Source organism: Castanea sativa, chromosome 4 (assembly GCF_040712315.1).
Source record: "Castanea sativa cultivar Marrone di Chiusa Pesio chromosome 4, ASM4071231v1".
NCBI lineage: Eukaryota > Viridiplantae > Streptophyta > Magnoliopsida > Fagales > Fagaceae > Castanea > Castanea sativa.
The window spans coordinates 29,906,261-29,978,349 of record NC_134016.1 but is presented as its reverse complement, the minus strand read 5'-3'; the positions used below and the strand labels follow the sequence as shown (position 1 = coordinate 29,978,349).

The window sequence follows — 72,089 nt, the reverse complement described above, 5'->3', positions numbered from 1 at the left end:
TAGCCATCTTTCCATTAGTCTTAGGTTTCTTAATCATATATCCAAAATCAATCTTTATCCAAGTTTTTGACACACAAAATTAAGGTAGCCGATTTCAACCGAGGGACTGGTCAATCTACATCCATGTAAGGGGCTAAAGGGTGAGATATGGGTCCGGTCAACCGAGGGACCGGTCAATCTCCTTTCTTTTTCTCATTATTTATTTTATTGCTATTTTATGTTGTTTTATTATTTTATTGTTCTTATCAATACGATGCTTGATGTATTTGATGATTATGTGATAATATGCTATTTACATGTGCTTCATTGTCATATTCTATGCATAACATGAATCTAGAAATCAAGTTGAAACACTAGGTGTGTACGCATCCATTATGCTGCATATGCACTTCTAGGGCAGAATCCAATTTTTGTTCTTCATTTCTTTTATTTTTTATTTTAATAATGTTGTTCAGTTTCTATTCATTTTACATGTAGTTTAATCTGTTGTTTACATGCTGCATATGCACTTTTTTGTTTTGTTTTTTTTAATATATCTAAAATACCAAAAACATTTAAAATTGTGTAGTTAATATGCTTTCCTTTCTTAATAAAATTACTCTTTAATGTTTAGGGTTAGTTGAGGGTCATAAAATCTAAAAGATATCATGGAAGGTAATGAAGCATTAATTGTGATATATTTCCTAAAAGATAATGGTCTTAAATACGTAGAAGACTAAAAGATTTCCTATAAAAGATGATAGTCAATTAAGTTTAAATGTTTATATTTAACTTTGATTCTCTTTTACAAGGAAAGTCTCAATAGTCTAATTCAAGAATAAAATATTTCCAAGTTAAGGTAATCAAGCTTTAATGTCTGAAGATAGTTGAATTTAAACCTAAAAGTCAATTAAGAAAAAAAAAGTAATTAATGAGGTATTAATTACAAATCTTTTCTAAAAGGCTTAAGAGTTTTAATTCCAAAATAGTTGACAATCAAGAGATTATATTGGTAAATTAATTGAAGATATTTGAATTTGAATTTAAGAGTTAATTAGGAAAGGGCAAAGCATTTAATGACTTATATAATTTAATGATATTTCCTAAAACACTTGGATATTCGAATTCAAACTAATTTCATATTTAAGGCAGTAAAGGTCAATTGATTGAAGAACACGTTAAATTATCAAGAGCATGTTTGATATTTGACGTTAGGTTTAATAAAGGAAATATGGGGAAAATGAGCATTTGTCCCTAATTTACAAACTATGCAGTAAAATGCCCTTATTTTGAAAATATTTAGCAAAATGCCACAGTTTTTGAAACTCAATTTTAACAAAATCGAGTTTTTTCTAAAACTTGATATCCTCAAAATCGAATTCTATGTATATTTTTAAATGGAACTTGACATTAGCAATGTCGAGTTTCACTTAAATTTTCAAAAACATTTAAGTGGCAAAATATGCATACAACTTGACATTGCTAATGTTGAGTTCCGCTTGTAATTCGATTTTGTTAAAATTTAGTTTAAAAAACAAGGACATTTTTTAAATAGTTTCAAAATAAGGGCATTTTACTACATGGTTTGTAAATTAAGGGCAAATGCCCATTTTGGCTAAGGAAAGACATTCAAAACTTAATGAAAACTCCACTCTAATTAAGTGTCACTCATTCAAAAGACTTAATCATTAATTCTTATTAATCATCAACCCTTTGTTTATATCCACATGTGCACACATTTGATGATATGCCTATATGTTTAGATGCTTAAGTGATCATGCATGCAGTTGGAGGTTCATGTGCTCATGCCCTTTGATGATTGTGCTTAAATGCTAAGGTGATTGGAGGGTAAGAGATACGTGCATTTAGGAGTAACAAAGTAATTTCAATTGTTATTATGACCAAACAAATCAACCCTTTACACTCATGTTGTTTGATGCTTCAAACAAACCAACCCACTACTCTGCGTTTAGGTAGTCTCATGCCTAGTGAGGTCGTTTTGTCAAACAAAATTCAAGCAAACTCTCATTTTATATATATATATATATATATATATATATATATATATATATATATATAAAAGATGACTAATGAGATGCCAATATAATTGGAGCATCTCCCAACTCTCAAGTACAACTAAAGCATATTTTAATGTTGATAGTTTGAAAAGGTGGAATAGAGCATCATGAGCAAATTTTAAAAAATTATAATATGATATGGCGGATACAATATAAGTATGACACCTCAAATGAAGTGTACATGATTTCTAAAGAGCAAGGCTACACAAAAGACATTGTTTACAAAGAAGCTTATATGAATCTTCCTAAGATAAATCTTAATATATTTTTTTCTCCTTTCATAGTTTTTTTTGGGTCACTTAAAAGCATGGTTTTAAAAACTAAACTGGATTGGACCGGCCGCTTTGATTGAGAACTAGCCACAAGTTTGGTCTAGAAAAAACCTCCGAAATTCGTCAAAAATCAGGTTGAACCAGGAACCGGAGGCAAAAACAATTTTTCCCTTGCTCCAATTTTTAAAACCATACTTTAAAGTCAAAATACAAGAAAATGTCAAGTATCTTTGCAATAGTAATACTAAAACAAAAGACCAAATTCAAAATTATCTCTTCCACAAAAAAATATTTTTTATATTCATATTTATCAATAACATTGGGTGCTGATTAAGAAAAAGGAAACAACAAACAAAATGAACTAGAGAGAAAATTACAATTTACAATAGTCAACTATATTGATAAAAGCCAATTAAAATTATATATATATATATATATATATATATATATATATATCCACTTAGATTTTTTTTTTTTTGGTTCGTTCCATCACAAGCAATGAAAAAAGGGGAATAAATGGGTAAAAAAGGAGGAGGAACAAAAGAAAAGAAAAACTATAGAAACCATCAAAAATAAAAATACACCATCAACATATTCATAATGAAGAGCCACATTTGATCAGCAGACCTTCAGTGAATTTGGTCGACTATTAGATTGCAGACCATTAGTAATATAGGTCGTCAATAATACTGACCACCGTTACACACATTAATGATCCGGTCTTAAATCCTTTCCTTAGCAAGGTCTGAATGTTACGGACTTTAGCAGATAGCCTTAGACAGCTAAGCTGACCATTGTAAAACTATTACAAGACTTTAAACAAGGATATAATGACATTCAATAGGCTATTCAATGCCTCCAATGTCTAGCACAATAAATGCCCCGAACATTTATTCACAGACATGCTATATAAGGTAAACAACAACAAGTAAGCAGCGATCGAGGCATACACTTACACACTATACTCAGACTGTCTCTTACATTACTTTGTTTCTCAAGGAGATACACTGACTTAAGCATCGAAGGCTCCCTTGGGACCCTAGGTGCCCTCCAACATTGTTTATTTGAAACAGGTACTGACTGTCGTCCATACTAGTGACGAGGAGCATACTGACGAGCTGCAGTTTTCTACTTCATCAGTTTTGTTAGGATATATATGAATCATGTTAGGAACATATGTCATTTAGAATTAGCTGATCCTTTGACAAAATGCACTTTACTTGTAATTGGGTAGATCTAGGATGTGTTTAATACTTCAAGGAATAAGAGTTCAAGTCCAAGTGTTAAAGTCGTACAAATTTGTCCAAGAAACAAGTGAAGAAGTGCTGGATTTTAAAGCTCGACAAATAGCATCTATCAAGGTTTAAAAGGCTGCTTTAGCCCGATACTCGACAACTGCTCAATAGATCCCTTATCTATCGAGAATTATGAAAATCAGTTTTTCAAATTTGATTTCGCTCCAATCCGTGTGTACATGTTTAGGCTTTCTTTTCTCACAACCTTAAACATATATAAGGATTATTTTAAGGGTCATCAAAGGTTGCGCTAGTGTAGAGAGCAAAGTTTTGTTCATGCAAATTATGACCAGAGACAGAATTTGCCCTAGTGCATCAATTGGTTAGTCATGTACTAGGAGTCGTGTATTGAAAATGAGAGATTGTCACTACAGAACAAGTCCAATTGTGTAATGGGGTAAGGGTTCAACTGTAGGTTGGTATAAGGTATTGAGATTCCTTTACTTGTAACTGCTTGTTGTGATAATAATGGATTCTCGAGAATGGTGACCTTAAATTCACCCGGTGGGGTTTTGCCTCGGTGGTTTTTTGCCTCAATGGTTTTTCTCATTCGTAAACAAATCACCGTGTCAACTTTATTTTCTACTGCATATTAACTTAGTTGGTGATTTGTTTGTGCTACCACGCGTTTTGCATGTTAATTGGATTAATTAATTAACTTGGCTAATTAATCAATTAATTTATCACAAGGGGTCAATATATTCTTGGCCTATCAAGTTTGGCGCTGTCTGTGGGAAACAACTGAATTGCAATCCTCTCAGGCAAGTTATCGTATCTCTACCAACAAATTTCCTCGAGACACATGGACACTTCCACTTCATCACCTCTTATGGACCTAACCGTGATGACTGAGCAGCTTTGAATTCAGATAGCCAACGTCCAAGAGTTAATGAAGCAAAATGTAGATTTCAAGCAACGAGGACGTCTCGAGAACCGAGAACATCCTAAGAACAACAACACTTCTTTGGTACAACGTAATCGGAACAATGACAAAGACCAGAGTCCAAGCAGCAGTAGAGCCACCTCTGAACGAATCGGGTAGACCATGCCCGATAAATATGAGATGATGGAAGCCATGAGAAAAGAGCTGGATGAGGTCAAAAGTGCCATAAAAGGGAAAATTGCCATAAACCTTGAAGGCATGCTCAAAAGGAAAAACTCGCATTTCATTGCCTAGGTACTCAAGTGTCCTCTTCCCCCTAAGTTTAAACTTCCACAATTGGAGGTCTATGACGGCCCGAAAGATCCTCTTGATCTCATTGGTGCATTCAAGAATATCCTAATCCTTCAGCAAACACCAGATGAGGTGATATGCAGATCCTTCCTAGCCACCCTCAGGAGGACTGCAAGAGAGTGGTTCACCAAGCTACCAATAGCCTCACATTGCTTTGAAAAAATGGGTTAGTAAAATAGTGGACTTATTTTTTAGGAAATGTTTTAAAAAAGAGTTAGAAGTATATTTTTACAATGTTTCCCTCAAGTTTTGCCCCTAATTAAACGTAAACTGTGGAAGTATTTTGGAACAAAAAAAAATGGTCTAATTCAAACCGAAAAAGCCTCTTAAATAGTAATATAGAAAAACCATTGAAAAAGATAGGGGAAATTTTTCTTTTGTTAAGAGAGTAAGTGGTGCAAAAAATTTTATAAAAGAGGCATTTGGATTTTGGATTGAAAGTTGAAATTAATGTTAATACCGTAATTTTTTTTTAAAGAAAAATCTTTTTTTTTTTAACAATTCATAAAGAATAATACTTTTTGTCCTTAAAATTTGGGGTTTTTTCATTTTGGTTTTTAATTTTCAAAATTTTCCTTTTTACCCTTCATGTATGATTCTGTTTTCATGTTAGTCATGTCATCTAATTTCATTGTTTGTATTATATTTTTCTGACTACAACAATGAAATTCTTATATTCCACAACTAGGAGTGTCCATCGGTGACATCGGGCCAATCAATTTGTTTTGTATTTATAATTCCATTCAAGTTGGATACTTGGATATTGGATTTCAATTGTGTTGGTTTATGTTTTGGATATTTTAGTTGTGGCTAGGTTCGGTAATCAGTTTTACTAAGAGTAAGGACTAGAATTAGAACCTTAACCCACCAAGAACAATGGATGCCAGCCCAATAAGCCCAAAACAATGAATTTGTTAAAAAGTAGGTCTCACCAAGAAATTACTTAGCAAATTAAATGTAGGCCTCAATGAATAGGATCCAAATCAGCATGATCAAACATGCAAATTGGTAGAAATATCACTCCTCAGTCAAGTCCGAGGATGGGGTGTTTTTATATTAATCAAGCTTTTTCTAGAATACAAGTATTTTCTCTCCTTCTTAGATTACGTGCCCCATTTTTATGGTGGCCATTTCCATATATAGTCCTTCACCTCTACATCTCAGTCCTCCACCTGTTGATTTTCTAGGAAATCTCTTGGATGCTTGTCTCATCAGGACCTCCTGGAATCTTTGTGAGGAGTTGGGAGCTGGGATGACACTGTTCATATGTCATTTCTCCATAAATGCAACCAGTTCATTTGATACAATGCATTTCATGTGGTGGTGATCGTCTCCTTCCCAAATATTTCTTCTTTTGTTGTTGGCTCAACTCTACTACTTTCCCTGAAGCTTATCTTTCCAAAATGGTTAATTCCCTAAATCTCTCCGAAGGTGACTCGGCTCCTCGAGATTCTTAGTTGCTTCGTCACTCTCCTCTTTTCTCCTCGGCCTATTGGCTTAGGTTTATACAAACCCTTTAACCATCCTCAGGTATCTACTCATCCTCAGTTATGGCCCATAATTAAATAAATGTGCTCGGTTTGCCTGCCCTCACACTAAGCATTGATGAAATTATGGAAAATTATTAGTTGACATTCCAATAATCAAGTAAGGTTTATATTATAGACTAAATAAATGATACAATTTATATGAACAATAAATATACATCAATAATTGTTCAAATAGTAAATAGTAATAAATGGAAATCACTATCATCCATTTTTCTAATTGGTTCACGTACAACTTTAAATTGAGAATATTCTTGATTAATTGATGTCGATGATATCAAACCCTTGGTATAGACTGAGGCGAGTTCAGAATTTAGCTTTCAATGATGAATAGGTAAGGGAATGTGTTTGCTCACACACGCTCTAAGTAGGGTAATTCTTAGTGTTTTTAATTTGTCTAAGGAATCCTCCTTATTGTGTTTCTACTTTCTAGCTTAGTGTGCTCAAAGAGGCCTTAAGTAATTTTGTTTGTTCTTATATCTTTTGTTTTTGCCTTTTGCTTAGGGTAGCTAGTTTATTGTGTTGTTTAAAGAGCCACATTTGATCAGCAGACCATTGTAAGATTGCAAACCATCAGTAAAATAGGTCGTCAATAATATTGACAACCATTACACACATTAATGATCCGGTCTTAAATCCTTTCCTAAACAAGGTCTGAACATTACAGACTTCAACAGACAACCTCAGACAGCTAAGCTAACCATTGTAAAACTGATACAATACTTTAAATAAGGATATAATGGCATTCAACAGGCTATTCAAAGCCTCCAATGTCTGGCACAATAAATGCCCCGAGCATTTATTCATAAACATGCTATATAAGGCAAACAACAACAAGTAAGCAGGGATCTGGGCATACACTTACACACTATACTTAGACTGTCTCTTACATTACTTTGTTTCTCAAGGAGATAAACTAACTTAAGCATCGGAGGCTCCCCCGGGCCCCTAGGTGCTCTCTTACATTGTTTCTTTGAAATAGGTATTGACTATCGTCTATACCAGTGATGAGGAGCATACTGATGAGTTGCAATTTTTTGCTTCATCAGTTTGGCACTGTCTATAAGGAATGACTAAGTTGCAATTCTCTCAGGCAAGTCTTCGTATCTTTACCAACAAAGTTCCTTGAGACACATGGACACTTCCACTTCATCACCTCCTACGGGCCCAACCGTGATGACTGAGCAGATCCAAATTCGAACAACCAACGTCCCAGAGGTGATGAAACAAAACGTAGAATTCAAGCAACAAGGACATCTCGAGAACCAAGGACGTCCTAAGAACAACAACACTTCTCTGGTACGACATAATCAGAACAATGACAAAGGCCACAGTCCAAGCAGTAGCAAAGCCACCTCTGAATGACCTTGGCAGACCACATCCGATAAAGATCAGATGATGGAAGCCATGAGAAAAGAGTTGGATGAGGTCAAAAGTGTCATGAAAGGGAAAACTGCCGTAAACCTTGATGTCATGCTCAAGAGGACGAACTCGCCTTTCACTGCTTAGGTACTTGAGTGTCCTCTTCCCCCTAAGTTTAAACTTCCACAATTGGAGGTTTATGACGGAACGAAAGATCCTCTTGATCACATTGGTTCATTCAAGACAATCCTAAACTTTCAGCAAACACCAGACGAGGTGATATGCAGATCCTTCCTAGCCACCCTCAAGGGGCTGTAAGAGAGTGGTTCAGCAAGCTACTAGTAGCCTCAATCGATAACTTTGAGTAGTTAAGCAACTCCTTTGTTCGTCACTTCATTGGAGGCCACGGCACAACAAGCTCACTTCATACTTACTGACCATAAAGCAGCAAGAGGGAGAAACCCTAAGGGAGTATGTGAAGCTCTTCAACAAAGCAGTACTAGAGATTAACAAGGGCAATGACCAAGTTATAATGACGACCTTCCAAGCAGGGCTGGTCAATCCACATCTCATCTTCTCTTTAGGAAAGACCACACCAACGTCAATGACGAACCTGCTATTCCAAGCCTAGAAGTATGTAAATGGGGAAGATGCCTTGGCCACCAAGAGCCTAATAGGCAAACGAAAGGAGGGCGAGAAGATTGATTTGCATAAAAGAAAGAAGGAACGTAAATTCAATCCTTCAAAGAGCTGAGCTAGCTGTTGAGGACAAATTTTTCACATCACATGGCTTCATTTCATTGGCGACCCGTACCACATCAACATTATCATGGATTTTGGGAAAACCTCTTTTAAAGCCCAAAAGAGCTCATATTTGCACAAAAAGGCATCAAAGCCCATGGTTCAAGCTCGTGGCACATCATCTCATTTTTGGCTCATGATCTAAGCTCATGAGTCTCATTGGGGGAATTTTTGGAGTCGTGGTTTGGAGGGCTAAGAAGTATGTTCAGTAAAACTTTAGTGGTTCAAAGTTGATAAAGGAAAGCATGTAGCTTGACATGTCTTCCCCAATTCCCTAAACTCTGACGGGCCAGTGTGCAATAGGTAACATTTGGTAAGCCTCCTATATCACATAACACTTAAAATGATAAAACTCCCTATACTCTTTACACAAAAATTAATGTCCATCATATAATATAAATTTTAAAATATAATTATATCATATTATTATTTTCATATAAATCAATTCCAAGCACATGGCTAAATATATATTAATATCTCATATCTAACATTAAATACTCTCTTTACTCTCCAAGATTTGGTTAAAATACAAAAAAAAAAAAAATATATATATATATATATATATAATTACATCTCTAAAACTTCATCAAATATCAACCAACTAGTCTATTACTTACCAAAATTATATATGGACTAAACATATAATTTTTCCAAGAGAGGAAACTTAGCCGAAAATACCAATAACAGCTCTTTGCGAAAGCTGTAGTAGCTACTGCACAAGCTGCAACAGCTCCAGCGGAAGCTGCAAACAGCTTCTACAGAAGCTGTAACAGCTCCAGCTAAGTTGCAGAAGCTCCAGCAGGTTGACACATTTCCTAAAAATGACATCACTTGCTCATTAATGACTAATCTCAGTAGTTTGCTGTCATACCCAAAGAAACAAGAGGATCCCATAAAGATTATCTTGCCTTTTTTAGCTAAACCATGAATTTAATGCAAGTATTTTCCTTCAAGCAAAAGATGTCATTCATATGACATCATCCAGCTGTGTCAACAACATTTAAGTCTCTAGCTTTATCTTCTTTTGGCTAAAAAACAAAATCCCTCTAATGAAATCACTTACATTGTCAAGGAATTTCCCTTATTTGCTATTTTCCCTTCAACTAAGTTCTAATCTAGTTACATAGCTTGACTCTATATAAAGAGGACCAAGCTACACACTAGAGGGGGGGGATCGATCCCACTCCATTGTTCTGAAACTTCACTCATTTTTGCTACCACATACACATTTTCCTACTTCCCCATCTCCCTTATAAAATCCCTCTTTATAGATAACAACACAACACACATATTACAACACACCATTATCCATTACCCATCTTTCCCACACTCCATTGTTTTGAAACTTCATCATTTTTTCTGCCCAAAAACACATCTCCATCTCATTCTTTATTTCTCATACAAAACCTCCCTTCTTAGAAAGCAACATAACCCATAACACAAATAATCTCATGTATATACTATATTTAACCTTCATATTATCTATCTCACACTTCCATATACTTTACAAACACATTCCTCACAAAATACCCATACATACCTCTCATATATTTTTAAACTCCATGTCTCACAAATTATACATATGCAAGATCCATGTCCAACAAAGTATCTAAATATAATTCCCATACATATTACAAACACCATATCTCACAATACACACACACACACACACACACACACACACACACATATATATATATATATATATATATATATATATATATATATATATATATTTCTTACCATCTCTACACATCTCAAAACGTATCAAAACACTCTTCCAAGAACACATTACAAAAGCCCTTTCTCATGGAAGGCATATGAACATCAATACTAAGGCCTTTCTCTTAAAAGGCACAAAAACTTCATATTAAAATCATTATCATTTAAGACATACATTTCTAACACTTAAAGCTACTCCTATGAAAGGCACGAACTCACTCATGTTTGACTAAAAAACTAAAAGGGCATTACATGGGAAAAATCATTTAAGTACATGATTAAGGGGACAAACTTAACCAACCGATGCATGTGGCTAGACATGCTCTCTCTCCCTCCAGTTGCACCCATTCTTCCCTTTCAAACATGAAGTCACCATGAAAGGATTCACCTCGCCATGCTACTGAAATGTTAAGCCCACTGGTGATGTACGGCTGGAGCTGCAAAGTCTAAACGTTGCTGAAATGACTAAGTCCACTGATGTTACGGCTAAAGCGGCAAAATATGAAGATAAGTCATTACATTTTATCTTCAAATTTATATTATTAAATATATTTTATTCATCATCATTTTACTGCTGGCTGTAGGCTATTTGATATCATCTCACTATTTGATGAACATGATCTCACTAATACTTCATTAATGAACGTACATATTAATAAATCGATCTACCACCATCGCACATATATTATTTGGACATGAACCACCATTGGACATATGTTATTTAGACATAGACCATTGCCAGACATACCTTATTATGTTGAACATGAACCATGAACCGCAACTAGACATGGACTATTTGACTCATCCCATTGTTGGACATTTGACACCTAATTGATTAACCACTTTCTAATATTGGACATCACTTAAGATACATAATAATAACGCATCAACTCACCATTTAATCAAAGCTATCATGCTAAGTATATTATTTATTTATTTCAACCATTATTATGATTCTAAGACTTTGGGTTTTATCTATTTTGTAGGCTTAAGAATACTCCAGAAGCCATTGGTCTATACGGCCCAATGTCGAGTTCCGGGTTGAACTCCCCAAAACAAATCCGGGCTTAGCAAAGTCACACCTCCAACAAAAGACACATGGCTATGTGCAAAAAACTGCCCACGACACTAGCAAGGCTAGTTCAGAGATGATAAAGAAGAGATTGAACAAGGCCAAAGGGCAAAAATTCTCAGAAGTACTGCTGATTCCGTGAAGGTAATGGTCATTCCACTGACGAATGTCATGAATTGAAAGAGCAAATTGAGGAACTCATCCAGAGAGGCAAACTCAAGAAGTTCATCAAAAAGGATTATCAGCTTGGACCAAAGACAGACGACGTGTCCAATGACGACTAGAAGGAAGAAGAACAAGATCGTCCAAAACCAACAAGTAGGGGAAATCCAGATGATTACTGGAGGACCATTTACCAAAGGTACATACAGGTCCCTGAAGAAAGCTTACCAGAAACAAGTCAACAGCGTCCATATGACTCAACCAGTGATGAAGTGTCGTTGCACAGATGACATCACCTTTTTTGAATGAGATGCAAGAGGAATCAGGCAGCCACACAACGATCCTATTGTCATCATGTTAGCCATCGAGGGATTCAATACAAAAAGGGTATTGGTGGATAATGGAAGCTCCATTGATATCATGTTTATGACGGCCTACCAATAGATGAAGCGGGATCCAAAACGACTTCAGTTGTTTAAGTCTCCATCACAACAGGAAGTTATCCAATGCAAGTAACAAAGCAAGTACATTTCTTGGTGGTCAACTGTCTTTCCACTTACAATGTCATCCTAGGACAACCAACACTTAATCGTCTAAAGTAAGCAACCTCCACCCATTGCCTCAAAGTGAAATTCCCAACTCCTTATAGGATTGGAGAAATCAGTGGAGATCAGCTCTCGACCAAAAAATGTTATCATGCTATGTTGGCTTCCAAAGAAAACCATGCTTGGATGGTAGAAGAAGAATTAAAGACGACAGTCGAAGAATCTAAATTGACAAAGGAAACCTTCAATGTGGAATTGGTTGAAGGTGACTCATCAAAGGTCACAAAGATCGGCGGAGAGCTCCAGTCTCCTTTGAAAGAAGAAATCATAAACTTCTTAAAGAGAAATTTAGATGTCTTTGCTTGGAGCTATGAAGACATGCACAGTATTGACAGACGAGTAATTAAACACTGCTTGAATATCGACCCAACCAAGAGGCCCATTCAACAAAGATGACGAGTATTTGTCCAAGAGCAAAACAAAGCAGTAATGGAGGAAGTAGACAAGCTCCTCACAGTAGGTCTCATCTGTGAAGTCTACTATCCAAAATGGCTTGTAAACATCATCATGGTCAAAAAATCCAATGGAAAATGAAGGATGTGTATGAGTTTCACAAACTTGAACAGTGCATGTCCCAATGACAGCTTTGCTCTCCCTAGGATTGATCAGCTCATCGATTCCACAGTAGGACATGAATTATTGATGTTTATGGATGCCTTTTCAGGTTATAATCAGGTACATATGAGTGAGGAAGACCAAGAACCACTCAAGGTCTGTACTGTCACAAAGTCACGCCCTTCGGTCTGAAGAATGCAGGAACTACATACTAGAGGCTGGTAAATCACATGTTCAGCAAGCAGATAGGTAGAAATGCAGAAGTCTATATGAACGACATGCTCGTAAAGAGTAGGGAGTAAAGTCCCATCTTGATAACCTACAAGAGACCTTCAATACTTTGAGGAGGTATCAAATGAAGCTAAACCCAACCAAATGTGTATTGGGAGTCTCTTCGGGAAAGTTCCTTGGTTTCATGGTCTCTTAACGAGGGATTGAAGTAAGCTCAGAGAAGGAAAAGGCTATATTGGACATGGCTTCACCAAGAACTAAAAAGGAGATACAAAGACTAATGAGATGAATCTTGGCTCTGAATAAGTTCGTCTTTAAAGCTACAGATAAGTGCTTGCCCTTCTTTAAAACCTTTAAGCAAGTCTTCCAGTGGCAGACGAGTGTGCAACATCCTTTCAAAACCTCAAGGAGTACTTAGTAAAGCCTTCACTCTTGAGCCCGTCAATACAAGGAGAAGGTTTGTTCTTGTACTTGGCTGTATCCCAGGCAGCAGTCAGTTCAACCTTGATTCGTGAAAGGAACAAGATCCAATGGCCGGTCTACTGCACAAGTCAAGCTTTTCAAGGGGCTGAGATGAAGTACCCAAGGATGGAGAAATTGGCATTTGCTTTGGTCGTCGTTTGAGCAAGCTTTGTCCATACTTTCAAGCTCATGCCATCATTGTAATAATGGACTAGCCCATTAAAAAGTCTATGAGCAGGCCTGATGCAGCACATATGGTTCAATAGGCAATCAAGCTTAGTCAACTTGACATTGAGTACAAGCTGAGAACAACAATTATAGCTCAAGCTTTGGCAGATTTCATTGGTGAATTCACGCTTCCAGAACCAGACCTTAAATTAGAATACTTGATAGCATATGCAGATGGTTCATCTGTTATAGGCCTTGGTGGAGTTGGTGTAGTTATCATCTCACCAAAGAAGGACATCCTCAAGTATGAAGTGTAGTTACAATTCCCAGCCACCAATAATGCAGTAGAGTATGAGGTTATTCTCACCAGCTTGAGGATAGCCAAAGCACTGGGGGCAAAGAACTTAAAATTGAAAACTGACTCCAAGCTTGTCGTTGGATAGATGACCAACGAGTATGAGGCAAAAGAGAAAAGAATGCAAAAGTATTTAAGACTAACTCAACAGTCGGTTGATTACTTTAATGATGTCAGGTTTGAATAGATCCTAAGGGAAAGCAACCTCGAAGCTGACAAAGCTGGCTAGAATGGCCTCATCGAGTGATGTCACAGACCAGCAAGGAGTACACTTGCATATATAGATGACCTCAAGCATGTAAGGACTACAGACCTTTCCAATTCAAGGAAGATCGTTGTTTGCAGGTTTGGAATCCCAAGAGTAATCGTCTTAGATAATGGTTGTCAGTTTGACAACCATAAGTTCAAAGAGTTTTGTGGAGATTTAGGCATCAAAAACCATTATTCGTCATATGGGCACCACCAAGCAAATGGCCAGACAGAAGTCACAAATTGAACTTTGTTGAAAATCATCAAAGCTCAAGTTAAGTGGGCAAATAGGCTACGACCAGAAGAATTGCCCGGACCACTGTGTTATGGGCCTATCAAACCACTACAAGAACACCGATAGGAGAAACTCCATTCAAGCTAGTCTTTGGTATTGAAACTATGATTCTTGTTGAAGTTGGACTGTTAAGTCTAAGAAGAACCCATTATGAAAAGGCTTTCATCACTAAAGCTAAACCTAGACTGCCTACCTGAAGTTAGAGACGAGGCAGCTCAAAGAATGGCTTGATACTAGCAAAAGATGTCGAAGTATTAGATAAGTAGAAATTTTATTAATGCATTTATTTTGAACATTTCTTTTTAGTCAAGATTATTTCCCTTGCAATTCCCTTCTTAAGGTGAATGAAATAAAAGAACTTCCAAGCTATTCAAATACTTGATTGTTCAAAAGTAATATAAGCTCCAAAGATAGCACAAAGCTTCAGTAGCAAGTCAATGATACAGATTCTACTAACGAGCACGAGCTCAAGTAGTTAATCTATATCAAATCGTTGATACAGATTTTGCAGACAAGCATAAGCTCAGGTAGTCAATCTACATCGGACCAACAATACAGGTTCTACTAAAGAGCATAAGCTCAGGCAGTCAATCTACACCAAAACAGATTCCACTGATGAGTATCCACTCAAGTTGGCGATCTATGATACAAACTCTACTGCTAAGATCTACTCTGAGATACAAACCCTACTGTGAAAGAGCAAATCTTCAATAGCCAGTTTAAATTAACACCATGAACTATGTCTTTTATTGACAAGCTTAAAGCTCAATATACATCATTCCAACTCTATTGTTGAGCTTAAAGATGGTTAACCTACATTCTCTCTATAAAGCTTTGAAAACTTATTTACAGCATAACATTGTTGCAAACTCTATTGATCACATGGCAAACTTCAAAGTTGTAAAATTCCTAAGGGAATGATACCAAGGTTCAAACAGCAAGCTTTAATGCAGATAGTAGAACAAAATTCATGATAACAAACAAAGCACCAAATTTTAAAAGGCCTCAAACAAAAAGGCAACCATTGTTTTTAAACAAGATAAGCCATGACTTTGAAATGATGGAGATAAAAAATAATAATAATAATAAAAAACAAAAAAAAAACTAAGCTTGCTTTGAAGGATGATCTGTAGGTGCAATGATGGTCTGTCCATCAACACCATCGTTGGTAGCCTCACCTCCTTCAACAGCAATGATCTCTACCCTAACAGAAGCAGTTTCAGCTCCAACTTCGATTTCAATATCAGCAAGAACAGAAGAAACCTCTTTGGTAGCTCGTCTTTCCTCCTCCTTGGCTTCATCAACAATCATCTTTGTGTCAACGACTTCAAAATCCAAAGGTGAGAGGTCAATGGCTTCACCATGGTGCTTCAACATCCATCTACGAAGAAGTTCAAAGCCTTTGAAGTACTGGGTGAACAGAAGGTCGGAGTAATGCTCAGACTCTTGGAACTAAGCAATCACCCTGTCTCTAGCCTCAACAGTTCGAAGGAAAGCAGCTTGGAGTTCATCATCCTTCTGAGTGACGAGCTTCTTCTCAACCTTTAAGGCCTTCTTGAGCTCATCCGCCTTCTCCTTGGATTTCACGGCCTGGTCCATAGCTTCCACTAAGTCCTTCCTTAGACACGAGTTTTCAGCCTCAACAGACTTTGCCTTAGATTAAGCGACGACCACCAAGGACCTGGAAGATAAAGACATGGCTGAATCTCACATCTCTATGGAATGAAATCCAAGGAAGCGCCAAAGGAAAAATAAATAAATAGCATACCTGCACCAACTTGTGGATATGGCGACTAACAAGCTTGTGAGAAGGTACAGCAGAAAGGCCCTTTAGCTCCTCGTCAATGATGACGTTATGGGTTCAGCCAACGACAGTAGCTTGGTCCTCCCAAACACTCTTCCCAACCTAGCCTTTCCTTTTAGAACAGGTAATGAGAGGAGCGACGATCGATGAAGGAAGCACAGCCACCACCTCTAGAGAAGGAGTTGGGGAAATAGAAGCCTGGAACAAGGCTAGACGGGTAGGCCCTTCAAACTTTCCTTCGCCAAATTTTTGCCTCTTTGCATCAGGGGCCAGTGAAGATAGAGGCTCACTCTTCATGCTCTTCAGATGAGCATACTTATCCTTGCTTTGCCTAGTCGCCATCTCTGCAAAAGACAGACACTCATCATTATCAAGAAACTTTCTCGTCATAAGAAGTGCGAAATCGTCAGTGTAAGGAAAATTGCTCGTCATTAAAAAGTAAAAAGATCATACTCCTTTCTTTGAAAGCAATCTTCTCTAGCACCAATTCAGAAGGTTTGGGTCCAAGATGGCACTCGTATAACCGACGAGCACCTACAAGACCCATAAAATCCTTAGATGAGAGAGTAAGAGCAAACTCCAGAGCAACTTCGACACGTCCTTGGTATCACTCCTCCAACTTAGGTTGCTCAACAGCTACAAAACAAATAAGAAAGGAGGTTAGAGAATTAGAACGAGTAAAATGAAAAGAAAACAGAGACGGGAAAAGAAAAAGAGCGCACTAAGAGTGGGTATTTCCCATCTTTGCAATAACCTTGGGACGCCACCCCAAAGGTCGTTGCTCAACGTCTCAAATTCTCCAGACTAAAAAATGTAACGTGATTTCCAATCACGAAAGGAAGCAAGAAACTAATGGACTATATTAGTTTGCTTATCCCAAGGAGAGAGTTCAAAGTACCCGTAGTGGTAGAAGGCTTCAACTTATATAAAAACAGGAATTCATTCAGGGTAATCATCTCCCCGTCATGAACTATGAACCATATGGCCATGCAACTGAAAACCATCTTTCGGGCATTAGGAACAAGCTGCCCAGGAGTGATATTAAGATCAAATATAAGGTGGTGTATGAAAGGGTGAACAGGAAACTTAGTCCACAAGAGAAAGCAGTCTCATAGAAGCTCACCTCCCCGTGAGCAAAGCTACATGCTTTCTCACTAGTATAAGGCAATCTAGAGACAGCCTCATCAGGACTTTGGAATCTCCCTCAAATGGATTCCAAATCCTTGTCATCTAAGAAACATTCCTCAGAAAGAGCATGGAAGGGAGTCACAGATGAGGATAAAGAAGCTCGTAGAGAAGAGTGAGTACGTGAAGGAGTTGAGGACTTAAGAAGTTTTAAAGAAACTGGAGGTTTCAAAGAAGAGGATGGCTTCGCTGGAGTAATTTCGAAAACAGAATCACTATTAGAAGAGGAACTAGACTTGGACTCACCAACCCTAGCCTCAATTTCTCTATCACTCATCTCTACATGATAAAAGATCAAGAAGTGTCGAATCAAGGGATAAAAATCAAGAAGCACAGGCTTAAAAGCAGCACAATCACGGGGAAGAAATGACCCAACTTGAGGGCGTTTTCCAGCAGACTTCTCAAGAAAAACTCCTAATCTAGCAAAGAAGAAGGAAACAGAAGGACATTCACACCGAACCAAAGATAAATCAACCATAAATGGAGTTCTAAGAAGGAGAATCTTATCGAGATTTTGAGGAGCAAGGAGTTTTGATACTTCAAACCTCAAATATGAAAACGACACAGAGAGAATAAGGAAGAAGATGAAGAGTTTTTCATTTCTCTAAAAAGGAAAGCTCGGTTTATGGCGCCAAAAGCTCAAGAAGCATAAAAACCTTCACACGCACAACCAAGGCATGAGCTACACATAGCCCATACTTGACAAAAAAATCATGTCTCCATTAATGTGATGGGACAAAAATTTCGGGAAGAGGGAAAGAAATAAAAAATGCCAGAGATATTCCTTTACTCGTCTCAAAGAAGGAACAACTAAGGAATAAGGGGGCAACTGAAGACCCACATTTGATCAGCAGACCTTCAGTGAATTTGGTTGACTATAAGATTGCAGACCATCAGTAAAATAGGTCATCAATAATACTGACGATCATTACATACATTAATGATGTAGTCTTAAATCCTTTCCTTAACAAGGTCTGAACGCTATGGAGTTCAGCAGACAACCTCAAACAGCTAAGCTGACCATTGTAAAACTGCTACAAGACTTTAAACAAGGATATAATGGCATTCAACAGGCTATTCAAAGCCTTCAACATCTGGCACAATAAATGCCCCACGCATTTATTCACAGACATGCTATATAAGGCAAACAACAACAAGTAAGCAGAGATCGAGGCATACACCTACACACTATACTCAGACTATCTCTTACATTACTTTGTTTCTCAAGGAGATAAACTGACTTAAGCATCGAAGGCTCCCTCATGATCCTAGGTGCCCTCTCACATTGTTTCTTTGAAACAGGTACTAACGGTTTTCCATACCAGTGACGAGGAGCATACTGACGAGTTGCAGTTTTCTGCTTCATCACATAATATTACGGAGGAAAAGAAAAATACAATTAATTTAAATCATGAAAATTTCATTTGATTAAACAAAAGCTACCTATAACATGTATGAAGGGCAGAATGAATGGTTCACTTGAAACCACCAAAATTACTTGAAAGTTGAAACTATCATGTTGCAAAACGTATTTTATGGTTGAAGAGTATATACCTACCCTCAACATAATCTTCAAATCCAACCCTTATTAATCTTAATCCAATCAAGCACCAAATCTTTTAGTACATATTTTTCTTAAACACAAACAAAAACAAAAAAAGAGGAAGAGAGAGAGAACAAAGATAAAGAACTCATTAGAATACCAGCTAATTAATCTAGCAAGAAAGATGCTGAATAATATGATCAAGATGCTACCTAATTTGACGAGGATGATGATTAATTTGATTTGCACTCAACTCACTATAATAACATCCAACTAGAATATTTTCACAAAAGATGCAAGATACATTATGATGTTTATAACTTATATTTTAAAAAATAATAAATAAAGAAAATCTTTATTATCAAATTCAGTTAGGACTTAAAGAGACCAACACAAAACTAAAAAAAAAAAAAAAAAAATCTCTATATAATAATAAAAATAAAAATCAATTTTCAAAATACATATTACTTCTAATATTTACAAGCTTATAAACTAAACTAAAAAAAATTGTGGATGTGAGTACGTGTGATAGTATATAGGGCAAATTACAACTTATTCACCTGTGGTTTAGTTAAAAATTAAGTTGCTTACCTGTGATTTAAAATTTGACACTTTGTCCACCTGAGGTTTGGCCGAAATTTAAGTTGCTTACCTGTGATTTGAAATCCCATGATGTAAGTGGTCTGTTTGATTCTTTTTGATCTTGTGTTTTTATGTTTTTTTTTTTGTTGTTGTGTTTTTGTGTTTTTGGAGGAGAGAAACATAAAAGTGAATCAAAATCACATACTTAGGGTGCGTTTGTTTTGACAGTAAACCAATTCCGGAAAATGTTTTCAGCATTTGCGGGTGTTTGGCAACACCGGAAATTTTGGTCAAACGGAAAAGAGGAAGCGTTGACCGTAAAACAGGCCCTCCCCACCCGGAAAATAATTTCCATGTGTATTTTACCTTCAAATTGAGTTTTCCGTTGGAAAACACAGAGAAAGAGAAGGAGAGGGAGAGAGCAACAACCACACCAGAAAAGAGAGAGAGAGCTAGAGGGAGATCGCCGGGAAGCCAAGATCACGCCGTCCTCAACCCAAAGGCTCGCCGGCGAGCTCGCGCCGGGCGAGATCGAGGCGCGATCTCGCGCCGTCGAGCTCGCGCAGGGCGAGATCGAGGCGCGATCTCGCGCGGTCGAGCTCGCGCCGGGCGAGATCGACGTGCGATCTCGCGCCGTCGAGCTCGCGGCGGGCGAGATCGAGGCGCGATCTCGCGCCGTCGAGCTCGCGGCGGGCGAGATCGACGGCGCAAGATCGCGCCTCGATCTCGCCCAGATCGCGCGTCGATCTCGTCGATCTCGCGCCGTCGAGCTCGCCGCGCCGGCGAGAAACCCTCCCCACCGATCTCACTCTTCCTCCTCCCTGTCTCACCTCCCTCTCTCAATTTGATTTGGCCGGTGATTTGATTTTTGTTTGTTTAGAAGATCATGGATTTTAATGTTTTATTATAAAATTTGTTTGGAATGTGAGAAAATGGTTGAGAAAATGTGAAAAATCAGTGAAAATTTTGTATTTTCATAATGTTACCAAACACTTGAAAATATTTTCCAAAGTTTTTTTTAAAATGCCACCAAACACCTAAAAATATTTTCCTTTCCCGAAAATATTCTCATTTCCTGAAAATATTTTCCGGAATTGGTTTACTGTCAAAACAAACGCACCCTTAACCATGTTTTTAATAGATGTGAGTTAAGGAAATCTAACTAAACTAATTTGAGGTAAATAAAATGTCAAATTTCAAACCACAGATAAGTAACTTAAATTTTGGTCAAACTACAGGTGGATAAGTTGTAATTTGTCATATATATTATCACACTTACATCCACAATTTTTCCCTAATATATATTTCTCCTTTCTATCCCACTTTCATTAGTTGTGCTTTTCTTTTCTTTTTCCTTTTTTTATACATTCTTTTATTTTTCTTAATTAATTTCTATTTCTATTTTTTTTTTTTTTTGAGAATTCTATTTCTATATATTTGGTACGGAAAAGTCAGGCTTTTATTACAGCGATTAAATAAAACTGACAACATGTCCACGAAAGTGTGATATAATATTGCTGTAGTGAGTGCGTTATGCTTTATTTAAATTATTTATATAGACAATTTAAAAAGAATATATTACGTAAGTTCCAGTTAACTCAACTGTTAAAATGGAACTCTAAAAAAAAAAGAAAAAAAAAATTAGAAATCATGCGTATGCGATGACATATCTCTTTTTGAATATTCCCATTGCTCAGATCTCTATGGAGCCAGTCAATAAATATATCAGCTTTCCTTTATACTAATTCAACTATAAAAAACACCGTACAAATCCAATAATCACCCATCAGGCTCAGGCCCATCGCAATCAAACCTATATTTTCGTTTCGTAATATCCACTCATCTCACTGAAATAATCTGATCAATAATTCAGATATGGCTGAAGCTGAACACAGTTCCTCATCGGCTCCTCGACTTGACGGCCGAGTAGCAATCATAACCGGTGCCTCACGTGGTCTTGGCCGTGCTATAGCCATCCATCTCCACTCCCTTGGTGCAAGGGTTGTGGTAAATTATGCTTCAAGCTCAACACAAGCAGATCTTCTAGCAAATGAGCTCAACGCTACCTCAACCAACCTTTCACAACCTCAAGCAATTGCAGTTCGAGCAGATGTTTCAGACCCAGATCAGATCAAGCTTCTCTTTGATAAAGCTGAACAAGAATTTGGTTCAGGAATCCATATCCTTGTAAACTGTGCTGGGGTGCTTGATCCAAAGTACCCAAGTTTGGGGAATACCACAGTGGAGGATTGGGACACAACATTTAATGTTAACACAAAAGGTTCATTTCTGTGTTGTAGGGAGGCTGTGAATCGATTAAAACGTGGAGGTGGTGGAAGAATCATCATGATATCAACCTCAATGGTTGGAGGGCTTCTACCAGGGTATGCATCTTATGCAGCCTCTAAAGCAGCCGTAGAGACAATGACAAAGATAGTGGCTAAGGAGCTCAAGGGTTCTGGAATTACTGCCAATTGTGTTGCACCAGGACCTATTGCAACTGAAATGTTTTTTGCTGGTAAAACTGAGGAAACAATCAACAGGATTGTGGGTGCTTGTCCTCTAGGCCGACTTGGAGAGCCCAAGGATATAACTCAGCTTGTTGGCTTTTTAGCTAGTGATGCTGGGGAGTGGATTAATGGTCAGGTCATTAGGGCCAATGGTGGATTTGTTATTGTTTAAACACAATTTCTCTCCACCCTTCAATTCATTGCTCTTGTCTTGCTTTTCATTTATTTTATTTCTATATATTAATTGCACCTTTGTTTCTCTTTTTTGCTCAATATATATATTTCACCTTCGTTTCATTTCTCTTTTTGCTCAATGTACATATCATCAAAAAATTAGCAATGAACTTTTGTATTCATTTTTCATTGGTAACGAAAGGCAAGTAAGACTTGCAAAGCGTATTAAACAAACTTTGATTAGTGGACAGTTGATATTAAAAGTGTGACTGTGTTGTATTGCGTGATGCTTTCAAATATTTATCTGGTGGATGACATTAATTAATTTTGACGACTACACATCTAATTATAATATATAAACTTTGACCAGTTTCTTGTAATTTTTAAATCTAATAAGTCAGTGGTTGGAGCCTGAGCCTTCTATTAAATAAGAATATATAAATAAATAAATTTTTTAGGTCAGAAATAAGATGACCTGAAGCATCATGACTAGTGCTCTGTTTGAGAACCATCTTGTAGTTTCTTATTATTTTTGCAGAAGGGCATGCGTGAACCAATCTTGTTTTTTATTTTATATTTTATTTTTGGCTAAATTGTAAAATTGAAAAAAAACAATACAATAAACTAGCTGTCCAGGGCAAAAGAAAAAAAGGACATAAGAACAAACAAAATTACTTAAAGCCTCTTTGAGCGCACTAAGCTAGAAACACAATGAGGAGGATTTCATAGACAAATTTAAAAAAAAAAAAAAAAAAAAAAAAACTGAGAATTTACCCCACTTAAGGCTTTAGCAAGCGTTTTAGCAGCCACATTCCCCTCCCCTGCCTATTCATCATAGAAAGCTAAATTCTGAACTCGCCGCATTCTATATCAAGGCATTCATATCATCAATTAATTAAGAATATTCTCAATTTAGAGTTGTGCGTGAACCAATCCGAAAAATGGACTCTAACCTAATCTAAGTGTATATATGTATGAAACTCTCTCCTGGAGACTTGAACCTCGGCTTTTGCCCCTGCACCCCACAAGCATTTATACTTGTGGAGTGACCATCGCACCAAAAGTTTGTGGTGGTACTGTTTTTTATCTTAATTTCATCAATGCTTAGTAAAAGTGATTACTGAACCTAGTCACCAATAAAATATCCAAAATATAAACCACTATAATTGAAATCTAATATCCAAGTATCCAACATGAATGGAATTATAAATGTAAAACAATTTGATTGGCCCGATGCTGTTCGACTTATGGACACTCCTAGATGTGGAATATAATAATTTTATTGTTGTAGTTAGAAAAAATATAATACAAACAATGAAATTAGATGACATGATTAACATGAAAACAAAATCAAACATGAAGGGTTAAAATGAAAATTTTGAAAATTAAAAAACCAAAATAGAAACAATCCCAAATTTTAAGGACAAAAATTATATTCTTTATGAATTGTCAAAAAATATTTACAGTATTAGTATTAATTTCAACTTTCAATCCAAAATCAAAGTACCTATTTTATAATTTTTTTTGCACCACTTACTCTTTTTTTTTTTTTGAGAAGCCAACACTTACTCTCTTAGTAAAAGAAGAATTTCCCTTTTTTTTTTCAATGGTTATTATTTATTTATTTATTTTTGAAAAACAGTAATACTTACTTGACACACAAATACAAAAATAATAATATATAGATCTCTTTAAACAACTTATAATATATTATATAATCAGAGTAACTAATTTTTGTAATAGTAGCTTGAAATAGACTTATAGCCTGTTTGATAAAGTGATTTAACAACTTATTTTTAAATTTTAAATAATATTATTTGTATTTTCATTCACTTTTACACCCATGCATATTTAAAAAAAACTCGTATTTTCATATCATTAGAACAACTTTAACAAACCGCTATTTAACTTCTAACACACTTATGTGGCGTTTGGTACGGGGGAATCCACATTACTCTTGGCATCTAGATTCCTAAGAATGTGATTCCTAGAAATCACATTCCTAAGAATGTAACTATTCCAATATTTGGTTTTATTGGGAATATCTTAAGATTCCTAGGAATGTGAGATGATAACGCTTAGTTTATTCCCAGGAATCTTAAATGAATTATTTATTTTTCCTATTCTATCCTTAGATTTGAATGTGAACTACCAAGTTCTTAAAAAAAAAAATCTTCCTCTAAATAAATAATGAAAAACCAAATATAAACTATTAATTATGAAAAATTCATTAAAATTATAGTCTAATATTTCAAAATGACAGGTACAATACAAAAATAACTATTTAAATTCTCAAATACTTTTATTCTTAATAATAATTTTAAAAGAGTTTAATCCATAATAATTTGTTTTATATTTTATGTTAATTGCTTAAATGATATAAAAAATGGTTAAAATTGTCAATTTATAAAAAATACAATTTCCTTTAACCTTGGGAATCTGGATTCCTACCTGTTTTAAAGGGAATCCACATTCCTACTGAGAGGGGAATCCAGATTTCCCTGGCATCTGATTCCTTAGCGTGATTTGCAACTAAACATGGGAATCTTTAAACATTTCTAAGAATTCTAAAATATTATCCCGTATCAAACGCCACATTAAGAGGTTAAAATAAACGCAGATTTTGCGTGTGTTCTTCTTGTACAGTTGAACTGGTGGTTGTGGCCATGAATGCTAAGAGAGAGTTTAGTTAGATAGACGCTGCAGTGCAGTGCAGTGGGTGAGTGATTCTAATCCAAGAAATCCTCCATTTCCGTTTCCATGTCCATGTTTCTTCTCACACCACTTTCCTTCTCGTATTCCTTATTCCATCACTTCTCGCGTGCATTCAAATACCCAACCACTCTCAATCTCAATCTCAAACGCACTTCTTCAAAGTTCAACAAGGTAACACCTTGACTTCACCCCATATATATATATATATATATATATATATATATATATATATATATATATATATATATATATTGCTTCTAATCTATTTTATATCTCTCATTCCTGGTTTTGCTTTTTCTTTTTTATATGTATACAAAAATTGTTGCAGTATGTACGTGGGAATGTCAGTAGAAAGAATTTAGCTAGTTTTAGCAGCACTGCCGTATCTCATGTGTTAGACGAATTTCCACAACAACAAACTTATGGGAACTCGGAGGGAATTGATCTTCTTCATATCATGGAAATGCGTGGAATTCGTGCTAATGTTGAGACCTATCTATGGCTTTTAGATGGCTGTTTCAATTCTGGGTCTTTATTATGCGCTCAGAAGCTTCATGGAAAGATTTTGAAGTCGAGTTTTGATTTGGAAAACGTTTTGTGTGATCGAATTATTGATATTTACATCGGGTGCGGTGATTTAGATGGTGCAGTTAAGGTTTTTGATGAAATGTGTGACAGGAGTGTATCTTCATGGAATAAAATTATTAATGGGTTTGTGGTGAACAAGTTGAGTGGTCGGGTATTGGGTCTCTTTCGGCAAATGACAGCTGAGAATGTGATTCCGGATGAAATGACATTTGCTGGAGTTTTAAGGGCATGTGGTGGCGGTAATGTTGTTTTCCAGTATGTGCATCAGATTCATGCTAGGATTACTTATCATGGTTTTGGTGCTAGTACACGTGTATGTAATCCATTGATTGATTTGTATTCAAAGAATGGGTTTATAGATTCTGCTAAGAAGATCTTTGATAGATTATGTTTGAAGGATAGTGTTTCTTGGGTGGCAATAATGTCAGGTTTATCACAGAATGGACGTGAGGTAGAATGTATTTTCCTATTCTGCCAGATGCATACATCAGGAACTGCCCCTACTCCTTATATCTTTTCAAGTGTTCTAAGTGCCTGCACCAAGAGAGAGTTATTTGAGGTGGGCAAGCAGCTTCATGGCCTTGTTTTTAAAGTGGGATTTTCATCAGAGACATATGTGTGCAATGCTCTTGTGACATTGTATTCACGCTCAGGAAACTTTATATCTGCGGAACAGATTTTCAGCACAATGCGAAACAGGGATGAGGTTTCATATAATTCACTCATCTCAGGGCTTGCTCAGCGTGGGTCTAGTGGTAGAGCTCTGGAATTGTTTCAGAAAATGCAGCTTCATTGCTTGAAACCAGATTGTGTGACAGTTGCAAGTTTGTTGAGTGCGTGTGCATCTGTTGGAGCTCTCTATATGGGAAGACAGCTCCACTCGTATGCAATTAAAGGTGGAATGTCTTCAGATATTATTCTTGAAGGTTCTCTGCTGGATCTTTATGTGAAGTGCTCAGATATAGATACTGCCCATGAATTTTTCCTTACAACAGAGACTGAAAATGTGGTCCTATGGAATGTGATGCTAGTTGCTTACGGGCAGTTAAATAATTTGAGTGATTCATTTGAGATATTTAGACAGATGCAGATTGAAGGCATGATTCCCAATCAATTCACTTATCCTAGTATACTGAGGACTTGCACTGCTTTGGGAGCTCTTGATCTAGGAAAGCAGATTCATAGTCAAGTTATAAAGACTGGCTTTCAGCTCAATGTGTATGTCTGCAGTGTGCTTATTGATATGTATGCTAAGCATGGAAAACTTGATACTGCCCTGGGAATCCTAAGAAGACTCACTGAGGAAGATGTTGTCTCTTGGACAGCTATGATTGCAGGCTATGTGCAACATGATATGTTTGCTGAAGCTCTTAAACTTTTTGAAGAAATGCAAAATCGAGGGATCCAATCTGATAATATTGGATTTTCAAGTGCAATCAGTGCAAGTGCTGGTATTCAAGCACTCAATCGAGGACAACAAATTCATGCTCAATCTTGTGTCTGTGGTTACTCTGATGATCTTTCAATTGGTAATGCACTTGCTAGTCTTTATGCTAGATGTGGTAGAATAGAAGAAGCATACTTAGCATTCAAGAAAATTGATGATAAAGATAATATATCATGGAATGCATTGATATCAGGGTTTGCACAGAGTGGGTACTGTGAGGAAGCACTGCAGGTATTTACTCAAATGAGAAAAGCTGCAGTAGAATTTGATTTATTCACGTTTACCTCTGCAGTTAGTGCAGCTGCCAATATAGCAAATACTATACAAGGGAAGCAGATCCATGCTATGATTATCAAAACTGGTTATGATTCAGAAATTGAGGTTTCTAATGTTTTAGTCACGTTGTATGCCAAGTGTGGTATCATAGATGATGCCAAAAGAGAGTTTCTTGCAATGGCTGAAAAAAATGAGGTTTCTTGGAATGCCATGATTACAGGCTATTCTCAACATGGATTTGGTATTGAAGCACTTGATTTTTTCCAGGAGATGAAAAAGCTTGGTGTGATGCCAAACCATGTTACCTTTGTGGGAGTTTTGTCAGCCTGTAGCCATGCAGGTATGGTGAATGAGGGGCTTGGCTACTTTGATTCAATGAGAAAAGAGCATGGCTTAGTGCCTAAACCTGAGCATTACGTATGTGTTGTGGATCTTCTTGGTCGGGCTGGTTTTTTGAGTCGTGCAAGGAAATTTATAGAGGATATGCCAATTAAACCTGATGCTCTGGTTTGGAGGACCCTCTTAAGTGCTTGTATAGTTCATAAAAACATGGAAATTGGAGAGTTTGCTGCCCATCATCTACTAGAATTAGAACCTCAAGACTCAGCCACTTATGTTCTCTTATCAAATATATATGCAGTGGCTGGAAAATGGGACTCTAGGGATAGGACAAGGCATAGGATGAAAAATATGGGTGTGAAGAAAGAGCCTGGCCGTAGCTGGATTGAAATTAAGAACTCAGTTCATGCCTTTTTTGTTGGTGACCGTCTCCACCCGCTAGCGGATAAGATATATGAATACTTAGGAGATTTGAATAAACAAGCAGCTAATATTGGTTATGTGCAGGACCGGTATGCCCTTTTGAATGATGTAGAGCAAGGCCATAAGGATCCAACAGTATATATTCATAGTGAGAAGTTAGCAATTACTTTTGGACTCCTTAGTTTGTCTAATTCGATTCCCATACGTGTGATTAAGAATCTTCGTGTCTGTAATGATTGCCATAATTGGATTAAGTATGTGTCAAAGATTTCAAATCGAGCTATTGTAGTAAGGGATGCATATCGTTTTCATCATTTTGAAGGGGGTACTTGTTCATGTAGAGATTACTGGTAAGTGTGACATGAGAAAGTATGTCAAGAGAAGAGGAACTTCATTGGAGCCTACAAAATACATCTATCATCAATGCAGGATTTGTGCCCTCTACTCAGGTTTCCTTTACTTGAAGATTTTGGTATGACTCCAACCTCAACCACTTTAACTATTGCTACTTTGTACATCAATACTTCCATAATTTTTCATCTAGACACCATTTGTTCCTTTCATGTTTGATGCTAAGTTTCTTTTGTCCACTGCAGTCAGCCTTCTTCGGGCTGTCTTTCTTTTAAGTGTCATTGTGACAAATAAGAATTTAAAAATGATCAAAACCTTGAACAATCAAAATACCGGCATTGATTAAAACTTAGGGTGCTGTGGAAGTTGTTGTGTTTGAGGAATTATAAGTACAGATGTCTAATTCAACTGCCTTGGAACAGAAAACATTGGGAAAGAAAAGAACTGGATTGATAAATTTATGCCACATATCCAGCTTTCATCTACAGGCTTATGTTCAACTACATTTTCCATCAGCTATTAAACTTTTATGAGCAAAAAGTAGACGAAATGAAACTCCGTGTGTTTTTTTCAGTAGTTATGAATACTGTATACTCAATTTTTCTTTTTTTTTTAATTGATTGTTGCACATTTAGGGAAGTGAACTCTTCTTCAGGGTTATATGGATGGGTTTTGAAGACATTTATATACTAGCCCAGGTTCCTAACCTCCAAGTCACAGAAAGATTGGAAGGACTACTTTATTTGCACTGGACCTGATTCAGTTCTGGTACCAGTGATTGTGAAACCTGAAGAAGATTGGAGGGGGGCACACAATATTGAGCACGATAATTTGTAACAACTTCTCTCATCAAATTCTGCATGGTTATGGGCCTGATTGGGATAGTTCTCAAATAACTGTTTTCCACTTTTAAAAAAGTAAACCATCACAAAAAAAAAAGTGTTTGTGTAGGTGTTTTAACAAAAACTGTTTTTGGAAGACTTACCTCAGAAAAAACTGTGGAAAAAATGTTTTCAGAATCCCCATAATGGTGTTTTCAGATTGTTTTTGGAAATTGTTCTCAAAAACACAGAGATACACCATCTCATTAATGGAAAACTTATAAATAAATGAAGGGAAAAATGCAAATCCAAAACACGTTCTTGTCAATCTAATGATCCCTTCATTTCTGACAAAGAAAGGCATTCGGGCACCCTTGCCTAGCACAGCATCATCCCCTTAGCTTAACCAGCTGCATATTTGGTGGCAATATGCTAGAAAAATTAAAATTCAGCGAAGGTAATGACCTCCGAACCCCTTCCACAAGATTGTTTTGGTGCTGCTTTTTTTTTTTCTTCTTCTTCTTCTACTTAATCTTTGGACATTACATGGTGTTGCCTCTGGTCTGAGTTTCTCTTTCCATCACTACTCTCTCCTTTCCTTTGAGTAATCAATATTGCACTTCAGTTTTCTTTTCCTTTTGTTGTAATTTTTTCTCTCCATGTTTGGATAATGTGAATGTTTTTTTTTTTTAAGGGCCATTTTTAAAGCAGGAATGAAGGTCTAATTTTGCCTATCAGTTTTGGTGGATGAAAGAGCATGCAAACCAAAAGGTCAGCTTGCACTTACTCTCTTTGCAATTCTTAATAAGCAATTTCTAAATTTTCTCCACTATGAAGTTGTTTGCACTGAAACTTTTTAGTTTTTGGTACATATTTTATTTTAGGGTAATTATTACCTATTGTGGTTTATCTCTATCACAATTCAGCTCACAAATTTTCAAATTGAGCATGGTTTTGTTTTGCTTTGTTTTGTTTTTCCAATTAAAGTTCTTTGTTTGTTTTGGTCGATTTGTGGTGAATGGGTTTGTTTATTTTGCTTCATGGATTGGTTTGTTCTTAGATCACCATTTTGGGTTACCTTATACGCTGATTCTAGTGATGGGAACATGGTGGAGGTGGAATGATGTGGTGGGTCTATGGGTTTTTTGTTTTGCAGTACTTTGACTGGTGAATTTTATTTTGTGTCTGGCTGGGAATTGTATTCTAATTGAATCTAAACTTGATCAAATTTGCTGACATGACCTGTTATATTGCTCAGTTGTGATACTGATAAATTAAGGTTGGTGACTTGGCCGAGGACATGCTATGTCACTGAATAATTGTCACATGCATACACTGATATACGTGACAATTACCTTCCTCCCCATATTGAGTGAAAAGAGGTAAAGGCTGACCTAAAATCCATAAATTCCATCTGGCAGTGAGAGAGAGAGAGCTTCAGTGAAAAGCTAAAACCCAAATTCCAGCTGATTATGTTCTCCTTGACAAGTGATGATCATCAAAAAAAAAAAAAAATGTTCTCCTTGATAAGTGCGTCTATGAGATCAGCTCTCTGTCAACGGTAACTTCTTGAACAAGAAGACTTTACTACTGTGGGAGAAGAGCTGCGCAAGTAATTTCATGGGATAATGATAATTCTTCATGGCAGTTTTTTGGATGTGTAAATTATTGGGTAAGTACTAATTTTTATTTTTTTAAAGGCTTCAAGATGTTTTTTTGGTGTATGTAGCCACTCTATAGGCATTTCTATATGCCTCCTTTAAGGTAAGGCCTCTACGGAAATAAAATAAAACAAATGTGAACTACCTCACATCTTAAGTGAAAGTGATTATGTTTGTAATGTGAATTTTCAGGTTTTAATATTTAGTTGACAGTGGTTATGACTTATGGTTCTTTATGTAGCACCACCGGGGGGGGGGGGGGGGGGGGGTGGGTGGTTGGTCTAGTGGTCATGGGCTCACTCCTATGGGTTTGGGAGGTGGAGGTCCCCAGGTTTGAATCCACAATGAGAAGTACTTAGGAATAAAATTCCATATTCTCGGCTCATGCTCCACTAGCGTCCTCGTTGGGTTTAGGCGCACAGCTATAGTTCATTCGGATCCCTTGCTCCTGTAGGCTTGGGCCCAATGGGTAGGGTGTCTCTATGGTCACACCTAGGTGAAAAACACCAATTCAAGTCGCCTTCCCTTCCCCCCCCCCCCCCCAAACCACTCATTTTTCGATTATAAAAATAAAAAATAATAAAATAAAAAGGTTCTTTATGCAACAACAACATGGGGTGTAAATATTTTGAGTGGTTTGATGATGGGAATATGTGAGCATGGTAAAGTTATGATTCTAGAATTAGGGAAGAATAATGTAAGGCTTGAAAGCTATGAAGCACGGGTGCATTTCGGGATTTGGGTGCGGGAGCGGGTGCGAGACTCGGCAATTTTTGAAAAAGTAGGGTGCGGGTGCGGGGGCGGGTGCGGCGATTAAAAAATTATTAAAAATATTTTTATTTATATTTTTAATATATTGCTAAACATACCTTTTTCACATTATATAAATATATATCAAATTTAAGAGCAATAGTAAATAATAAATAGAATACAAAGAATGGAAGAGAGCCTAGCTAAAGAGTGAAGGCAGAGAGTGGGAGAGAGGCGCAAGAAAAATGAAAAGGGAGAGGGCTGGGTCTTGGTTTTTTTCCAAACGGTGCGTTTGCACCTTTTTTCTTCTTTTTTTTTTTTCGGCCAAGCTAAAACGGTTACGCACCTTTTTTTTTTTTTTTTTGAATTTCGGCCGGTATCTTCCGATTTCGGCCGGTATCGGTTTGCGCCCGATACGGACCGATTCAGGTTGAATCGGCCTGATTTCGCGCGCGTCGGCCCGAATCGGCGCATATCGCGCCGAAAATAATATTTTTTTTAATGTCCGACGCGGCACGGACGCGCAGGCAGCGGCGTCGCCTGCATGTCCCAGTGTTGCGCCGCGTCGGACGCAGGTGCGGCGGCCCAAACGCAACACTCGTGCTTCCCAGCTTAAAAGCATTATTGGGAAGTATCAGAGTAAAGAGTGACTCTATAAGATATGCATTGTAGTGTCTTGGATATTTGCAGTTGGATGCCTACTTCTGTGGATGAGATGCGATAAGGGAAAAGGACATACATATCTAACTTAGGACTTTTTAGGATCTGCAGTTAGGGAATGTTTTCCCTGCCTCTGTTAATAGTTGTAAAATTATTATGGGCCGAAAATGAGTAAATGTAATGACAATGTTATGTAATGACTATAATAGATTATGACAATGTTTGATAATGTTTAACAACTTGTGTGTTTGTTGGATGATGCAAATCATGATTATTGAAAATGTTTTATTTTCTATACCAACAGCAGCACCTGCCGTGGGCTTTACTGACTAATGAGTTATTTGACGGCACCTAAGCCTAGCTCCCGGAAAGAAAGAGATTTTATTCATCTGCCCTCCACCTAGAGGCAAGTCCAAGATCAGAGAAAAAGAAAACTGTTCTCTTTCGGTCATTGAAAGAAGCGCAGAAAATGGTCAATGTGATTACTAGCATTGAGGAGAGCCGTCCCTCTCTGGCTTTCCCCATGTCCTTGAAACTATCCATCTGCGCCTCTGTTCTTGAAAGTAAGCTCCTCTGTAAAGCCATCACTTAGGCACAGGAAGAGGTTTGGAGCCCCTTTATCCATGAAAACTGTGAACATTGAAGAGACACTTTCTTGATGTTATGGTATGTGATTCTTGGATATTTGCAAAGTAAAGGCTTTATAATATACTCAGTTGTGATGAGTATGAGATGAACCAGATACTGTGTACTATGATTGTAATGAGAGGTTTGTGAGCCTCTAGCTTAGTGGACACGTCCAGGGCCTCCAGGCTCGATCCACACGTATAGTCCTGCTCCTAAAGTAGCCCAAAAACAAAAAAACAAAAAAACAAAAACAAAAAGAAGAAGATTGTAACGAGGGGAGCAGTGAGTAGGTTTAGCTACCATTGTATTGTGAAAAGTGATTCTAGTGAGAATGTTCACTTGTCATGACGCATTAATATATATTTTTTAAAAGTAAAATGAATATTTTATCTGAAGGAAGGATTGCTCAAATGCAAGCATCGGGTTTGTTTGGTTGCGTGAGTAGAAAAGTGAAAAGATAAAAAATGCGGATGGGATGGAAAATTAGGAGAATAGAAGAAATTTTAGTTTTCTCTTGTGATATTTGATTGGGAGATGGAAAAGTAGAAGGATGAAAACTCTTTTGTTTAGTTAAGAAGAAAATTGATAGAATAAAAAATGTAGTTTATATAAATTTATTCTTATGCTCTTACTAAATTAAAAAAAAGTAATAAATTATAAATTTATTAAAAAATTGTGTATGGATGTGCATTTCATTAAAAAGAGTATAAAAAATTTTTTAAGAAAAAAGAGAAAAAAACATATGAAAAAATAAAAAACAACAAAACAAAACAGATGAGGAAAGAAAAAAGGGTGAACACAAAAAATGTGTATATGTATACAAAAGGTTTGACTTGTCTCCGGTACTTTTTAAATTTAACTTAACTTTTTATTTTAAATATAAAATGACAAGTGGTAGTGGGTTTTGATTTTTACCTTTTATTTAATTAGTAGGTAATGTGACAATCTCTCATTAAAACAAAATGAAATTCCTTTTTTTTTAAAAAAATACTATAGGGAAGTCAAACTTATATACAAAAATCTAAAACAAATGAGGGAAAAAAATGGATGAAATAAAAAAGACAAAATGAATGAAAAGTGACTGAAAAAGACAAAAGAAAAAAGAAGAAAGAAGAAACTTGTGATAAAAACATAAACAACAAGTGGTTATTTTGGTCTTTTTCAGGCAAGATTAATTTGTTCCCCTTTTCTCTTGAGATTTCTCCTTAAATTGGTGGTAGCATTTTGGTGTGCAGAGGAGAAAATAATGGAGTGTTTGGGGGAGTAATTTGAGTTATGTTATTTGGGTGTTTTTGATATAAGTGTGAGTGAAAAAGTGTATAAAAAAGTGTGTAATGTTGTTTAAAATGTGAAAAATGTTGATAGAAATCTACCAAACAGACTATAAAACACTAAAGCCCCACTAGCTTTCCTTTCCATTTTCTTCTCCAATTAAACACATCAAAATATTGCTTTCTTTCCACTTTTCTCTACCCTTCTCCGTCCCTCCTAAATTAACTTTGGCATCAGAGGATTCTTGGCCGATCCACCTCGGTTACCTTTGATCATGTGTTCTTTTTTCAGGTATCCAAATCAGTCGCTAGCCCTTTGGAGCCCGAAACATCCAGCCTATTGATTTTCCTTGCATCATCATCTACTATTTCAATTGTTGACATATGGCACGGGGATAACACCTTAAGAGATAATGGGGTTGGTAGCCATCAATCTTGCCAAATTTTAATTCCTATTTCGGGTTCCTACCCACCATTTTAAGCCATTTTCTAAGACAAATCTTGCTGGCACTATGCTTTTTCATGCAAGCTTCCAGAATTTGATGATGAGTCCTCTAAGTATGATATACTAGGGAAATACTTTGATTTATAGACCCAGTATAACAATGAGTGTGTATTCTTAAATATTCTTCATCCTTGCTTAGCCAACATAGCTAAATTAAATGAGTGAAGATCCTAAAACCCAATTCCTCCCATCATCTTATGCATACAAAGTTTAGGCCAACTCAACTAGTGCACTTTCTTTTTTTGTGACATTTGACCCTACCAAGACCTGCTCATCATCCATTCAAGATCTTTAAGCAGTCCTTTCAAAAGAAGGCAATATCCTATAGCATATATGAGAATGACTTATAAAACTACTTTAAGCAAAATTTATCTACCAGCCTGAGACATCATTTTATTTCCCTTCCATTCTTTTAGTTTACTTCATACTTTTTCTTTAATTCAAGCAAAAGCCCCTTTTTTTGTTAGACCCCAATGTGCTAGGCAACCCCAATTACTACTTACATTTTGGAACTATCTCAACACCCAAAGCCTGTTTAATTGCTTCTTGAGTCTATATATCATTGTTGTTGCTAAAAAAGAGGGAGGTTTCTTTTTGTGTTAATCTTTTGTCCCGATGCCACCTCATACAAATTAAGTAAGGTTATGGCTTGTTGACAGTCTTCTAATGAAGCATGACAGAATAGTAAACTATCACATGCAAATAAGAGGTGAGAGACACAAGGGTCACCTCTACCAGTTGCAATTCCCCTTATCATTCATCTACTTCTACCTTTTGAATTAGTGTAGTAAGGCCTTCACCACAAAGCAAGAAGAGATAAAGTGATAAGGGATCGCCTTGTCTCAATCCTCGAGAGGGTAAGATGTAACTTGTAGGATTACCATCAAGATGATACAAATCAACCCCTTCTTCTTGTGCCAAAGATCTTACCATCTAGCACAGAGTGATAAATCATGGTTATGCATATCATCTATACTTCTATACTACTATTTAAGAGACTTCTCCTGTTTGGACCGAATTTTTTTTGTTCCAAAATACCCCTACAACCTACTTTTAAGTAGAGGCAAAACTTGAAGATAACAAAGTAAAAATATATCTCTAACTCTCACCTAAAAACTAAATAGATATATACAAGCTTGATTACAATTTAAACGACTTTTAACTTCTTTTTAAAAAATAAAAACAAGAAAACTAATAAAAAAAACCACGTTTTATCAAAAAAAATTATCTATCCTATTAAAAATAAAGGTTATCTACCCACGTTCCTAATTTAAAAAAATATATATATATCCCATGTTCTATCCAAAAAAGCCTACCTTGGCCATTTTTTTTATTTTCAAATTTGCAGATAACTACACTTTTAAAAACTCTTCAATCAAAAAATAAAAACTAAGTAATTTACTAATGTTCAAAATGCTAAAATTATGAATAAAACTACCACTCTCCCTAAGTCATTGGAGCAAAACTTGGTAAAAATGCATATCCACTTACAAGTTTTCAACTAATCGAGATAAATATCTATACTATTATTTAAGAAGCTTTCTCTATTTGGACCGGATTTTTTGTGTTCCAAAATACCCCTATAGCCTATGTTTAGTAGAGGCAAAACTTGAAAATAACACTGTAAAAATATTTTTCTAACTCTCACCTAAAACATTTCCTACAAAATAGGATCACTCTCCCATTAACTCACTTTTTCAAAGTAACTATACATTTGTTGTTGTCCTTTTTTCTTTTTCTTTTTTCCTTTTAAAAAAATCATCCTCACATTTATCTTCAAATCAATTTTTTTTTTAACATCCTCAAGTTTATCCAAAAACTAAAAACTAAATAGATATATACAAGCTTGATTACAATTTAAACAACTTTTAACTTCTTTTTAAAAATTAAAAACAAGAAAACTAATTAAAAAAAAACCACGTTTTATCAAAAAAGTTATCTATCCTGTTAAAAAAAAAGTTATCTACCCACTTTCTTAATTTGAAAAGGAAAAAAAAAAAAAAAAAACTATCCCATGTTCTATCCAAAAAAGCCTACCCGGCCATTATTTTTTTTCAAATTTGTGGACAACTACACATTTAAAAACTCTTCAATCAAAAAAATAAAATAAAATAACCCAAGTAAAATACTAATGTTCAAAATGCTAAAATTATGAATAAAACTACCACTCTCCCACAATCATAGGGGCAAAACTTGGTAAAAATGCATACCCACTTACAAGTTTTCAACAAACCGAGATAAATATGTAAATTAAAATTCCTACACTTTAAGACCCACAAACTCAAGTACGTTTTACCAGTTTTTATCTCACTTTCTATCTCTCATTCTTCTTTAGATTGAAGACATTCAGTTTAACTCTACCTCCTCCTTTCTTTTTGTTCTAATTTCGGATTTGGTTTCTAAACAATTTAAACAGACACTGTCAGAGGCTCCAACAACTTTTCAAGTTCTATCTTTTGCAAGTTCCTCTTTGTTTTGTTTTGTTTTGTTTATCATTAACTTTCTTTGAGTTCTTACCTGTCATGGCTGCCAAGTATCCATAATTTGAGAAGTACTTACCTTGGGTGAATGTGATTAGGGATTCAAGGGTGTTTGATTGTGGATTATTACCCATGGCTGACTTTGAAATTTCAAAAGAAGGGTTTGCGCTTGTACTGACTCTTGAAAAAGGATATTGGTAAGGGTTCTTTCTTTTTGTTTTGGCCTAGAATTAAACACAAACTCCTTTTTGGTTTTTTCTTTTTTTTTAATTTTTTATAGAATTTACGCTTCTTCTCCTTTTTTATATAGTAGGAATTTACGCTTCTCTTTGTAAAATAAGGTGACAAACTAAAACTCACCTCCACTGTGTTAACTAATTGCGTATATCAACTTCATCACTTACATTACCTCAAGTCTTCAATTGCGGCGTAATTTATTGTCTTTTTTTTTTTTTTTTTTTGGATAAGAGGGTTTTCTTTTTTAATAGAAAAGGTTTGCTGGGTTTTCTTTTTTAATAGAAAAAGGCTTGCCCAGGCTCACACATGAATTGTAATCCTATTTTATCAATAGATTAACGCGTCACACACAAAATTTTCCTACTATCCATTGATCATAATTAATCTAATCAATAAATATTGGCGTGGGTTCTAGTTAATTCAGTTGGTAAAGTCTCTAATGATTGTATAAAAGGAATTTACTCTCTAATGATTGGTAAATATTAGCATGAATCTTTTTTTATAGAGGAATTTACTCTCTTTGTAAAATAACGTGACATAACAAGCCTACTACTTGGTTTGGTGTTTTTTTTTTATAGGAATTTTTTCAAGGGATTACACTACTTAATTGGTTTCCCAATTTAAAACAAACACAAACTCTTTTTTTGGTTTTATTTCTATTTTTATTAAAGTTTCCTTTTTTTTTTCTAACTCTTTTATCCCTCTTAGATTGACATATGCACAAATTTATTGGATTGCATCAGAGAGGCATTTGAATGGAATATTAGATAATTTCGCATGAGAGAGTTTACAAAAATTATTTTATAATTCAAAACTCACATGAAGTGGTTGTTATCTAAGAAATTGTTGTAAAAAAATTTCTTTTGTAACAAAAGCTATATTTATCATTTGTATAATTCTATGTGAAATTCAATTGACATTTTTTTAATAATTATTAATTTACTACTCCGTCAAAAATGTTACATACATTTTCTCAATTTTAAGGCTAGTTGATATATTTGAAATTTCAACTCTTTTTAACTTTTTTTATGGATGTGTAGTAAGTGGTTAACTTTTAGGATTAAAACACTACATTTTAGGATTAAAATTGAGCCTTTTACCGTAAAAGAAAAAAAAATTGTTGTTGCTAAATTTTAAATATAGGCTCTTTGTAACTTTTTGTTCTAGATGTGTAGTAAATGGCTAAATTTTAGGATTAAAACACTATATTTTAGGATTAAAGACAACTTGATATCTGTCATAAATAAAGGAACAACAACAACACCACTAAAATGAAAAAAACGTGGATGCACATCTAAACTTTCCTTAAAACTTAATAAAAAAAAAAAAACTAAAACAACAAAGTCTTTCACCGTAAAAGAAAAAAAAAATGGTAGTTGTTAAATTGTAAATATAAGCTCTTTTTAACTTTCTGTTATGGATGTGTAGTATATGGCTAAATTTTAGGGTTAAAACACAATATTTTAGGATTAAATACAACTTAATAACTGTCATAAATAAAAGAACAACAACAACAACAAGAAGACCACTTTAATTGGCTATGATAACCCTTACTATCATAATCATGATCCAGATGCAGATGTTGATGAAGAATGGTTCTAAGGTAGAGATGGGTGGGATGACGAGAGAGAGAGAGAGAGAGAGAGAGAGAGAGAGAGAGAGAGAGAGAGAGAGAGAGAGAGAGAGAGAGAGAGAGAGAGAGATATTCACACAAAAAAAGTCAGAAGCCACTATTATGGACTTTTCAACAAAGCCACTAATGTGGACTTTTTTACTTTCCCTACATTAGGTTTGTTTACCGTATCTATTGCCTTATGATCACAAATGTCAACCTTGTAAAACTTTCTTCTCCTTTTTCCACATCATATTTATCTCTTGTCAACAACATATCCGGAGGAGGATAAATACTGCACTGGCACCCTTGATTCCAGAGGACATTTGTCACTCCAATCCCAAGACCCCCTCTCCTTTGGACACATGTCAAGAACAAGCCGGCCCTTACAACTCAAAGATTATCTTCTGAATGTAAAATATTTTTGTAAATTATTGCCTATAAATTATAGTTACAATTTCATTATGCATTTTCAATATATCTAAATTTATTAGATTTATTCAGAGGATCTATTTTTTCCTCCCCTAAAAGTTAATACAGAATTAAAGTATCATCTTCCAATCATTAAGACATTGATTACTACATTAATAAAATTGCCAAAAACAAGAGATAATTATAGAATATTAGCCTCTAAGCACGTGCTCATGCGTGTGTTCAAAAGCTCTTCTATATTTTTGGGATAAAGGTTAAAATTTTGCATTCATTATAATTTGGGATCACTAAAATTTTCAATTAAAAAAAAAACTAAAGGTGTGATGAGTATTATGTATTTGCAAGTGAAATAATTTTTTCATCACACTCGTAGATTTTTTTGTAATTGAAAATTTTAGTAATCCCAAATTATAATAAATGCAAAATTTTAACCTTTATCCCAAAAATATAGAAGAATCTCTAAGCACGCGCTTTATTAATTGTATCCATTTAGAGTGAAACCCCATTTTCTCCGTAACTCTATGTAAATAACCCCCATTCAACCTAGTAATAAGTCTTTTAAGGACCATTTGACCTACTTTACACCCCACCCCCACCCCCTCTTTTTTCATACCATCCAAGATTTCATACGCTACTAAAATGTTATCTATAATTAATCTTCCCACAACAAAAGCACTGAGTATCAAACACTAGGATTGAGAGGATGTGTTTCAACCGATTAGTTAGCATTGTTTTGGTTGAGTAGTGTTTTCTTTTCTGCCATACGAAACACTGAAAATGCAGAAAATGATTTCTGCCAAAATATACAAAAACATAAGCCTCTAGGTGAGTTTTTGAAGATAAAATAAAAGGTAAAACTTTATCTAATATATAAAACATTACAATGTACTCCATGCATGTATGACACTAGAGCAGTAGCACACTATGATGGTTTTACCACCACGTCTACTTTCCTATTCACTTTTGGCGCAACTTGGTTCTGAGTCCTCTAACTGCATCGCCCTTGTTTCTGGTTCATAATTCATACACGCCTTCTCTTCCAAGTTCCAAGGTACTGTGTCTGAGCATGGATGACCCGGCACTTGCTTGTTTTCCTGTAACAAGGACTGAGCCTCTCCATAATCATTCTGCACTACTTCAAAATAAAAGTTATTTCTAGGGACTCCAAAGGGACTGCTACTCATTACTGCATCCCAATCACAATCTGGGATATCAATAAGACCATCCACTACTTCTTCACTCCACCACCGGCTATCCCCAACATATTGCACTTCCCACCCTCTTGGCTCCTGTTCAGTTTTTCTGGCAACCATTTGTCCCGCCGTACTCATTGATATTGAAATGGTTTAGTGAATATTAAGTACTCGTTGATATTTAAATAGTTTAGTGAATATTAAGCACAATAAATAGTGACTAAACTAGTTCTTTTAGGGTAAAATACAGATGTAATTAGCATTTTTTTTCTTGAGTAATTACTTTATTTTATTTTGTTTTAGATTATATCGATAACGTTTGGGTCAAATGAATAGATTCACAAGACAGTACTTGATCCACGTTTATGATACAAAATCAGCAAATTAAGCAAACAGATTTTATCACATAGGCAGCTTCAAATATATATCAAAAGAGACGCAAATAGCGTCCGTTCGAAAACACAGTGATATGAGCTTAACAGAGTAACATCCTCTACACGAATTCGCAAGGTAGATGTTAAGCCAATGAAGCACTTTTAAATCTGTCTTCACTAGAGTACCATAGTTTTCGAGTGCCATGGCAGAACCAGAATATGCCTTGGCCACAATGTTACCATAGATGTTCTAATTACTGTACTCCATTTAAAGATTTTAATAATCATCACCATTGTGGAAAATCTAAGCAGCTGCCAAACTCACCAATTGCTCAGTCATTGGTGGTGGAAGCAGCCCAAGCACGTCTAGTAACATTTGATTGGAAACCTGTCATAATTCCTCATTTTACGTACAGATGGTTATTTAACTTATTTGCACCTTCTGGGACAACAATAGCATTTTATAACCATACCATGTCCAATATATATCTCAATATCATAAGGAAAATAGGTAAAGCTTGCATATATTCTGCTCCTAAAATCGCTGTTTTACCTACATCTTGTGAAATAAATTGGAGAGCCAATTAAGGTAAAAACTAAAAAGCATACACAGGAGCTTCGGTTTTTTGTTCAACAAAACAACTAGTCGGTCCTGTTCTCAGGATGCAATGCAATACGAGGAGATGAAACGTGGCAGTATTGTAACCTGTCCTATGCACAAAAACACAGGACAGAGCTATAATTTGTTAACTGATTCAACTAATTAAGTTCTCCAACATGTAAGAATAAAATGGGTTACATTCCAACAAACATAACACATGATATGAGCTAGAGCTAAAGGTTGACATGGCAGTAGTCTTAGTCTTATGGACAAATGCTCATAAAGAATCAAAAGACAAGAAATTGTTTTGCTGGGAAAAAGATGGAAAAAAAATCTTCTAACACCTTGTGATATTACATACATCTGTATATTGACTTAACTTCCAGATGGGACTGGAAGACAAACAGGAACTAGAAGGAAAAGAAAATCAGTGACAAATTAAATCTAGGTAGACATCATGACCTGATCACTTGACTGTAGTGCTTGGGTGGCAAAGAACCTCACATCAACATCTGGATCCTCACTAAGTTCAATCAGACATGGACGGATTGTCTTCTCCACCACCGACTGATCAACTATGGGAATAAGTGACTGCAACACTTTAGCCACATTGAACTTGATGTTGGGAACCCTGTAAAATGCAATTGTCAACACTGCAGTCCAACTCATAACAAACAAAAAGAAAGATGTACACAACCAAGGTTGAGAACCCATCAACTTTACCTATCTTTTGCTGCATTAATGACTACAGGCAAAAGTTTGGAACAAGTAATTTCTGATCCCATTACAGGAGCTAAAAGAGAAATTGCATGTAGAATAGTCATCCGGTACAAATAGTGTGGGTTGTTAATCATGTCTAAGACCTGTAAGAAAATTCCAATTTGTTTAGAACAAAACTACACCAAAGACAGGAGATAGGTAAACATCCTTAAATAAGAATAGTACTAATAATAATTTTTTTAAGAAAAAAATGTACATGAAATAAAATAGAGCATAAATAGACAATAATAATAATAATAACAATAATGCTAAAGGGGCCAATATTTCCCGAGTAAAAAATATTTAATATAAATGGGAGTACTGCACAATTAGACTGTGGTCATTAAAGAATTTGTCTCTTATGGCATTACACAGAGAGGTAGGATGGCACAGAATTCTACTTATGTAAACCTAACAAGATGAAATAATGTATGTAACATAGAATCTAATTCAGTAAACCTAACAAGATGAAGTATGTATGTAACATAAAATCTCAAATGATAAGTACTATAAAGAAGAAATGTATTAGATGAGTATATGACAAACACACGCCATCCCCCAGTGGGAGAAAATAATCCTTAGATAGTTTCTTTAACTCAATTTCATAATTATGTACGAAGTTTGAGAGGAGTAACACACGCCATCCCCCAGTGGTTACAGTCTTTCCAATCTCTTTACACAAAATATGCACAACCTCTAGGGAGGTGCACTTCTAAGGTCCCCGCATTTTAAAGTAGATCAAGTTATTTGTCTTCTTGACAATCACAAAGAGAAAAGAGTTAATCTTGGAAGGCATATACATCTTGCATATCTTATTTAGGGTCAAAACCAGAAACTGAGGTATCCAAAAAATAAAATAAAAACAGACAAGACAAAGTCAAGTGAGCACTAGGAAGAAGGATCTAAAACCTTCTATATGTGTCAAGAAGATAAACTGATACCATAAGAGGAAGAGAAAGATAGGACAGTACATCAACATCTGATCATTTTTTATAATTCAATTGTTACAACAAGTGGGGGAGGAGAGTTTAGAAAACTGGTTCTCCTCATGAAAGAGATCAGGCATTGTCACTGAGCTACAAGGCTCTTGGCATCAGCCTCCTAATTATAAGTGTTTGAAATAAACACACTCAAGTAGAGTGCGGGGAGATCATATTAATAACTAGACTTCCTCTAAGGCATTGGATGGTGAATGATCGATGTTATAAATTGAAGTGCATATCTTTTCAAGGCCCTTAAGAGTTGCTAAATGACATTGAGGATACCTTCTCTTTCACAATAGAGGTTGAGGAATTTAGAGCTGAGAGGTAATTCTAGTTCCTTTCCAATGCTAGTGGTCAGAGAAGTATTGCCATGGCTTTATTAATTCTTGAGGTTAAGGGGCTTCTTTTCTTTACCAACTTATAATTGTCTTTCACTCAAAATATCTTCTTGTTCTTATGGAAAATAAATACATAAGTAAAGCACCATGACAAAAAACTTAGGTACTCTAGCATGTCAATGGCAGGATTTGGACAAAGAATTAGGTTTCATTTGCAAAAGACATGAAGGCATGAATATAAGCTTTGTTTTTTGATAAATGGCATGAATATATGACAAAGACAGTTATATTCTGGCATTATTGGGTTCAGAACAACCCATAATACTTATATCAAAGACCAATTCAAAAAAAGTTATATAATAAATTTGCAGTCAGACACCTCATATCCATGTCATGCACCTACATCAGAATTTAATCTTTTCTAGAGGAAATGTCAATAAAAAATAACAATAATAATAATAGAAGTAATATACTATCTAACACCAATTATATAGTAACATCTGATCAGAAGAACCTGTGGAATTATGTGCTGCATTGCCCACTCTGGGCCAAACTCTTCTGCAAGGCGTTTCACATTATTTGCTGCTGCATCACGAATTGAGTAAACCTATAACCAATACCAATAAATTTAGTAAAATAAATAATATACATTATTAAGATGCTAGCCAGTCAATATTGCATGATCATGCCTGTTATTGCAAGGCTCAGACATTAAAGTCCTTAAGCCAAAAAAAAACCAAAATACAAAGCTTCTCATGGTTGGACCAAATAACATGTGATTACTTAATGGAAACAAGTATACTATGGAATATCTTCCGGTAAAAAAATTAGGGTCCCAACAAGGTTACCCAACCAACTCAAATTTAATTGGGTTAAAACACTTCTTCCTCCTTTGCCCAGATACCCCAATCTAAAAAGCCTTTTCAATGCCGCACTCTTACCACTCTAGGAGTCCCATAACCTTAAATACTAATTCTCATATAATATTCATAGATCCTACAAAAAGGATTTCCCTTCTTACCAAAGAATAATAGTGTTTCGAAAAAAATAACAATAACAATGAGGAAGATCACAGTTTCAAGGAGAAAATGGATTGGCATTCAGTGTAGAGTTTTACTACATTAGAGGAAACTGTGAATAAAACAGATAACAAGATAGAACTAAATCATAAGTGCATCGTATCTGACATAGTGGTCAATAACCCAAATCTTCACAAACCTTATCTTTTAACCATTGCATGCAAAGAGCACCAAGCTTGTCATCAAAAAATCCTACACCCAACTGACTTGCCAACAAAGGTATATATTCTATTATTGCAAGCCGAACCCTCCAGTGTCTATCCTCTGCAAGCTCCACTATTGCTGGCAAAAGAGACTGGGACAGCAGATCGATTCCAATTACCTGCTTCAACAGTTACATTAATTAGACTTGATTGAAATTCAATATAAAATGTTGAGCAAAACTCTTTGAAACAATTCAAGAGACGCCACATTAAAACAGAAATTTGATTATGCAACAATAAGCCTTCTTCAAGTAAAGAATAAAACACAATGTTTCCCTTAGTCATAACTCTAGTAAGTATTTAAGGCAGAAAGGAACATAGTGCCACAACATCATGATGAAGATTATCATTTAGGGGGCATTGAATGATCTGCAGGAGAATAAAAAATTCTCCTTTTTCTTCTTCTTCTTCTTCTTTTTTTTAAAAAGAATACATTCAATACAACCCTGATACAAAATCATTAAACAAATTGAAAATTTTAAAACCAACCACCAAATGCTCAAGAGAGAAAGAAGGGTTTCCTTTACACAGAAAAGGGGGCGCGGGGGGGTGGGGGAGTAATCAAGAATTGAAAATCTGCATTAAGATTTAGGATTCTCAAGTTATTTCTCCATTCATTTCTTATTTGGGTCCGGTTAATGTGTGCCCTTAGGGCACATATTAAGCCATCTATTTTTGAAAACATTTTCTCGAGAATTGAAAAAGCTGTCAATACTTTCTCAATTCCCAAGAAAATATTTCCAAAAATGATTAATTAGTGTGTGCCCCTAAGGCACACATTAACAAAATCCTTCTTATTTTATCGTGAAAACTGTGAGGCCATTTTCATTTGAGAAACAAATATGAACCAATTATAGAACAATGATTGGGAACAAGTGATGAGAGAAAATGGAGAACCTCCATTTCAATAACAACTCCCCCACAGCCCCATCCCCAAAAAAATAAAAATTGAAATGAACATAACCATCATTTTCAAGAGCTTTAAGCTTCAATTTATGCAGCCTTCAAGTTCAGAAATGAGATGCGTTTCTTTCTTTCCTTTTTCTTTTTTGGTGTGTGTGTGTCTGACAACTAGTTTTTTTTTTTGATAAGTATGTCTGACAACTAGTTTGACCTAAAAGAGAGATGTTTCACAGATTTGGACAAAATATCAGGAATTCAACCCTTTTTTTTTCGAACCACATAACAAATCATGTTGCTCAACCACATTTTATGTATGTGCGTGTGTTTTATGTAATTACTAGCAGATGATAAAGAGAAAAGGACTAAGAAAACAAAATGCATGCATCAACCATGGAAGAAATGAACAACATTTGAAATTAAAATTTTGATTAAACCTGGTTCACTTGATCAAGCTTGCTGATAATATTGAGCCGGACATCAGGAAACTCATCCTTTAGAAGAGAAAGGAATATAGGAAGCAGTTGTTCAATTGTTGCGTCCTGTAACCACCAACAGCAATTACATATAACAGAGAAATCAATAAAAATCCCCTTTGAGAAGATAATACAGTTTATGAAAAAATAAATAAGGTAAGAGAGAGAGAGAGAGAGAGAGAGAGAGAGAAGGTGAAACATCATCCCTTTACAATTAAATGAGAATAAAAACTGCACAAACCACCTATACATGTCAGCTACAATGATGCATGACATAAGATGTTAGCAATTCTAAAATAACTATTGTCATTTTATGCTATGTTCAAGGAGAAATATATTAAAATGCACACATCCATCCAACAACCAAAAAGGTGAGAACAGAAAATCATCTATAGGAAGCACTAGAAAGACACATATTTTACACCAGCATTATTGTTGATTTGAGAATGAGATACAAAATAAAAGGTGCTAGACAAAATAAGCAACTTAATTCAGCAATTCAAATCATATCTGCATGTTTATTGATGATAGAAACATTGCACAGCATAAGTCAGATGCATTCTACTTTGCACAGAAATGAATAGATAGACTTCTATATTTTCCATTCAAAATGGGAAACAACATATGTACCCAAAAAAGTTATACCTTTCCCAGAACTGGTGCCATTCCCATTATAACTGAAGCCAATGCAGAACGAACATGCTGAGATGAATCTGTTGACAGTTCCTACAGTAGGCAAAAAAGTCATAAATTATAAAACAAGCAGCCGCTGAAGAGCAATAAAAATCAAGAAGCACTACACAATCTACCATCAAATTTACAACAAAAAATAACTAACTAGTTGGTGTGCATGTATACCTTCACACAAGGAAGGATATGCTGAATTGCAAGTTCTGGATTCAAAATCCGGCAAAACTTGGTAACTTTTCCGGCAGCAGCTATACGTACTTCAGCCTCATTATCACGAAGTAGACGAACATATGCAGGTACCAGGTCCGATCTAAATAAATAATATTACAGTAACCATCAATTAGAATCTAAGTAACAAGTCCTTATACTATTGTAAAATATCTGGACAGAAGAAAAGAAAAGGTAAATAACATCTACAGGAAATAAATTAAATATAAAAAAACAAGATCTCAATTTCTCCACAAGATTTTTTGTAAAGGCCACGGAAACAATAAAGTAACTCAAAGCACAAAGACAATATCAAACCTGACAGCTGACTGACAATTATTGACATAACTATATAAATCAATTTAACAGCTACCCGCAAGACATGAGAAATTACCTGGTAGGTTCAGGACCTACAGCTTCACATAGTTCATATAGTTGATTTGCAACCATGTAACGAACACGCCAAGACTTATCCTGGTTGGAAAAGAATTTTTGTCATGTAATAGCAAACAAACATATTATGTTGCACTCGGTCATTCAGATAAAAAAAATTAGCTTAAAAAAAGTATTCTTTAAAAACAAAAACTATAGATTCTTACTTAAATAACATATGTGCACACATGGAGTATTAGCTTATAAGAGTACACATGAGATCCCCCCCCCCCCCAAAAAAAAAAATAATAATAAAGAAATTAGCTCTCAAAAGTTGAGCATCCAAATATCCCAAAATTATAAGAAAATGAAATTCAAGTTCAAGAGGTAAATATACATCTAAGAGCAGTTGTAAGAATATTTACATATTTATCATCGCCAAAAAATAAATACCAAGAATACCAATAGAAAACAATGGCCCAAAAGATATTGAAAATTGTAAGTGCTCAAAAAATAAAGGCCCAAGCCCACTAAGATCAATGGTGCCTTGTCCTTTTAATCAAGCCCAAACAATAGAATTTGTAGAGAGAGAGGAAGGTTCATATCCAAGTGCAGTTCTAAACTAAGTCCGAACTTAAAGCCAAGTTGCCTAAGTAACAGATTTGTTATGAATGAAACAGCAATTGTGAGTAAAGTAATCCTCGGGCAAGTCCGAGAATCAGATATTTGTATTAAGTATAGTTCAAGTTTAAATTAAACTCTTCTTCTCTCTTTTTCCTGTTCTAAGGATTTTTTTTTCAGAGTCCCCCTCCCTCTGGGGAGTTCCCTTCTTTTTCTATCCCCTTACAAGGCATCCTAGCCCTCCACTTGTACATCAAGGAGCCTTTCCTAAGATACTTGTCCCATTAGGACTCTGCTGAAGGTGGTAGAAAAGGGTTGCTAGCTGTTAAGTGACTGTTCAAGGGTCATTTCCACATTAGTGTAGCTGATAAGATTGGTGTAGGGCATTGAATGTGGAGGTGGGAGGCATATCCTTCAGGAAGCTTCCCCCCACCATCCTCATTCCCATTATTGTCCTTTCTCCTCTCCCTAGGCCTTCGTAAGATACTAAATACCCTGATTCTACCTCCATCCTCGGGTAGATGAAATCCTTGGAGCTTATTTACCCCTTCAGGCTTGGATTATGCAAGCCACCCCGAGATCTAATCATCTTCGATCCTCGAGCCCCCCACAACAATCATAATAGTATTTTAGGAGCATATTTGTACAGTTAATTATAGAAAAATGGGTAACATTAAGTTGCAAAAAAGATCATAGAACCTTTCAAAAGGAAATCAGTACATAATAAGGTGTACCGAATCTATATTAGTATTAATGTTTCAATCGAAAAAATGATATAAACATGTTAATAGCAACAAAAGGAGTATGATAGAGATTAATGGTACAGATTTTTTTTAATTTATAATTTTTTTTCAATAAGTGGTAGACTTTTTTAATTAAAAAGTTATTTTTTAAATATGAAAGGGTTTACAGAAACATGTTCAAAGTAATCAATGAACCACAATAGCTCTCTAGAGATTAACAGACAATAAAAGCTGATAATTAATTTCAGAATGTCCTTATTAATAGCATAATCCATACCTGTGAGAAATTAACAATGACAGGAAGAATATGTGACACACAGTCTTGAGGTTCCAATAGCTTTCCAAGTGCTGCACAACCTTCAACCGCCAATAACCGAACTGAATCTTGATCTGCAGTGGAGATAAGTTTCAGCAAATTCTTAATGTCATGAAAACTGTAAACCAGTTTATTAAGAAAATAGTGTAAGTGAAATTCCAAGTAAATTCATCATAAATTGCATAACTTTTAATAGAAGTGAAGTTGACAATTAACCCTCCAGGCTAGGCATGCACCCAGCCACTAAAGTAACCCATTTTTCAAGTCTATGACTTGATGATAATCTGCCAGTGGATACACTGAAAAGCTTAAATTAAGTTATCAAACAGTGGAATTAAAATTAAAACAAAGAAAACATACATACCATCCTGAGTCAGATCCTCAAATATAGACATGATGTCGGTTTTCAAATGGGAAGCTTCAACAGTAGCAGCAAATTTACCCAGGTTTGTTGCAGCAGATCTCCTAACCATAGGCATGTCATCTTGACACAGCTGACTGTAAATTGTTCGTAATTCAGTTTTTAAAGTCTCTGGGGCACTTGGGTAAGCAATATGGAACAAGCCACATGAGGAAACTCGAGCTGTAAACCACTCACCAGCAGCCAGTCTCTGAAGATGGAGATTTAAACGTGTTAAATGAAAATTCAGTGTCATTAAAATTGTATTAAGATACAAAAAGATAACATATTATGGGAGATTGAAAAGTATAACCAAAAGACAAAGTTTTGTTAAAGACTGAAATTACAACATTTATATAAACACGCAAAACAGATAACAAACAAATAAACAATCAAGTGTTTTAACTTATCAAAAAATAAATAAGACAATCAAATGTTTTACCCCTGAAACCTACTATCCTAGTCAGTTGCATGTTCCCCCAGGCCCCAACACATAAGCAATTTGTGTAAAAGAACAAGACACCAAAACATGACCAGAGTGAAAAGGTTCAAATGTTGATTCCTTCACATCAGAAGACAGGCTACAAGATAGAGATATTCTGCAAGCATGTTACTCCATGTATTCAAAGTAGGTATAGGAGTAGCAAAGCCAACTTATCAACTCCATTACCCAGGCCGTAAGGCTTCAAACTTGTATGGCATTCAAATGGTCACTAGGAAGCACTCAGTTAAATGGTGTGTAGCCAGTTGTGTAGTTTTTTTCACTAGTAATTTGAGGGTCATTACATGGTCATAGGTGGCAACAGTGTCTTAACTGAACTAACGACCAAAAAACTTACTCTTCCAACAAAAGATCGTACAAAAGTATATTGACACCACTTTTTGAGCAGATAAAACCAGCAAGCTTGATTTGTAAAAAGCTTGTGCTCATTCATTGCCATCATAAAACACCCAATTATTAATACATCTACACTAGTACCTTTACAAACCTTTCTAAACCGTGCAACTGAGTTCAAACTTAATGAATATGATACATATAACTCAAATGTATCACTTAGGCCACACTTTTATTTAGAGTTTCAAATCAACTAAGCATCATACTGTGTTACCTTTACATAAATACCAAAGCCAAATAGGAAATTAAAAGGCAAAAAAGGTCGAAAAATCCAATCATCTGACCTTAACCAGAGGAATGAAGTACTCAACCAAGTCCTGCTCCCTCATCTGCGCCCCGATTCTACACAACGACTCCACTGCTTTGTCTCTAACACAAGTTTCCTCAACTGTGGAGAGCGTTTCCAGCGGCGGGAGCAGCACATTAGCATGCTCAACACCTCCAACATAGGGAATGAAAACCCCTAATTCCTCTGCCATTGCAAGAAGCACTTCGTCATCGTCGTCATTGTTCTCGCTGAGAAAAGGAATCAGCTCCTTCCTGGTCCTCTCCTCTCCGAGCGCACGCGCAATCGTGGAGAGCCGGCGGATCGAGTTCAGCCGGAGCTGAATATCTTCATTTTTAAGCTCATCAATTAAGACAGCAATCGGATAGAGTGGCTCATCAATCATGGCCATTGCGTCTCTACAAAGATCTATACAGTTTGACACAAAGAAACCATTTCTTAATCAATTGAACTCAAATTGTAACACATTAATTTCGGTTACTACGAAAATGAAGAGAAAAATAAATCAAAATTTAATATCTTAAAGACTAACCAATACACATACATAGAGGAACAAAATCAAGGTTGGATTTGAACTTTCAAAGCATAGCAATTAGCAAAAGAGAGAGTCATTAACTTTTTTCTCTCTCTTTTAAAAAAAATTAAAAAATTAGACAACTGCATGAAATTAAAGAAGCAACAATTCGATCAAATAAAATTTATGAAGTAAAGAGTGGTGGATTTGATGCTTGGAGATGAGAAAAAAACGAACTCCAAAAGATTTGCGATGAGATCTCAAGCCACAGTTCAAAGTTCCACAAAATGTTAAAAGGAAAAGTTTTAATAAGAAGAAAAATCTACAAAAACTCATAGATATGAAAGAAAAAAAGAATACCTAGATAGAGTTTTCCAAAAAGAAAGCAAAAGTAGAATAAAGTTGAAACAACATTTCTAAAGCAAAACCAAGCAAAGCGAAAGAGAGCGAGAGAGAGAGAGAGAGAGAGAGAGAGAGAGAGATTGGAATACCTTAAGAGTGTGGATCTATGAGGTAGTGTGGTGAAAATGGGAGAGATCTTTGTGTGGGCGTAAGGGAAGGGGGTAAAGGAGGAAAACAGAGATCTACTCGTAATTTTCTCGTCAATTTCGGTGATTTTCTTTATGACCAAACGCTTCCCGATATTTCATTAGATGGAAATGGAATGTTTTCAAATCGTACCCGCCCCGAATTCATGTCCGCCCCGATTCCCGAACCGACTTTTTTTCTTTTTCTGTTTTTCTTTTTTGTTGAAGGGGAAGTTGATTCAAAATTTTTTTTTTTTCCATTTTTATATGAGTAATGGTAGAGATATAAAATTTTTAACAAAATTTTTTATTAAATTGTTGATACGGTGAATTTTTATTGATAAATAAAAAAATAATGTTAGTGGTGGGCCTAAGATAAATATCAGTATGAAATTGATTACCGTAACAAATTGTAAAAATGTTGTAAAATAGTTTGTGAATATAACATTACTCTTTTTATCTCTTCTCTATCTCTATATATTAAGAGAATTTAAAAATTTAGTTATTACCATGTAAATTGTCAAAATTACCCCTAATTTAATTAGATAGTTTTTATCCCTAAAAATAAATATGAAGTTAAATTTGTAATTCAATCGAATAAAATAAAAAATATCAAATAAATTTCTTATAACTTCTCACTAGATTTCTTAAAACCTCCCACTAGAGTTTTAGACAGATACAAATTGCTCACCTCATATATAAACTACAAAAAAAAATTGAAAAAAAATTATGACACTAAAAAAAAAAATCGTCATGCATGCGCAAAACACGTGTGATAAGGCTAGTATTCGTTTATTATTATTTTACTTTTATTGTTGAAAAGTTACACATTAATTAAATTAATTGGCTATACCTACCTAATTGGAATAAACTTTCAAATTTTCCTCAACTTTCATAAAAATAAAATTATTCGTTCCAAATAATTTTCAACTTTTAAACAAAATTCTTTTTTGAAGAAGTGTTTTTTATAAACTGCAATCTAATTGGATTATTCAAACACCAATATTTAGCAAAAAAATATTTTCAAATTTCAAACCATGAAAAAAACATTATACTAAAATTTTATTTATATCCTCTAAGTTTTGGGTGGCTTTTTAAATATATGAAAATTTATAATTTACACTTTTCATGCATTTCCAAGGCAATAAATATTCTTTCAAAAAAAAATAATGTTACAACAATATTTGTGTTTATTTTACTAAACTACTATTAGAATTTTACCTTTATTCCAAGCACAAACGACATTGCATTGTATATAAAAAGCACATTTTTAAAAGTTAATATTATTTTTAGGCAAGTTGATAGTGAAAACATGATGAATCATAATGAGAGTAGCACACTAACATCGTTGTAATAGTCAATGATTTAATTTGTAAGTTTTGACAATTGATGGAATAATTTAAAAGTCAATCCAAATTAAAGAATATGCATTGCATTAGTTTTGGCTTATCTTCAGTATTTTTTTTAACTGGATATGTATTTTTGTTTTAAATATATAATGGCAAGTGGTAATGAGTTTTAATCTATACATTTTATTTAGTTAATAGATAATGTGGCAATTTTTCATTAAAATAAAAAAATATTCCAATTAAAAAAGAAATAGAGGTAAGCCAAACCTCATTGCATCTTAGTAAATCTTATATTTATGATTTTTCTTTCATCGTCTTAAAGCATATTGAAAAAGAGAAAAAAAAAAATATATATATATATATATATATATATATTTAAAAGCAAAGCCAAACAAATCAAAAGTTACATGAATATTAAACAATATTGGTCATGATTTCTTGTAATTCTAGTTCGATCAACCTTTTATTAAAAAATGATTTTTTTTAACATAATATAACAAGCTGTAGTAATATTTTATATTTTTTGTAGAACTCAATCAAAAGTGGCTCCTGGAAATTCAAAGCGAGCTTCCTTTTTTTTAGAGGAATTCAAATCCAGCTTATTGAAGCAAGGAGTCAACCTTTCCTTAGGCAATGAAAGAATCTTTTATGCAAAAGATCAAAATATTACAATGAAACATAGTATTCTCCTTGTTTCCAGTTAAAATTTTCAAGGCTAGATTTTGTCGCCGGCAACTTAAAAAATATGATAAGATATGCAATAGAGACAGAGCTCATCCACTAATAGAAACATCCTAGTCTTTTATAATTCAATAATTGGGAGGGAGAATGAGATTTGAATATTGAAAGCTTTAATGTTTTCGTAGGAAATATTAAGATATAGTGTGCCCTTGGGGAGAAATTTCTAGCGTTTTGTGGTTTCACGCCTTTTTTTTTTTGAATTTTGACTTTTTTCGTAAACAATGCACTCGTGCACTGTTTATTGGACCCACAAATAACATTTTTCAGTTTTTTTTTACATTAAAAATGGGTCTCACGACATTATTCACATATTTAAAAATTATTTTGCTCCAGTATTTTCAGTTTTCAATTTTTAGTTTTCAGCTATATCCAAACAGACTCATAGTAATCTAACTATAAGATTATTTACCATAAAAGCGTATTAGTTAGAAAAGCATTTCAATCATAATTTCAAGATATGCACCTAAAGTACGTCTCTACATTACACATCCACCGATCATGAGAGCAATAAATATTTGCATTTGGCATGTGTTACCTATCACAACACGTGAACTCTATAATTATATGAAATTCACATGCTGGAAAGCATATTGCATATAACTAATTTAACATCTACCATGGAAAATTGAGGAAGTCACAAATCTAAGTAGGGGGTCTATTGGTTGACCCATGTCCTTCTCGCTATAAGTCTTGGATTAGAGTCACCGTTAGCACTCAAGGCCACGGGGCCATAAGTGTAAAAGGCTTATTTTGCCGCGGGCGGGTGAAAAGGGTTTATTTTGCTAGTTAAGATGTGATCTTTTTTTTCTTTTTTTTTAATAATAATAAAAATGAGAAAGTAACTGAATTGGACAACTAGCCCAATGGGCCTACGTATTTGATATTCCTGGTACCAACGGCCAATTTTTGAAAAGACACAGGACATGTAGAAAGTAGAAACAGAGCAAACGAAGAGAATTCACTCTTGCATTTACAAATTCAAGCAGGCAATGGCGCAATTTGAGATACCCTGCCGCTCATAGTGATCTTGTTCTGGTGTCATGATACAGCAGATCAAGTACCTCCTTACTAATTAAGTTGGAACCTCAATTTCTAAAGTTGTTTTGAAACACAACTAATAAGTTATTTTGAAGATATGACTGTATAAAACATTTAAAAGATGTATTAGACATTATGAACTCTTTTTTTGGAGCAAAATGTTATAGACATTATGAATTGTAATCAGAAGATTACTCAAAATTCATTTAAACCAATTAGATGATGTTCAAAATCAGACATACCCACTCTGTGACCTGCCAAACTGCTTAAAAATAGCTCATCACTAGACTATACAATACAAGTATACAACCAATCAATTCTTGAGAAAACCAAATCAAGTTAGAAGACACATAAAGAGCGCATAATTGAGAAGAGAACAGTATATCATGACTTAAAACTGTATCCTACATTGTCAATGTACAAAGTTACTCATATGCATCAGTTCAGTTAGATAATCAGACATAATCAATCTTCTCATCAAGTTTGAATGCAAGTTCTCTATCTGTCTTTCAGAGTTTCTCTGAGACAGCATTGGCAACTAGTCTAAGCCTGTTCATTTTACCCAGTAATGTCTGTAACAGAAATCTGTCCCCATCATATTTCAGAACTGTAATGCAAGTTTCAATTTTGAGAACAACACTAGAGGGTACAGCCCCTGAATTATGACATAGGAGTATGAAGGCCACCTGCTTTCATGATCTTTAATTGAGTAGAGGCCATATTGAATTCTAGTACTTTAGCCAATTACGCAATCTGTTCCAAATCCCATTGTGCTCTACTCCTGCTGGTTCCTCAATGGGATCCTTAAAATTTGCTTTTTCACTTAGTTCTTCAAATGAGTAAACAACATTTTGAAGCCTTGCCACAAATTCAATCAAAAGAGATGTGAATGTTGCTAATGCCAGTGCGCTAGCATTTTCATATGTTTTTGATTCTTCCACTACTGGTACTGCATCGGCATTAAATGAGATACGTCGAGGCCATGATATTTGTGTCTGGAAAACGATTCCTGGAGAAACATCAGCAGGCTGTGTGGAGATTGCACCAGTTGGGATCTGACCATCCCAACTTTTTGGAACTGTAGTTGATCTGAGATCAAGTATGGCTTCACTATAGGACTTGTGCTGCAGTATTTTATTTTCGTCTTCATCCAAGCTCAGCAAGTCTTGGGGATCTCCCTGCTCCAGACGATTTCCAATTTCCCAGCTCTCAGAATTGACAAGAAGGTATGACTTTCGGTCAACCTTGTTTTGCAAATCTTCTGCAGCCTCATGCACTTCATAAAGTATGTCTCCAGGGCCTAATTTCTCCATCCTTTTCACTTTGTTCCCAAGTTCACGCAACACTTTAGCACCTTCAAAACCTACTCTCTGAAGCTCACATTGAAAAACCTGTCTTCGTTCAGGAGGGGCCTACATATACAAATATTGGAAGTTTGAATAGGTACATATGGACACACCCACACTTTTTTTGATGCACATGGAATGTAACTTCAAGCAATCTATTGGCAGCAGCTCTCACTCAAGTAAGATATGGAAAAGAATAACCATCAATACTGGCGAAAGCAAAAGCCGATAACACGAAATTCTGTCCAGGTGGCATTGTCCATGTCATTATTGAAAACAAGAGCAAAAAGAAAAATGAAACGGTTTGCATTATAAGCTGCCAACCCAAGCCTAGGACCTTTCTCCAAAGAAAAAAAATATCTGAAGCAAATTGTACAAGAACATAAATTTTGGTTCTGATCCTTCACATTGTAGTTGAACCATTATTATAAGTCACATGGAACTCATTCCACAAAAAAAAAATATTACGCAGCAGATTTCCTCAAGGGCATAAATATAAATCTTGCCAAAAAAAATTTCAGCATATTTCACAATAGGATAAGGAAGATCCAAATTGTCTTTCTTCTACTCACAACTGCATGACAATGAAGATAGAGATGAAAATGTACCTGTATTTCTGAAAGCATACATCCATGCAAAGCCATGACTGTAAATGCAGAATGCCTGAGAGCACCGCTTACTTTGACATAGTTCTTCCATGGATATCTAAACATTTTGTAAGGACCATGAGGTGGCTCCCAGATAGCAAATCCCATCTTCAAACAAAAGAAAGAGTAAAAAATATAACACAATAATCAATTCAATCAATGAAATGAATTGCTGCAGCATAATTGCAATAAACAATACCAGAGTCTCCTCTTGGCTTGTAGATTCTACAGCTGATCTGTAGCCACTGTACAGTGGGTCATCCGAAGCTTGGTAGGTAAGAATCTTTGAAGGGACCCTTTCATATTCAATACAATTAAGGTAACCATTAACACAACCTGAAATATGAGCTCAAAAAAATTAGTCGACAAAAATGAAGATGAGAAAACAATAATTCCTTTTTAAAAGCAATTTTACTATTTGAATGGTAAAACCTCCCAAAGAGAACGGGATGCACCTTCCAAAGATGTTGCAACACTCATGAAATTCTTTGCCACCAAATTGTGAAGATCCTCACCAGCCCAGATGGGATAAATGCATATGTTTACTACCAAACAAACACCAGCACCAAGTGCAATGAGCAAGAACCGTGTCACCGCTGTATTAACAAATTCACCTGTCCTATACCCAGATACCGTAATGAAACAATATGTCAACAAGAAGACCCGAAACCCATATTCGTAAGGCTTAAGCGTTGGGTATAGTTTTGCATAAGTTGCACAAAATGCTGGAAACCACATAAAATGTCAGAAAGATATATTAGAAGCAAAATATAAGGTAACAGAAACTTCTTTCCCATTAACAGAAGAAAGAAATTTGATTAAAAAACCTGACCTACCTACAATGAAGATACTCAAAATAACAACAAGTTCTTCCCACTCTCCAGCTAATTCTGACAACTCTGCCATGCTTAAAGCAAGACCTCCAGCTGCTACTGTCCCCAACCCACGATTAAATCCTTTGCTAAGAGTTGCTCCTGCAGAAGACCACATTATCAAACTGCACTTTTCCAAAGTAGAACTTCACTTATTTTGGTAAGACTTTTTAAACAACCAAATCTTCAAAACACTAAAACATAAGCTATACCAAAACAAACAAACAAAATTATTCAAAAGAAATACGCCAATGAGCACTAGCTCAAGTGCTGCCTATAGGTTGAGCTAGTGGGTTCAAGAGTGTAACACTAGGAGGCATCAACACTTCATTTAGAGTGTCATATCCATGTCATACTAGTGTTGTACTAGCCACTTCATATTATAATTTTTCAAAAATTACTCGTGTTATATCCATGTCCGTGTTTGTGCTTCCTAGGTGTAACATACCAAAAAAAAAAAAATTGTTTGATTAAAAGGTGACTCAAGATCATTTATTAAGGGGGGCTTTTCTTTTCTTTTCTTTTGGAGGGAAAAAAAAGTTGATTCAAATAGAAACTATGAACTTTTTTTTTTATATATAAATTTCCTGTCAATGAATAGACAGTGAGAACTGAGATGAGCATCTATTAAAGTCAGTTCAATCTTCGGGCCCCAACACGAAGAAAAGGAAAGCAGTTTAAACTTTGTCTGATGCTCTGTGAAACATTTAAAGAAACAATGGCCCCGCAATATCAATGGAAAAGCTCTCCATATTATTTACACAAAGGAATCGACCAATGTGGTCCATTGATTCATAACACAAGGACTCAGGAGAGACTTTTTTATTTCACTGCATTATTAATAAACCTTTTATGCTTTTCCATTCCGTTATACAAATTTTACGTTTCCAATTCAATGAAGCCACGATGTGCGTACCAACATAATGCATCTCATTAAATCTATACACAACTTTGCCTAAAATAAATCTCATAACTCCATTTTTTTTTCTATATCATATATATAAGAAAATGGTAGCCTATGCTTAAGTATACCACTCATTGTCCACGAAATACTTCCAAAAAAAATACCCAACAGTGAGGCTTTGAATAAACTATTCCACTCATTGTACATAAAACACTTTGAAAAACTCCAATAACATGGTGGATAGAACTTGTATCCTTTGAATTCATACACACGCCCTTGATATAATTGGTGATTATTGGTAAGTAAAAAAAAAAAAAACTATGTTAGTACTATGTTACAAGTTCCGCAAGTAGTTTCTACTGGGTTACACACATATATTAATAGCTAATATTGCTTTTATAAATAAATTATTACATCCTGTCAAGACACGAATTACTTTAATAAAAATAAAAACTATGATTTTTATATCAAGTCAAGAGATTTGACCACTTAAGCTGATTCAACCACATTCACTAAAAAAAAATTAAGACCCACATGCAAAAAAAGAAAAGTACTAATTTTTAGATTTAGACTAACTGAATTATTTTATTATAAGAAACATTAAGAGGAAAAAGTGGCGTACCTATGCTGAACTCAAAGACCACAACAACAGTAAGAATAGCCCAGACAGAGTATCGGCTAAGTTCTTTGACCGGTTCTTTCAAGAAAATCAGCAACGAAATGAGAGTCAAAGCCAGACCCATTTTCGCTGAGAATACAATCTTTCTCGGGTCGGTCCGACCCATCTTCCAAGCTTTGTAACCCACATCTTTCACTGTTCTCCATAGCCTCGAAACTCTATCCTTAAGCGAACCAAACGACCAACACTTGGCACCTGCTTCTTCTTCTTCTTCATAGGGTCCTAGAGGATTGAACCCACCTAGCTCCGAGTACCCCTTTGTTGATAGCAACCTCTCTCTCTTCTCTGTAAAAGTGTATCTGAAAGAACCCAATTTGCCCGCCATTTCAACGAATCACAGTTTGTGAAAAGAAACTTGAAAATTATAGACCAATCATGTATAGTTGTAAAGTAAAAGTTGGGTTTTTTTTTTTTTTTGCTTTTTGTTAAAGACAATATTCGAGAACTTTGATTTGGCCACGAAATTCGAGAGCACAAGTTTGATGTCCAGACTTTTATGGAGATTTTTAATGGATAAAAAGCACAAGATGGTGGTTGAGAGTTAAAACAAAAAAACTAAAAAAATTGAAGGAGATGGAACCGAGAGAGAATCTGCAGGAGAAGTTTGTAGGGTCGGATAATTGTGTCCTTGCATTCCCAGCGGTCGGTCTTCGTATCTCAAACAAATTTACCACTTTTGCAACGACTTTAGTAAAAAGAACTGTAATTAACTATTTGTCTTTTTATTTACTACTCATAATTAGCCACTTGAAAAAATTGCGATTATATCGTAAATGTTTTTTAAAAAAAAAACTGTAATTAGCTAAATTGTAAAGGTAAGAAAATTGTAATTAACTCATTGTTACGTCTGAATAAACTCATGACTTTTTTTTATTACCACTCAGCCACGCTGGTAGAATTGTGGTAAAAATACCAAATTTGTTTATGGTATCAAATTGCGTGGTGTACGGATGGAGCCTACACGTGGAAGGAGTTGGGTGTGTGATTGAGTGCTGATCTGTGACGGTCCCATAAATCTGAGGGTGAAAAGGTTGACACGTTGTCCTTAGTTGCGGCCAATAAACCCAATTATTCAATAATAGTCGGTAGGGACGGTCAGATTTTTTTTTTTTTTTGTATAGATATCAAGTTATGATGTTTGGCAGCATTGTACTTCACCTGTTCACGTGTTGTGTTTTTTTTTTAGTGCAGGGTAGGCTTTAGGCACGAGATCATTTTCACAGTATTTTGTCATAAATAGTAAGTTGTTATTGGTTCTAATTTAAACACATCATTAATTAAATTAGAACTCATAACAACTTATCATATATGATTTATTATAAAAGTATTATGAAATTATTGTTAATAAGAATATTTTTGGTGCATAAAAAATCTTCTTAATTCTTTGATCAGTAGGAGGAAACACCTCCCCTATGATTTGTCAGGGCAAACTCCACACTCCACCTCCTTATGCACCAACGGCATAGGCGCCACACATTTAGTCTCGACGGATGTTCTACATGTAAGCTTAAATACATGGTTGACATGTAATCCCGTCTGGGACTTTTGTGTGAGCCCAACAGGTAAATGCGTATCAACTTTATGGGAGGCCATGTATGAGCCTAGCGAATGGATGTGCATGAGCCTAACGAATGGACAAGTGTAAGCCCGACGAATGGACAAGTGTAAGCCCAACGATTGAATACACTAGCCCCACAAACCTTTTGCGTGTTCTCCACTAATGTATCCCTATATGGGAATAACTTGCACATAACGCTCAAAGACCCTGCAACATGTTCGTATCTTCCCTATATGAGAAGGGAAGCCCTAAAATCTCGGGGCCTTAACTCCAAATCTTCTCCATAAGGAAAGCTCCTACATTCAAGAGATCTAGTCGGCCCTACACTACTACATAAACACCAGGCCTCCTTTCCACTAAGGTAGGTGAAATTTCCTAACTCTCACACTATTGATTTCTTGGGGATTATTCAACCACTAACTTAACTTTCGGAGGGTCTTTGGCTGGTACTCCACCGATGCTCTCTATTGGTTCTTTGTTTTCTTATTCTTCAGATACCCTTCTTGGAGTGTGTGTGGACAATCAACTCACTGACGACTTTTGTGCATGTGGATGATCCACCACTGACCGTTTTTCTCTTTATTCAACGACAAGAGATTTTATTGATTAAACTAAGTTTGAAATTCACACAAACACTATACAATAATATTTGAGCACGTAAACATGGATTTAGATTATTAAATCCTTTGTTTTTCGATATTTGGTGCAGGGGTTTTGAAATTTAACCATTGGATTTTTTTTTATTGAAAACATTATGATGTGCCAATTATTTGAGCTACAAAGTTCTTGGTGAATGATTAAGGGTGTGTTTGGATACCGCTTATTTTGCTGAAAACTAAAAACACTGTAGCAAAATAATTTTTAAATGTGTAAATAGTGCTGTGGGACCCATTTTTAATGAAAGTTTTGCTAAAAAGAGGTTTGTGAGTCTCGTGAATAGTGCACGAGATCCACTAGAAAAGCATAAAAGCCATAGAAATGGGCTTCTCAAAAAAAAAAAAAAACGTAGACACAAACGCATATTAACTGTATCCAAACGGGTACTAAAATTTAAAAAAAAAAAAAAACTTGTTTTTTGAGTGATTTGTAAAAGTTTAATGTCTTGTGTGGGTTTCAATTAGTTTAATTGGAAAAATCTATTTGCCATCGAATGAGAGATATATCATATATGGTTTAAACTCGACCTACACCAAAATCAATTGGTGCATTGGCTTAATAATCCAGAACAATCATCATAAAATGAATGTCATAGGTCAAAAATCTACTTATCTATATGGGGAAAAAAAAAGTATTAAGACTTGTTTCCTTCTATGAGAGAGAGAGGTCTATTAAGGTTTTGGACTTGGAGTTGGACCAAATCTATTAAGGACTTTAAACCTTGAAGTCCTTAGATTTGAAATCACATTTAACTTAAAAGGAGTTAATTTTGTATTGTAGCGGTCTATAATTGATACAAAAAGCGCTGTTATTTCATGTTGGTGTAAATGTTGTCCACACTAAGGCTGTTCATTGGATTTTTTTTTATGGTAAAAGGGTAATCGGTTGAAGTAAAAACTATCAATTTCTTTGTAAATTTTTTTAGAAAGGGAAAGGAAGGGTTGTTTTCTAGAGTAAAGTGTTTTTTTTTTCCTATTAACACTCTGTTTGTTTCATTGTTGTTAAGGTACAATTTTTTCACTCATACCGTGTGTCTCAATCCTATTTAATCACATTTATTTATTCACCAAAAAAATACAAAAAATATCACCGATAAATTATTTTGGGCCTCCATGAATATTTCTCATCCTATTGGCTCATAAATATTTCCTATCTCATCATCTAAATTGAGTCACGATATAAACTATCAAAAAGCCCAAAAATTCATATCTTATCCAATTTTATTATCATTATTTAGTTAGGCCCAAAACCGACCCTACGAGCCCAATGCACACATCCCATTCTTTTTAAAACCCAAGGCTACTTATGCGTGACAATATTTCAAAAGTCCAATTCTCATTGGTAATATCAAAAGTCCAGTTTATGTTAGCACTATTAAAAGTTCAAACTAGTTACTTGACACTATTTTGTAAAAATTCCAAGGTTATCAATACTTGGAAAAATGTTGTATCATAAGTGATGAGGGATGAAGACACTCAGACCGTCCCTGGACGGTCTTCACCTCGGCAGCCGTCCAGGAGTTAGCATCAAGACGGCTAACGCGCAAGGCCGTCCTTGGGTGATAGCAAAGCTACATCCCTCGTCCAAAGGATGCGCGCAGCCCACCCCGAGAGGACTCGTCCACGTAAAGACTCATGGACGAGGCTTTTACACTTGGAACTATTAAGCACATTTTACCATTCCGTAATACACGCATAACCTCCAATGACCGTTGTGTGAGAAAATGCAACGGTCAGGTGGTTATGGGAGTTATCCAAGAACCCCGGACCTCCTGAAGTCCGGGGAAGGTTACAATTTCAATAACTGCCCTCAGGACACTATATAAACAGCCATTTAGACCAATAAAAGGTACGTTGAACATTTTCCCAAGAAATTGGAACTCAAAAGATATAGAGAAAAAACTGACTTTACCATCGGAGGGTTCTTGGCCGGCGATCCCGATCACCTTTGATCGTTTTCCTTTGTTTTTCAGGCCATTAGAGAGCGAGTGGTCCTTTCAAATCCAGAGCTTCTAGGTAGTAAGACCCTTGCCTCTTGCAGTTGATTACCTTGTAGGGTCCTTCCCAATTGGGTCCCAATTTTCCATGAGCTGGGTTCCTGTCGCCAATGAGACTCTTTTGAGGACAAGGTCCCCCACACTGAACCGTCTGGGTTTCACCATGGCATCATGCTGTCTGGCCATAAGGTTTTTGTACCTTGCTGTCCTTTGCTCCGCATTCATTCTTACCTCGTCAATAAGATCGAGGTCAAGATGAAGTTGTTCCCCATTCTCTTTCTCTTGGTACTCCATCACTCGGTGACTAGCCATATGAACTTCCACCGGTATGACAGCTTCACTTCCATAGGCTAGTTTAAAGGGGGTCTCTCCCATCGGAGTTCGTACAGTCGTCCTATAGGCCCAAAGAACACCTGGTAGCTCGTCTAGCCATATCCCTTTTGCCCCCTCGAGCCGAGTCTTGATGATTTTCAGCAGGGATCGGTTTGCTACTTTTGCTTGTCCATTTGCCTGCAGATGGGAGGGTGAGGAATAGTGATTCTTGATCCCAAAATGATTGCAAAAGCCCTTAAAGGGCGCGTTGTCGAATTGACGTCCGTTGTCCGATACTAATACCCTGGGTACTCCGAACCTACATAGAATATTCTTCCATACAAAATTTTTCACGTTTTGTTGAGTGATTGCTGCAAGAGGCTCGGCTTCTACCCACTTGGTAAAGTAATCGATTCCTTCCACCAAAAACTTCATTTGCCGAGTTCCCATGGGGAAATGGCCTAAGATATCCAGTCCCCATTGTGCGAAGGGCCATGGGGCCATCATTGGGGTCTGGTACTCTGACGGCTGTCTAGGTACATTGCTGTAGCGCTGACACTAGTCACATATCTTGACATAGGCTTTAGCATCTGCCTGCATTGTAGGCCAGTAGTAGCCGGCATGGACGATCTTATGGACCAGCGACCTTGCTCCTAAATGATTTCCACATGCTCCTTCATGAACTTCCCTTAGAACATAGTTTGACTCGTCAGGAGCCAAGCACCTTAAGTAAGGTTGGGAAAAACCTCGCTTGTACAATACTCATTTATGAGGACGTACTTGGCTGCCCTGACCCTTAACTTTCTCGCTTCATCCTTGTCTTCGGGAAGTCTTCCATCTTTGAGATAAATCATTATTGGACTTATCCAATTTTCTCCTCCTTCTATTTGCTGTATGTCAGGGATGTCTATGCTTGGCATATATTGGATGTTGTTGTACTCGTCTGTAACCCCTGCCGAAGCTGCTTTTGTTAAAGCGTCCGCTTCCGTATTTTCCTCCCTGGGTAGTTGAACAAAACTTACAACCGAAAATTTTCGTGCAAGTTGTTTCACTTTGTTGAGGTATTTCTTCATTTGATCTTCCTTAGTATCACACATTCCATTTACTTGGTTAATGACCAGCTGAGAATCTCCTCTGATTGTTACTGACTCCGCCCCTAAGGACTTAGCCAATTCCAGTCCCTTGAGTAGAGCCTCGTACTCAGTCTCGTTGTTGGTAGTTTGATACTGCAGACGGGCTGCATACTCCAGCCTGTCACCCTCAGGGGACTTCAGTATAACCCCAATTCCTCCTACATACAGTGTGGATGACCCATCGACATTGATCACCCATTTCTCAACACTTTCGTCCTTGTCCAGCTCATCCTGTCTGGGGGTGAACTCTGCGATGAAGTCTGCCAATGCCTACGCCTTTATCGCACTCCTCGGGAGGTATCTGATATCAAACTCGCTAAGCTCAACAGCCCACTGTACTAGCCGTCCAGCAGCTTCCAACTTGTTCATTGCCTTCTTTATGGGATGGTCTGTTAGGACGTTGATGATGTGAGCTTGAAAGTAATGTCTCAGCTTCCTAGAAGCTGTGATCAGTGTAAAGGCTAGCTTCTCCATTATCGGGTATCGTCCTTCTGCTCCTCTCATTGCACGGCTTGTATAATAAACCGGTTTCTGGATTCTCCCTTCTTCCCTGACCAACGCTGAACTTACTGCATGTGGGGACACTGCCAGATACAAATACAACACTTCCCCAGGTACAGACGGACTCAATAGTGGCTCTGTCATGAGATACGTCTTCAAGTCTTGGAAGGCCCTTTGACACTCGTCCATCCATTCAAATGCCTTCCTTAGGACTTTAAAGAAAGGCAAGCACTTATCAGTAGCTTTCGAGACAAACCTGTTAAGGGCAGCGACCCGTCCGGTAAGAGACTAGACTTCCTTGATATTTTTTGGTGGTTCCATGTTCAGTATCGCCTGGATTTTGTCCGGATTTGCTTCAATTCCTCTGTGCGACACCATGAACCCTAAAAATTTTCCTGACGAAACTCCGAAAGCGCACTTGCTTGGATTTAATTTCATGTTGTACCACCGCAATGTATCGAAAGTCTCTTGAAGGTCGTCTAGATGTTTGCCCTCGTCCTGGCTCTTTACCAGCATGTCGTCTACATAAACCTCCACATTTCACCCGATTTGAGGACGGAACATATGGTTAACCAGCCTTTGGTAAGTTGCCCCAGTGTTCTTCAAACCAAAGGGCATTACCTTGTAACAATACAACCCTTGGCTCGTAATGAATGAGGTCTTCTCCTGATCCGCTTCATCCATCTGTATCTGGTTGTAACCTGAGAAAACGTCCATGAAGTTAAGCACTCTTTGACCTGCCGTTGAGTCAACCAACTGGTCAATGCGTGGCAATGGGTAACTATCCTTGGGGCAAGCTTTGTTTAAATCAATGAAGTCCACGCACATTCGCCACTTGCCATTAGCTTTCTTGACCATGACAACATTCGTCAACCAATCTGGATAATAAACCTCTCGAATGAACTCCGCGGTGACCAACTTCTGTACTTCTTCCTTAATGGCATTGTCTTGCTCAGGAGCGAAAATCCTTTTCTTCTGACGCACTGGTTTTGAGTAGGGACACACGTTCAGGCTATGGGTAATGACGCTTAGATCAATGCCAGGCATGTCCTCATGACTCCATGCAAAGACATCGAGGCTTTTCTTCAGAAACCGAATCAAAGCGTGCTTTGCCCCCTCTTCCATGCTTGCCCCAATTCTAGTAGACTTCTCAGGCTGGTTATCGTCCAAAGGGACGTCTTCTAATGCTTCAGTGGGCTCCGCCGCGATCCTTCTCCCGTCTATACTCATTGCATGCATGTGCTCATCCATGGCCAGCATAGCTAAGTAGCATTCTCTGGCGGCCAGCTGATCTCCTTGTACTTGGCCTACTTCGTGCTCGGTTGGAAATTTGATGGACAAGTGGTAGGTAGAGGTTACCGCCTTCCAGCTATTCAAAGTTGGCCTTCCAATAATTGCATTATATGACGATGCACAATCAACAACGAGGAAACTTACCTCCTTGGTTATCTGCTGTGGATATGTTCCAACGACCACTGGTAATGTGATGGTGCCCACAGGTTGCACCTTCATTCCTCCGAATCCTACCAACGGCGAGTTCACTGGTCGAAGCTGATCCCGTCCTAGCCTCATTCGCTAGAATGCGGGGTAGTAGAGAATGTCTGCAGAGCTGCCATTGTCTATCAACACCCTCTTGGTCATGTAGTCAGAGATGAGTAGGGTGATGACTATCGCGTCATCGTGTGGGTGGTGAAGCCGTCCTGCTTCCTCGTCCGTGAACGTAACAGCCTGCTGGTCTACTTCCCTTGTCCTAGGAGGTTGTCTAGACAGTTGGATGTTCTGCACCACCTTTAGGTACGTCTTCCTTGACTTGGATGACTGCGCTGTCGAGTTTCCTCCTATAATTACCCTTATTTCTCCTAGTGGGGGACGTGATGATTCTTCCACCTTGGCCTTCATTTTCTCATCTCTTTGGTCTCATCCAAGGAAGTTCCTCAGTTTTCCTTGTCTAATGAGATTTTCTATCTGTTGCTTTAAGTCAAAATACTCGTCTGTATCATGCCCATGGTCCCTGTGAAAGCGGTAGTACTTGCTCCTATTACGCTTGTTGAGGTCTCCCTTCATGTTATCCGGCCATTTCAAGGACGGATCATCCTTGATCTGCATAAGAATCTGCTCTAGTGGCATAGTCAGGGGCGTGTATTGCTAATTCCTCGCGGAGGAACTGGCCTTCTTACCATCCTTATCTTTCCTCTCGTCTGCCTGAGCTTTCTTTGGACGAGGTCCTTGATCCAAATAACGATGGTGACCCGCTTCCGAGCGTTCTGCCCTTTTTCTTTTCTTGGCTATGATAGCGTCCTCAGCATTCATAAAATTCTGGGCCGAATGGACGAGATCAGCCATGGTCTGTGGTTCCTGCTCGTAGAGCTTATGAATGAACAAGTCAGAATTGACCCCATTGTGGAAAGCAGCCAGTAATAACTTGTCATCCATCTCGTCCACCGTCAAGGCCTCCCTATTAAACCGGGTGATAAAGGATCGCAAATTCTCATTTTCCCCTTGCTCTATGGTCAGTAGACTAGAGGAGGAACGCTTGTGACGCTGTCCTCCAATGAAATTGTTGACAAACAACTTACTCAACTCTTCAAATGATCCCACCAAGTTTGGGGGTATCTTACCGAAACACACTCGCGCTGGTTCCTTAAGTGTGGTGGGAAAAGTTCTGCACATAATCTCGTCCGGGACTCCTTGTAGGTGCATGGTCGTCTTGAAAGTTGCAATATGATTGCAAGGGTCGCGATTTCCATCATATGAGTCCAAAGAAGGCATTTTGAATTTTGGAGGTAGGGGGTGACTACTGATGGAAGCCGTGAAAGGGGAGTCCGTTCGGTGAACCATATCATCCACTGGGTTCGCTCACCTCATGTTTTCCTTCATTTCATCCATGGCTTTTCTCATCTAGTCCATCTCTTTTTCTAAGTGTGGCACCCTTCTTGAAGCGGTACCCCTTGTTTGATCTTTGGACTCGACGTTTTCTCCTCCACCTTCCTGACTCAGTGCCCGTCTATCCGCGTGCCCATCTTTGCGTTGCCTCCTGAGGTTGATCTCCCTATTCAATTCATGGTATTGACGTATCAGTTCTGCAATAGTGGCGGCCATGGATTGTATATGTTGAATGGAAGGCGGTTGCATGACAGACGCTGACCTGCGATCGCGAAGAGGGTTGCTAGAAGCATCCCTACTCTCCTGGTGGCCTGGGCTTGTAGCCCTCGATCTTGTTCGAACCATTCAGCCTTTTGTCTGGGAAAGACTAATCCTTGACAACGAAAACACAGTCTAATGAAAAGAACAGTGAACAGTGCTCGTTTGTTTTTTTTTTCTTTATCAAGGTCCTCACAGACGACGCCAACTGATGATGCAAGGAAAATCACCGAGTGATGGAGTACCAAGAGAAAGAGAATGGGGAACAACTTCGTCTTGACCTCGATCTTATTGACGAGGTAAGAATGGATGCGGAGCAAAGGACAGCAAGGTACAAAAACCTTATGGCCAGACAACATGATGACATGGTGAAACCCAGACGGTTCAGTGTGAGGGACCTTGTCCTCAAAAGAGTCTCCTTGGCGACCAGGAACCCAGCTCATGGAAAATTGGGACCCAATTGAGAAGGACCCTACAAGGTAATCAACTGCAAGAGGCAGGGGTCTTACTACCTGGAAGCTCTGGACGGGCAGAAGTTAGAGCATCCTTGGAACGTGGAACATCTGAGGAGGTACTATCAGTGATAAGCAGGGACGAGGGAAGTTAGTGGCAAAGTTACAGCTATGATTTGCGTGTTCGCTTATATTTACTGTTGTGTTCTTACTACTATTATGGTGTGTTGTGAATAAAAAGTGCATTAGTTCTCAAACTTTTGCACCGCTTACAGACCAGCTTATGAAAGACGAGGTTATGTATTTCTCTTAAGTATTTTAATAAGGCACTAGCTTATAAGCATGTGTCATGCTTGTGAACAATGTTCATGTAATAATATGGTTTGGATTTCTTATGTATTTGATGCATAGATCTAGTTTCCATAATAAAACCCATAGAAGGGGCAAAAGCCTAAGATGAATAGGAATCTCTGGACGCAGTAATACTCGTTCAAGCTTTCCTTTAAATAAGGATAAAGCAAAGAGAAATAAGCTAAGGCACACTCATCCAAGCATTCCTTGAAACGATGATAAAGCAAAGAGAAAAAGCTAAGGCATACTCGTCCAAGGCTTTCCTTTAAATAAGGATAAAGCAAAGAGAAATAAGCTAAGGCACACTCGTCCAAGCATTCCTTGAAACAATGATAAAGCATAGAGAAAAAGCTAAGGCATGCTCGTCCAAGATTTCCTTTTATTGAGTATAAAGCAAAAAGAAAAGGCCAAGGCCCACTCGTTTAAGAAAGAAAGTAGGCATTAAGGCATAGCATTCTAAAGACGAGCAGCTAGTCAAGACGAGTAAAACAAACGTTATGAACTCCTTGCGAGAAGACGAGTAATAATGCCTAAAGAACAAGCAAAAGTAATGCAGTCGTCATTATCGTCCCAAGTGGGTCGTCCATAAAGAAATCGTGTAGACGATTATTCAACACTTTGAACATTGTTAAAAAAAAAAAAAACTAGCATAAATGGTGAAAACAATGTAGAATCTCGTCCATGAAACAACGATGACAGATGAAAACAGATATTCATTAAGAATTAAAAAGGGTAGACGACCACCATCCAAAAACCCTTATAAAATACGCCTTTAAAAGGCAATTGTCAATAAACTCGTCCAGAATACTCTGGACGAAGTAATTGTACTCTAATACATTTCAAGAAAAAAAAAAAAAGAGGTCCGAAAACAGCGGACCAAAAGAAAAACAACATGAACTACGAAAACACTAATTTAAAAATTGTCAAGAAGGGGGAGCGTCAACGTTGGGGTCATCCTGGGCTGGTTTGGTGGAGGCGTCGTCCTCAATATTAACGTCGTTTGAACCTGTTTGGAGAAGGGAACTTGTAGCAGCGCCAAGATTAAGTTTAATGGAGCTAAAGTCAACTCCAGGAAAGTTGTCTATAGCGTCCATCCTAAAATCCTCGAACCCTGCTGCATAGTTAGTGTCCAGCAGGTCAGTGAACTCTTTCGACGCCTTGAACTCCTCCACTGCCTCGTCCTTAGCTTTCTTGAGAAGGAGACTTAGCTCTTCATTCTTCTTTTCAAGAAAGTCGAGACGGTCGTCCTTCCTGGCAACGTCGGATTTCAGCCCTCCCACCAAAGCCTTCAACTCCTCAACCTCATCCTTGGCCTTGCTTGCCACCTCGGCCCAAGTCCTGCAGTCGTTTTTGATCTCTTCTATTCTTTTCTCTAGAAGGATCCTCGTCTTGTCCATCTCTGGCCTTGCACAGGGGCTATGAACTTCGACATTGCCTACATGGAAGATAAGAGGGTTAAAGAGACAAAAATAACGTTGGATAACATGGCCAAACCAAGACGAGGCAAAAATGGTTACCTTAAAAAGATCGTGGACGCCGGAGTGCTCGAACTCCTTCAAAGACATGTCGTAGCACGTAGCCATGTCCTCGCCTTTTACAGCCTTTTGGAATCGCTCCCAAGCCAAATCCTCGTTCTCCAGCAAATTTGTAGAAATCCTTTGAGGAGGCTGGGACGAATCAGGGGCAGGGGACTTGGACGGAGTAACGCTGACAGGCGTGGACGAGTCGATGTCGACGATTGGGACGGACGGTTGGGAAGGAGGGTTAGGCCTAGCAGTTTCGGGCCTAGACGACCCATGCTTGGCCTTCTTTCCCCGACGACTGGGTAGGCTAGCCAAATCCAAATTTTTGGACAAGCTCTTTCTCTTGTCTCTAGAAGCAGGACGAGCTTCAGGTCTGGCCACTTCCTCGACCACCTCTTTTCCCTTATTTTCCTTCATGGTTGCCATTCCTAAAAATAAAAACAAACAAATGAATTATAAAAAATATATATATATATATAATAATAATAATAAAGAAAATAAAATAAAATACACACGTCTTAAAGAATAAAAACACTCACGTCTACGGACGGTTAGTTCGTGTGCAAGGGCTTCGACGGAAGGGTCAGGGCCAAGTCCCCACCTATGTAGACGTCGAAGGGTCACCAATGAGTGAAAATCTCTCTTGGGGTGTAGACGAGCCCTGTGGACGCGATCGCGGTGGAGCTTACTCAAAGAAGGACGCCTAGCAGCTGCAAAAAGAAGAGGAAAATTAAGATTAGACCACTGTTTAAAGATAAAACACAACAAAATCAATAAAAAAAGAGTGAAGGAAAAACACGACATACCTTCTTGACGAAGGTTCTCTAATTCTCCGGTATAAGGAGGGAATGTATCTCTACCAACCTCAATAGGACGCCCCGCCCAGAAACCAGAGATGAAGAAAAATTCTGTCTTCCAATTTCTGTCAGACGAGGGCAAAGACTTAATCAATCTATAGTCATTGCCCCTAGCTGT

General features: G+C 36.5%; 4 protein-coding genes across 9 annotated transcripts; 2 read left to right on the top strand and 2 right to left on the bottom strand.

Annotated features, from left to right (window-relative positions):
* The first annotated feature begins 21,301 nt into the window (after positions 1-21,301).
* Positions 21,302-22,365, top strand: LOC142630555 (NADPH-dependent aldehyde reductase-like protein, chloroplastic). Its single transcript, XM_075804556.1, has one exon. The coding sequence runs from the start codon at positions 21,434-21,436 to the stop codon at positions 22,238-22,240; it is 807 nt and encodes a 268-aa protein (XP_075660671.1). The 5' UTR covers positions 21,302-21,433; the 3' UTR covers positions 22,241-22,365.
* A 2,501-nt stretch (positions 22,366-24,866) lies between these two features.
* Positions 24,867-33,010, top strand: LOC142630607 (pentatricopeptide repeat-containing protein At4g13650-like). Of its 6 annotated transcripts, none has more exons than XM_075804632.1 (5): positions 24,867-25,128; positions 25,286-28,502; positions 29,017-29,659; positions 29,897-29,973; positions 32,578-33,010. In XM_075804632.1, the coding sequence occupies exons 1-2, from the start codon at positions 25,003-25,005 to the stop codon at positions 28,382-28,384; spliced, it is 3,225 nt and encodes a 1,074-aa protein (XP_075660747.1). In that variant the 5' UTR covers positions 24,867-25,002; the 3' UTR covers positions 28,385-28,502; positions 29,017-29,659; positions 29,897-29,973; positions 32,578-33,010. The 6 variants fall into 6 exon arrangements, with proteins under 6 accessions (XP_075660747.1, XP_075660744.1, XP_075660745.1 ...); XM_075804629.1 differs by adding an exon at positions 30,461-30,874 and having other exon boundaries at positions 29,017-29,973; XM_075804630.1 differs by lacking the exon at positions 32,578-33,010 and adding an exon at positions 30,461-31,024.
* An 8,693-nt stretch (positions 33,011-41,703) lies between these two features.
* Positions 41,704-52,018, bottom strand: LOC142630749 (uncharacterized). Its single transcript, XM_075804790.1, has 12 exons — positions 51,879-52,018; positions 50,872-51,281; positions 49,657-49,903; positions 49,254-49,366; positions 47,635-47,714; positions 47,202-47,343; positions 46,989-47,069; positions 46,305-46,409; positions 44,904-45,086; positions 44,200-44,292; positions 42,329-42,468; positions 41,704-42,236 (listed from the first exon to the last, which is right to left on the bottom strand). The coding sequence occupies exons 2-12, from the start codon at positions 51,262-51,264 to the stop codon at positions 42,050-42,052; spliced, it is 1,764 nt and encodes a 587-aa protein (XP_075660905.1). The 5' UTR covers positions 51,265-51,281; positions 51,879-52,018; the 3' UTR covers positions 41,704-42,049.
* A 3,389-nt stretch (positions 52,019-55,407) lies between these two features.
* LOC142632205 (aluminum-activated malate transporter 9-like) lies at positions 55,408-60,122 on the bottom strand. Its single transcript, XM_075806629.1, has 6 exons — positions 59,434-60,122; positions 57,872-58,009; positions 57,491-57,760; positions 57,235-57,371; positions 56,997-57,143; positions 55,408-56,454 (listed from the first exon to the last, which is right to left on the bottom strand). Exons 1-6 carry the CDS (start codon positions 59,813-59,815, stop codon positions 55,771-55,773), a joined length of 1,758 nt encoding a protein of 585 aa, XP_075662744.1. The 5' UTR covers positions 59,816-60,122; the 3' UTR covers positions 55,408-55,770.
* Positions 60,123-72,089: the final 11,967 nt, after the last annotated feature.

Excerpts from the sequence above, each read along its gene's own strand:
- LOC142630749 (XM_075804790.1), bottom strand. The coding sequence starts at position 51,264 with ATGGCCATGATTGATGAGCCACTCTATCCGATTGCTGTCTTAATTGAT. Across the intron at positions 49,904-50,871 it reads ACTTCATTCCTCTGGTTAAG|AGACTGGCTGCTGGTGAGTG; the intron begins GTCAGATGATTG and ends CTCCATCTTCAG. Across the intron at positions 49,367-49,656 it reads TGAGGATCTGACTCAGGATG|ATCAAGATTCAGTTCGGTTA; the intron begins GTATGTATGTTT and ends TCTCCACTGCAG.
- LOC142630607 (XM_075804631.1), top strand. The coding sequence starts at position 25,003 with ATGTCCATGTTTCTTCTCACACCACTTTCCTTCTCGTATTCCTTATTC. Across the intron at positions 25,129-25,285 it reads CTTCTTCAAAGTTCAACAAG|TATGTACGTGGGAATGTCAG; the intron begins GTAACACCTTGA and ends AAATTGTTGCAG.
- LOC142630555 (XM_075804556.1), top strand. The coding sequence starts at position 21,434 with ATGGCTGAAGCTGAACACAGTTCCTCATCGGCTCCTCGACTTGACGGC.
- LOC142632205 (XM_075806629.1), bottom strand. The coding sequence starts at position 59,815 with ATGGCGGGCAAATTGGGTTCTTTCAGATACACTTTTACAGAGAAGAGA. Across the intron at positions 58,010-59,433 it reads GGTCTTTGAGTTCAGCATAG|GAGCAACTCTTAGCAAAGGA; the intron begins GTACGCCACTTT and ends GGTCTTCTGCAG. Across the intron at positions 57,144-57,234 it reads CAAGCCAAGAGGAGACTCTG|ATGGGATTTGCTATCTGGGA; the intron begins GTATTGTTTATT and ends TTTTGTTTGAAG.